The 70,912-nt window shown below is 49.4% G+C and overlaps 2 protein-coding genes, 1 long non-coding RNA gene, 1 other non-coding gene and 2 pseudogenes across 5 annotated transcripts; 3 read left to right on the top strand and 3 right to left on the bottom strand.

Moving 5' to 3' along the window:
- Positions 1-19,018: 19,018 nt before the first annotated feature.
- Positions 19,019-19,157, bottom strand: LOC117859404 (small nucleolar RNA Z247). The gene has a single exon (XR_004641195.1). It is a non-coding gene; the product is annotated as a small nucleolar RNA Z247 (small nucleolar RNA).
- A 2,030-nt stretch (positions 19,158-21,187) lies between these two features.
- On the top strand, positions 21,188-24,833 carry LOC117858799 (cytochrome P450 CYP72A616). The gene is made up of 5 exons (XM_034741931.2): positions 21,188-21,673; positions 22,249-22,469; positions 22,582-22,826; positions 23,135-23,513; positions 24,235-24,833. The coding sequence occupies exons 1-5, from the start codon at positions 21,367-21,369 to the stop codon at positions 24,658-24,660; spliced, it is 1,578 nt and encodes a 525-aa protein (XP_034597822.1). The 5' UTR covers positions 21,188-21,366; the 3' UTR covers positions 24,661-24,833.
- A 1,348-nt stretch (positions 24,834-26,181) lies between these two features.
- On the top strand, positions 26,182-30,717 carry LOC117855632 (cytochrome P450 CYP72A616-like; annotated as a pseudogene).
- Positions 26,531-27,625, bottom strand: LOC117855634 (uncharacterized). Its single transcript, XR_004640532.2, has 2 exons — positions 26,766-27,625; positions 26,531-26,686 (listed from the first exon to the last, which is right to left on the bottom strand). It is a non-coding gene; the product is annotated as an uncharacterized lncRNA (long non-coding RNA).
- Positions 30,718-31,930: 1,213 nt separating the features above from the next.
- Positions 31,931-34,630, bottom strand: LOC117854936 (cytochrome P450 CYP72A616). Of its 2 annotated transcripts, none has more exons than XM_034737195.2 (5): positions 34,178-34,630; positions 33,745-33,980; positions 33,045-33,292; positions 32,538-32,922; positions 31,931-32,426 (listed from the first exon to the last, which is right to left on the bottom strand). In XM_034737195.2, exons 1-5 carry the CDS (start codon positions 34,488-34,490, stop codon positions 32,001-32,003), a joined length of 1,608 nt encoding a protein of 535 aa, XP_034593086.1. In that variant the 5' UTR covers positions 34,491-34,630; the 3' UTR covers positions 31,931-32,000. The 2 variants fall into 2 exon arrangements, with proteins under 2 accessions (XP_034593086.1, XP_034593087.1); XM_034737196.2 differs by having other exon boundaries at positions 33,745-33,968; positions 34,178-34,629.
- A 17,295-nt stretch (positions 34,631-51,925) lies between these two features.
- Positions 51,926-55,948, top strand: LOC140222875 (uncharacterized; annotated as a pseudogene).
- The last annotated feature ends 14,964 nt before the right edge of the window (positions 55,949-70,912 follow it).

The following is a 70,912-nucleotide window of genomic DNA, read 5'->3' as shown; positions in this document are numbered from 1 at the left end:
CCCCTCTCTGATTGAGAGTGATATCTCTGGGCCCCTCGAGTGATCGGATCCGAAAATGCATGGCCATGCTACGTACGGTTAAGAGTTAACCTACAAAGGGATTCCGAATCACAGGATCGAGAAAGAGCGGTCGGCTTGAAGCTAGACCAAATATCGTGAGGCAAAGGGAATAGCATGTATATTATGTTGTGATGGTTCATCTGATATGATCTTCGTATGCGTATAGGAGTTGGCACGTCTTGCTAGAGGCCGCTACCGACTATTGGGCCGAGTAGGAGTACTCGGGCCATGTCTATACGTATCCGAACCCATAGGGTCACACACTTAAGGGGCTGGAAGCCCAATTCGGATCTGATCCGAGTTGGATTAGGTTTAGGAGTACTAATGGGCCTCGGATCCAGAGGCCCATCAGGAACCTCTATAAATAGAGGGGTGGGGGCGCCCTAGGGTTAACACCCTTTTGGCTGAACACACTTGCCGCGCCTCCCACGCCCTCGCCTGTTGCAACTCGCGGATCTAGCAATCCGGCTTGCGACGCTTCCTCCCTGCACGTGTGGATACCTGGGAGGTGTTGCGCCTGCAGCACTTGGACGAGCCATCGACGAGCCGCCGACGAGCCACGACGAGCCGACGACGAGCCGCGGTACCGGAGGCGATCTTGCTGTGCACGTGGACGAGCTGCTGAGGAGCTGCTGGACGTGATCGACTACGTACGACTACGTTGATCGACTACGTACGACTACGTTGATCGACTACGTACGACTACGTGATCGTCTTCACTGCACCGACGCATATCTACATCTTCCGCACCAGTAGTGCGTCGAGTGGTAATCCCGTGATCCTTCTACGGCAGTTCTTCCTGGTTATACGCGGTAGAAAATTTTGATTTGCGCTAGCGTAGCCTACCTCGTATCCCTACAGTGGTATCAGAGCCGTAGCTGCTTAGTTTTGGATTCGGGATGTGTGCATATGGAGATATGCGAGTTCTTTGTTTGATCTATGTCCTGATTTCGTGCCCTTGCTGCAATGGTAGTGTAACGACATACTCCTACCGGTCGGTTTCCGCCATCGGAGTTAAGTGATACACGTAAATCCAGTTGCAGTGATGGAAGATCAATATGATTGGTCAAATCGAGATCAAGGGTCATACGCCAGGCGCATTAGATGTGCAATAGTAGATGGGATCTACTGCCGGGGTCGGGATTTTGCCGTATGCGCATGCTTCGGTAAATCAGCCGTAACTTGTCGGTACGATCTCGGATCGAGGCGATTTCTATACGAAAATTGATCTACAGAAAAAGTTACACGTGAATTTTAACCGCTTTGCCGTTTTCGGCGAAATTAGATTTGCCAAATTCGGCTTGGAAGATGGAGTTTCGGGCCTCCGAAGTTTGGAACGTTAGGACGCCTAACTCTGTTTTGCAGGATGTATGTATGTATCTTGTGATCAGTATGGCCTCCTTGTGTATGTGATGCATGTGTGTAACTCATTCGTGACCTGCGTGTCACGCGTACGGCAACACGGCAGGAGCCATATGTGTTGTCACTTTATTGTATTTAATGGTCTGCGTACCAATCTGTGATGATCCAAGCAATTATGTAATCTTCATTACTAGATTCTTTACTAGCTATTAGGCGTAATAGCATGCTCTAGTTCTTGGAGGACTCATCACTAGGAGGATGGCGCACATGGAACATGGAGATGGAGATCACCATGGTGAACAGGTTCTATGGAGATGGAGATCACCATATGAAAACGGGCCATACTGTGTCACAAGCTGTGTGAATGCTATTTTGTTTATGTTTTACTTTCTGCATGCTGTGATGTTAGAAGTAGAACGATCCCTCGCAAATTTTAAGTTAGTATGCCCTCCCAACTAAAACTTGCACCGTCCCATGTCTTGTACAATTAGTGGTGGGTCTATGAAATTAGGGTGCCACTAGTTTTCCTTGACTAGATGGGTTTGTGTCGGACACTTACACGCATAAGGGTTGGTTTGCTTAACGAGGTCATCTTAACGGTTAAGGACCTTGGGGCATAAAGGTTGGGCGCCGAGACATAGAGATGTCACCCAACAACAGGAGTCATATATGATATGATTAGCAAAAGTTGCTTACCGATCTACCTCGTTTGCTAGCGGTGATGCTAAAGCTCACTAGTAGACTTGTTAGATGTGGATCCTGAATCACTAAGTTTCAATAGAGGGATATTGATTTTAGTGGGAGTAGATTCTGTTAAAATAGTTTAATGTCATTTGCTCTATCATGGATACGCTTGTCTTAGTGTATTTTGCATTACTTTTGTTGTAGATTAAATGGCACCTAGCAGCACTACACCGTTTGCTTTGCGTTCGGTCCTTGAGAAGGACAAGTTGAATGGAAAAAATTACTCGGATTGGATCCGTAACCTGAGAATTGTTCTCAGGGCTGAGAAAAAGGAAGATGTTCTAGACAACCCACTACCAGAAGAACCTGCTGATGATGCACCCGCTGCTGCTAAGAATGCTTACAAGAAGGCATGTGATGCTAACCTTGAAGTAAGCTGCCTTATGCTTACTTGCATGGAACCCGAGCTGCAGATGCAGTTCGAAACAAACCATGAGGCGCACGATATGATCGTGGCGCTTAGAGACATGTTCCAAACACAGGCCAGGACTGAAAGGTTCAATGTGTCTAAGGCCTTTGTTGAGAGCAAGCTAGCAGAAGGCGCAGCAGTAGGACCACACGTGATCAAGATGATTGGTTACACTCAACGGTTGGAGAAGCTAGGCTTCCCACTGGGCCAAGAGTTGGCCACTGATTTCATTCTTTCGTCTCTTCCGCCTAGCTATGGGAACTTCATCTCGAACTACCATATGCATGGGACGGAGAAGGGTCTGAATGAGCTGTGTGGTATGCTCAAGACAGCAGAGGCTGACATCAAGAAAAGCGCTAGTACCAGCCATGTGATGGCGATACAGAACAAGCCCAGCTTTAAGAAGAAGGGCAATTCTTGGAAGAAGAAGGGCAAGGCTGGAACGTCCAAGCCAAACCCACCGCCCAAGGCTAAAGCTGGACCAGCTCCAGATAAAGAGTGCTTTTACTGTCATGAACTTGGTCACTGGAAGAGAAACTGCAAGCAGTACCTAGCTTCCTTGAAGAATGGCGGAAGTAAGAGTACTTCTACCTCAGGTAAGCTTATTGTTAATGTTATAGACAACATATTTCTCGCTGATACAGTTATTAATTCTTGGGTATTTGATACCGGATCGGTTGCTCATATTTGCAATTCGATGCAGGGAATGATAAGAAGTAGAAGCGTGGAAAGAGGAGAAGTTGATTTCCGCGTGGGCAATAATGCAAGAGTTGCTGCTTTGACCGTCGGGACGATGCAACTCCACCTCCCGTCAGGATTTATTATGGAGTTGAATAATTGTTATTTTGTTCCTAGTTTAAGTCGAAACATTTTATCTCCTTCATGCTTGATGGAGGATGGTTATTCATTTGCGAGTGAAAACAATGGTTGTGTGATCTCTAAGAATAATATGTTTATGGCTTTTGCACCCATTGTGAATGGATTGTTTGTTTTAAATCTTGATGGTTCACCTGTCTGTAATGTAAGTGCTAAAAGGCCTCGGCCTAATGATTTGAGTCCTACCTACTTGTGGCATTGTCGTTTGGGTCATATAAGTGATAAGCGCATGAAGAAGCTCCATTCTGATGGACTTCTAACTTCGTTTGATTTTGAATCATACGAGACATGTGAGGCTTGCTTGCTAGGCAAGATGACCAAGACGCCTTTCACAGGATTTCCTGAGAGAGCAGTAGACTTGTTGGAACTCGTACATAGTGATGTATGCGGACCAATGAGCACGACGGCTAGAGGAGGATTCCAATACTTCATAACTTTCACTGATGATTTTAGTAGATATGGCTATGTCTACTTGATGAGGCACAAGTCTGAGACCTTTGAAAAGTTCAAGGAATTTCAGAATGAAGTTGAAAATCAGCGTGGCAAGAAAATTAAGGCCTTACGATCTGATCGTGGAGGCGAGTATTTGAGCCACGAGTTTAGCAATCATCTAAAGAGTTGCGGAATTGTTCCACAACTTACGCCGCCTGGAACACCTCAGAGAAACGGTGTGTCCGAGCGACATAATCGAACTTTGTTAGACATGGTTCGATCAATGATGAGTCAGTCGGACCTACCGTTGTCATTTTGGGGATACGCTCTAGAAACAGCAGCTTTCACACTTAATAGGGTACCATCTAAATCCGTAGTTAAGACACCATATGAGATGTGGACTGGAAAGGTTCCTAGTTTGTCTTTTCTAAAGATTTGGGGATGTGAAGTGTTTGTCAAGCGACTTCAGTCGGACAAGATCACACCCAAGTCGGATAAGTGCATTTTCGTGGAATATCCAAAGGAAACTTTGGGATATTATTTCTACAACCGATCAGAAGGCAAAGTGTTTGTCGCTCGGAACGGGGTTTTCCTAGTGAAAGAGTTTCTCAAAGGAGAAAAGAGTGGAAAGACAGTGCATCTTGAAGAAGTTCAAGATGAGCCAATCGGGCAAGAATCAATGAGTGATGCTAACGTAGCAGAACAAGTTGAGATACCCATGGCAAGAGAAGCACCGCCACAACCACGAAGGTCGGCAAGTCTCCGCGAAATGCGGGAAATATTATTGTTGGACAATGATGAGCCTGCGACATATGCAGAAGCAATGATGGACCCAGACTCCGAAAAATGGCAAAGTGCCATGCAATCCGAAATAGAGTCCATGGGAGACAATCAAGTTTGGAACTTGGTTGACCCGCCTGATGGTGTTAAAGCCATAGAGTGCAAGTGGATCTATAAGAAGAAAAAGGACATGGATGGAAATGTTCACATCTATAAAGCACGACTTGTCGCAAAAGGTTTTCGACAAGTTCAAGGAGTTGACTACGACGAGACCTTCTCGCCCGTAGTGATGCTTAAGTCCATTCGGATTATTCTAGCTATAGCTGCATATTTCGATTATGAGATATGGCAGATGGATGTCAAGACAGCTTTCCTGAATGGAAACCTAGCTGAGGACGTGTATATGATACAGCCCGAGGGTTTTGTCGATCCGAAAAATGCTGGAAAGGTATGCAAGCTTCAGAGATCCATTTATGGATTGAAGCAAGCATCTAGGAGTTGGAACATTCGTTTTGATGAAGTGGTCAAAGGGTTTGACTTCACCAAGAACGAAGAAGAGTCTTGTGTTTACAAGAAGGTTAGTGGGAGCTCTGTAGTATTTCTAATCTTATATGTGGATGACATATTACTGATTGGAAATAACATTCCTATGCTTGAGTCTGTAAAGACTTCACTGAAAAATAGTTTTTCGATGAAGGACTTAGGGGAAGCGGCATATATTCTGGGCATTAAGATCTATAGAGATAGATCGAGAAGGCTTATAGGTCTGAGCCAAGATACTTATATTGACAAAGTGTTGAAGCGGTTCAGCATGGAAGAGGCAAAGAAAGGGTTCTTGCCTATGTCACATGGCATACATCTCAGCAAGACTCAGCGTCCTTCGACTGCTGATGAGCGGGATCGCATGAGTAGAGTGCCATATGCCTCGGCTATTGGATCTATCATGTATACAATGATAAGTACTCGCCCAGATGTTTCATATGCGCTAAGTATGACAAGCAGACACCAATCTGATCCAGGTGAGAGTCACTAGACAGCGGTGAAAAACATTCTTAAGTACTTGAGAAGGACTAAAGATATGTTCCTCGTCTATGGAGGTCAGGAGGAGCTCATTGTAACAGGTTACACCGATGCTAGTTTCCAAACCGACAGAGATGATTCAAAGTCACAATCAGGATTTGTGTTCACGCTAAATGGTGGTGCTGTTAGTTGGAAGAGTTCCAAGCAGGAGACGGTGGCCGATTCTACGACGGAAGCCGAGTACATCGCGGCTTCGGAAGCCGCGAAGGAAGGTGTTTGGATTAGGAATTTCCTCATTGAGCTTGGTGTGTTCCCGAATGCGTCCAGCCCATTGAATCTTTACTGTGATAACAATGGGGCAATTGCGCAAGCAAAGGAGCCAAGGAACCACCAGAAGAACAAACACGTAATGCGGCGATTTCATCTCATTCGAGACTTCATTAACCGGGGTGAGATCAAGATATGCAAAATACACACGGATCTGAACATTTCTGATCCGTTGACAAAACCACTCCCGCAGGCTAAGCATGATGCGCATGTAAGAGCTATGGGTATTAGGTACCTTCTAGATTGACTCTAGTGCAAGTGGGAGACTGTTGGAGGTATGCCCTAGAGGCAATCATAGAGATGATGATATTCCATTTGTATCCATGATTTGTATATTGTGTTCATTGAATATCCATTAAAGGCTACTTGAATTGATTTGCAATTATGTGAATTGTATGTGAAACTCTTTACTTGTATGGTTATTCTAAAGTTGTCCCTAGTCGGAGTTCATGTGAGGACACACATGAATATTAGACTAGCACATGTATTAGTTGATGACTATGTTTCACAAGTCATGGACATGAAGATGTTGAACTAATAATGTGGACACATGTGGAGACATGTGTTAGGACTGACCCAACACGAGAAGTAATTCTCTCTTTAAAACAACATATACGCTTTGTCCTTAGACCTAAGATTGTCGCATGTATTCTAGATGTGGATCGACCTACTTAGGGGCTATCAAACGCTACGCCGTAACAGGGTAGTTATAAAGATAGCTTTCGGGTTTGTCAAGAAGCATGCTATGAGACATGGTCAATCAAGATGGGATTTGCCCCTCTCTGATTGAGAGTGATATCTCTGGGCCCCTCGAGTGATCGGATCCGAAAATGCATGGCCATGCTACGTACGGTTAAGAGTTAACCTACAAAGGGATTCCGAATCACAGGATCGAGAAAGAGCGGTCGGCTTGAAGCTAGACCAAATATCGTGAGGCAAAGGGAATAGCATGTATATTATGTTGTGATGGTTCATCTGATATGATCTTCGTATGCGTATAGGAGTTGGCACGTCTTGCTAGAGGCCGCTACCGACTATTGGGCCGAGTAGGAGTACTCGGGCCATGTCTATACGTATCCGAACCCATAGGGTCACACACTTAAGGGGCTGGAAGCCCAATTCGGATCTGATCCGAGTTGGATTAGGTTTAGGAGTACTAATGGGCCTCGGATCCAGAGGCCCATCAGGAACCTCTATAAATAGAGGGGTGGGAGCGCCCTAGGGTTAACACCCTTTTGGCTGAACACACTTGCCGCGCCTCCCACGCCCTCGCCTGTTGCAACTCGCGGATCTAGCAATCCGGCTTGCGACGCTTCCTCCCTGCACGTGTGGATACCTTGGAGGTGTTGCGCCTGCAGCACTTGGACGAGCCATCGACGAGCCGCCGACGAGCCACGACGAGCCGACGACGAGCCGCGGTACCGGAGGCGATCTTGCTGTGCACGTGGACGAGCTGCTGAGGAGCTGCTGGACGTGATCGACTACGTACGACTACGTTGATCGACTACGTACAACTACGTGATCGTCTTCACTGCACCGACGCATATCTACATCTTCCGCACCAGTAGTGCGTCGAGTGGTAATCCCGTGATCCTTATACGGCAGTTCTTCCTGGTTATACGCGGTAGAAAATTTTGATTTGCGCTAGCGTAGCCTACCTCGTATCCCTACAAGAAGTACTAATGGGCCTCGGACCCAGAGGCCCATTAGGAACCTCTATAAATAGAGGGGTGGGGGCGCCCTAGGGTTTACACCTTTTTGGCGAAACTCATCTGCCGCGCCTTCCACGCCCTCGCCTGTTGCAACTCACGGATCTAGCAGTCCGGCTTGCAACGCTTCCTCCCTGCACGTGTGGATACCTTGGAGGTGTTGCGCCTGCAGCACTTGGACGAGCCGCCGACGAGCCACAACGAGCCGCCAACGAGCCACGACGAGCCAACGACGAGCCGCGGCACGAGGGAGATCTTGCTGCATGTGGACGAGCTGTTGAGGAGCTACTGGACGTCGATGCGATCGACTACGTACGACTACACTGATCCACTTCGCTGCACCGACGCGAATCTACATCTTTCGCACCAGTAGTGCGTCGAGTGGTAATCCCGTGATCCTTATACGGCAGTTTTTCTGGTTTACGCGGTAGAAAATTTTTATTTTGCGCTAGTGTAGCCTACCTCGTATCCCAACAGAAACAGGGACGGATGTCCCTGCGGCCGCGACGGGGACGGCGGCGGCGATAGAGGAGGGAGAGCCTGCCTCCGTGGCCACGGCGAGGACATCGATGGTGGGAGAGGTTAGGACGCCCGCCCCGACGGCTGCGGTGGAGGAGGCGGCGGTGACGGAGGCGGGGACTTCCACCCGGGAGGTCCTGGCAGAGGTGCCCGCTCCAGAGGCTCCGGTAGGGGTGGAGGAGCCTGCCTCGGCGGTTGCGGCGGAGGGCGAGGTGGCCGCGGGGATACTTGTTCCGCCGCCTGCGTCGGAGGTGATGGCGCCGTCGGGTGGGCCCGCGGCCGCCGCGATGGCGGCAGGTGCGCAGGCGCCGGGACCGTTGGCGAGCCCGGCGGCTTCCGGGATGATGGAGCCCGTTTCGACGGCGGCGTCGGGATCGGCTCCCGCCTCTGCCTCGGCCGCTTCCATTCCCAGGGCGTGGAGAGGGTCCGTCCTGCGTTGGTCCTCCCGTGAGGACCCGCCGAGACACCTCTTCACCTTGGATGACGCCGCGGAGTGGCACAAGTGGCAGGCGGTGCAGGGCGGCCTTGCTAACACCCGCGCAGCTCTATCCTCGGTGTTGGGGGAGCTGGACAGCGTCGTCCTCCCTGGTAGCCAGGTACGATACTTTCTCTGTTGGTGGTTGTCTCTTTCCCATTGCCTTACCTCTAATGGCGTATTGCTTTGCAGGCTCTCCAAGAATGCAGTCGGGGGAAATCTGATTTCCTTCGGCTGGAGCGGGGGTTGTGGGAGTGCTTCAACTTGGAGAGGGAGCGGACCAGGGAGCTGTCCATGCAGGTTGCTGCCGCCCAGCAGGTCATCAACGATCTGCAAAGGCGCGAGCAAGCGGCGCAGGAGGACGTACGGCGGTCGGAGGCCAAATTCCAAGCCGTCGTCGATAAGGCCCGCCTCGACCGCGAGGAGCTCCAGGCCGCTGCTGCCGAGAAGGCCCGCCTTGATGCCGAGGAGCTCGTGCGGCTGAGGGGAGATCTTGATGCCCTTCAGAAGACTGTCGAGCGTATCCGGCGCGAGCGGCAAAAGGCCTGGCAGGTGCAGGACTTCGAGGCGGCCCGGAAGGGCAAGGCCGAGAAGATGGTGGCCGAGCTTGGCGCGGAGGTCGGACAGCTCCAGGCGCAAGTGCAGGGGCTCCAGACCGCTGTGTCCCAGGGGGCCGACCGGGAGCGTGAGCTGAAGGCCCGGTCCGACGGTGAGACTTCTCTTCGTTTCTGTGTCTCTGTGGTGTTGCGGTGATTTCTAATTTGGTGGGTCTTTCCGGGTGGTTCTTGCAGATGAAATCGTCTGGCTGAGGGAGTTGCTTGACGCGGAGCGCGGTGAGCACGGCACCCTGCGGGATGCGGTCCGTGTCGTCTGCGACGGACTCGGCGTGGTCCAGGGGAGGGGACGAGCTCGCTGACGGCTCGTGTCCTTGGGATGTACCGCCGGGCCCGCGAGATCGCCGTGGATGTGCTCCACACCGGCGTGCGGCGAGCCTTCGGGGTCTTCGGCTCCCATTACTCCGGCATCAACTTCGCCGAGATGAGCGGAGGATACGCCGCCGGCTACTGCGAGGCTAAGCTGGATGAGATCGACGCGTCGGTGTTCAACCCAGCGGAGGCCTTGGCGAAGCTCCTGGAGGATGAAGCCATCCCTCCCGAAGATCCATCAACGAGTTAACTGTATCGGGCTGGCGCCCAAGTTGTAAATATGTTAGTTTCAAGCTTATTTTGTGATGGCCATGGAGGCCTTTTCCATAACTTGTCGTAAAAAGGTTTCCGATCCTCTTTCTTGTTTCTGGACTTGGAAAGTTTAAAGCGCGTTGTCGGGCGTGTCAGTAAGCGTTGATGGGTGAAGGCACCGTAGCCGCTAGGGTGTAGGTTTTTCGCAGTCCAATCAGTCTTGCCTGAACACCGTTCGTGCGCTCTCTCCTTTTCATGTCCGAAAGTTCAGAGGGAGGGTCGGCTCGGAAGGAGAAAACATTTTTGAGATGGTGCCAAGTGGCTTGAGCTAGAGCCCCTGATAGCCCCCGAGGGATATGTGACCCTGGAGCGAAGCCAGGGTTGGATATCCCTGAGCTCGACGAACAAAAACTTGAACGGAACCAGCTCAAAATTCTTTTTCCATAAAAATCTTTGAATTTACAAAAAAGTTTATGTACAGAACTTGGAAATGAAAACTAGGGGTAGAAACGCCTTAGCTGTTCTATGTTCCAAGCATTGCCGAAGATCTGTCCGTCGGGGGTCGCTAGCTTGTAGGTGCCTGGCCGCAGTACCTGCGCGACGATGAAGGGACCTTCCCACGGAGGAGTCAGCTTGTGCCGACCCCTGTTATCCTAGACGAGGCAGAGCACCAGGTCGCCAACGTTGAAGGCTCGACCTTGCACCTTGCGGCTGTGGTAACGTCGTAAGGCCTGCTGGTATTTGGCCGAGTGCAGCAGGGCCACATCGTGTGCCTCATCGAGCTGATCTTGTGCGTCTTCGAGCGATGCCTGGTTCCCTTGTTCGTCGTACGCCTTGACCCTCGGCGATCCGTATTCCAGGTCAGTGGGCAAGATGGCCTCGGACCCGTAGACCATGAAGAACGAGGTGAAGCCAGTCGCCCGACTAGGGGTTGTCCTCAGGCTCCAAAGGACTGCGGGAAGCTCGGCGACCCACCGTCCGCCAAACTTTCTGAGGCGGTTGAAGATCCGTGGCTTGAGACCCTGGGGGTGTGCCACAGCCGACCAGTCTACTCGGATGTGGTGGTCGTCGCAGAACTGGAGAAATTTCTTCCTGGTGAACTGCGTGCCGTTGTCGGTGATGATGGAGTTGGGGATTCCAAAGCAGTGGACGATGTCGGTGAAGAACTGTATCGCCTGCTCAAACTTGATTTGCGCGACCGGTCTTGATTCGATCAACTTGGAGAACTTGTCGACGGCGACAAGCAGGTGGGTGAAGCCCCCGAGCGCTTTCTTGAAGGGCCCAACGAGATCCAGCCCCCAGACCGCGAAGGGCCACATGATGGGGATGGTCTGGAGCGCCTGCGCAGGCAGATGGGTTTGGTGCGCAAAGAACTGGCACCCCTCACAGGTGCGGACTACTTGGGTGGCGTCGGTGACCGCCGTCGGCCAGTAGAAACCTTGCCGGAAGGCGTTGCCAACGAGGGTTCTTGGCGCAGCGTGGTGGCCGCAGGCTCCGCCGTGGATGTCCTGGATCAGTGCTTTTCCCTGTTCGTTCGGGATGCAGCGCTGGAGGATGCCGGTGTGGCTTCTCTTGTAGAGCTCTTGATCGATAATGGCGAAGGATTTGGCACGACGCGCAATCCTACGGGCCTCCGTTTTGTTCGCCGGGAGCGTATCGCGGATGAGGTACTCGAGGTATGGGGCTCTCCAGTCGGTTGGGGGGTCGGCCCCCGCCGCGGGGTCTGCCGCGATTTCCATGACCACGGGGCTGGAGGGGTCGGCTTCCGGGACCGAGTCAGGCAAAGCGGTGCCGACCCTGTCTGGGCTGGCGCCCAGGCCTGGGACAGGTGGCGTGCTGCCGACCTCCCCTGTGTCGGGGTCCGAGCCTGGAGCCGGTGGCGCTTCGCGGACCCTCGCCGGTTCTGGGTAACGGATTGAAGGCTTGAACTGGTCACTGATGAAGACGCCGTCGGGGATGGGCATTCGGCCGGATGCTGCCTTCGCCAACTCGTCGGCTGCCTCGTTGAAGCGCCTTGCGATGTGGTTGAGCTCCAGTCTGTCGAACTTGTCTTCAAGCTTGCAAACCTCATTGCAGTAGGCTGCCATCTTGGGGTCGTGGCAACTCCACTCCTTCATGACTTGTTTGACGACTAGTTGAGAGTCGCCCCGGATGTCTAACCGACGGACGCCCAGCTCGATGGCGATGCGAAGCCCGTTGAGGAGGGCCTCGTACTCGGCGACATTGTTGGACGCAGGAAAGTGGAGGCGGATCATGTACCTGATGTGCACGCCTAGAGGAGAGACGAAGACGAGGCCCACTCCAGCACGGGTCCTCATCAATGACCCGTCGAAGTACATTGTCCAGTACTCCTGCTTCTCCGGCGCCGATGGCGTTTGGATCTCCGTCCACTCTGCTACGAAATCGGCGAGTACCTGGGACTTGATGGCGGTGCGGGGGGCGTAGGTGATGCCCTGGTCCATGAGCTCGAGCGCCCAGTTCGCGATACGTCCCGTGGTGTCCTGGTTCTGGATCACTTCGCCTAGTGGGAACGACGAAACAACCATTACCAGGTGGGAGGTGAAGTAGTGGCGCAGCTTCCTCTTCGTGATGAGAACGGCATAAATGAGCTTCTAGATCTGTGGGTAGCGCGCCTTGGACTCGAACAAGACTTCACTGATGAAATACACCGGGCGTTGCACCTTCAGAGCGTGTCCCTCCTCTTCTCGTTCCACCACTAAGGTCGCGCTAACCGCCTGGGTGGTCGCCGTGATGTAGAGCAGGAGGCGCTCGCCGTCGGTCGACGGGACCAGGATCGGGGCCTTCGTTAGGAGGTCCTTGAGTCGGTCAAGTGCCTCCTGGGCCTCGTCGGTCCATTCAAAGCGGTCAGTCTTCTTTAGGAGTCGATAGAGAGGAAGCCACCGTTCGCCAAGGAGCGAGATGAAGCGACTCAGAGCCGCTAGGCATCCCATGACGCGCAGGACTTCCTTTATATTTCAGATTGGCCCCATGTCGCTGATGGCCGCTATCTTCTCCGGATTGGCTTCGATGTCGCGCACGGAGATGATGAAGCCTAGCAGCATGTCCCTCGGAACCCCAAAAATGCATTTTTCGGGATTGAGCTTAATATGCTTATCCCTCAGCCTATCGAAGGCTAGTTCGAGGTCAGGGATGAGCTGGTTGCCCTTCTTGGATTTGACTAAGATATCGTCAACGTAAGCCTCAACGGTCCACCCGATGAGGTCATCCGAAACATTTTAGCATGCATCGCTGGAACGTAGCCCCCGCGTTTTCGAGGTCGAATGGCATCTTAACGTAGCAGTAGGGGCCGAAGGGGGTGATGAACGAGGTAGCGAGCTGGTCAGATTCTCTCATCGCGATCTGATGGTAGCCGGAATACGCGTCAAGGAAGCTAAGGGTTTCGCACCCGGCGGTCGAGTCGACTATCTGATCTATGCGTGGCAAAGGAAACGGATCCTTTGGACACGCCTTGTTGAGACCGGTATAATCAACACACATCCTCCATTTCCTATTCTTTTTTCGTACAAGAACAGGATTAGCTAGCCACTCAGGGTGGTACACTTCCTTGATGAATCCGGCCGCCAAAAGCTTCTGGAGCTCCTCGCCGATGGCCTTGCACCTCTCCTCGTCGAAGCGGCGTAGTCCTTGCTTCACTGGCTTGGAGCCAGCTTGATGTTCAAGGAGTGCTCGACGACTTCTCTCGGAATGCCGGGCATGTCCGAGGTTTTCCACGTGAAGACGTCGCTGTTCGCGCGGAGGAAGTCGACGAGCGCGCTTTTCTATTTAGGAGATAGGGTAGCGCCAATCCGCACGGTCCTGCCGTCGGAGCTGGTGGGGTCGAGGAGGACCTCCTTGACGCCTTCGGTGGCCTCGAAGGAGATGGCCGACTGCTTGGAGTCGGGCTGGTCCTCGGCACCCTCCGCGAGCTGGACCGCCAAATCCCCTATGAAGGTGATGGCTGCGGCGTACTCGCAGCATTCCACATCGCACTCGTAGGCCTTTTGGAAAGGCGTGCCGACGGTGATGATCCCGTTGGGCCCCGGTAGCTTGAGCTTGAGGTAGGTGTAGTTGGGGATGGCCATGAACTTCGCATAGCACGGTCGCCCCAAGATGGCGTGGTAGGTTCCGCGGAACCCTACCACCTCAAAGGTGAGGACCTCCTTCCTGTAGTTGGAAGGGGTCCCGAAAGTGATGGGCAAGTCGATTTACCCGAGAGGCATTGCCTGTTTTCCCGGCACGACGCCGTGGAACGGCGCCTTGCTGGGGCGGAGGCGGGAGCGGTCAATCCCTATAGCGTCGAGGGTCTCGGTGTAGAGGATGTTGAGGCCGCTGCCTCCATCCATGAGCACCTTGGTGAGGCGCGTCGTGCCGACGATGGGGTCGACGACGAGGGGGTAGCGTCTCGGATGCCGGACGCGTCCCGGGTGGTCGGACCGATCGAAGGTGATGGCTGATCCCGACCAGTCGAGGAAGGTCGGCATCGCAGGCTCGGCCGCGTAGACCTCGCGGCGCTCCAGCTTCTGACGGCGCTTGGAGTCGTACGCTGCCGGGCCGCCGAAGATCATGAAGCAGCCGTCGACCTTGCGTTTTGCATCGTTTTTTGTGCCGGAACTGAAATGTCCTTCTCTTCGTCGCCCTTCTTCTCCTCATCGGGCTTCCACTTCCGGTCGCCTTTCACTGGGTTGCCTACAAAGTACCTCTTCATGAGGTTGCAGTCCTTGTAGGCGTGTTTCATGGGGAACTCGTGGTTCGGGCACGGTCCCTCGAGCAGTTTGTCGAAGAAGCTAGGAGTGCCCTCCGGGGGCGGCTGTCCTCGCTTGCGCTCGACAGCAGCCAGGAGGGGAGCCTCGCGCCACTGCTTGCCTTTCTTCTTTTGCTGGCGGTTGGAGGTGCCCTCGTCAGCATCCTCCTCCCGCTTTGTCTTGCCTTTGGAGCGGTCGAAGATCGCTCCAACGGCCTCTTCGCCCGAGGCGTAGCTGGTGGCAATATTGAGGAGCTCCTCCGTGGTTCGCGGGCCTCGGCGCCCCAACTCGTGGACGAGGAGTCAGCAGGAGGTTCCCGCCAAGAAGGCCCCTATGACGTCGGCGTCCGCGATGTTGGAGAGCTCAATGCGCTTCCTGGAGAAGCATCGGATGTAGTCCCGGAGGGACTTGTCCGATCCCTGGCAACAGCTCCGGAGATCCCAGGAGTTGCCGGGGTGCGTGTACGTGCCCTGGAACTTTCCTATGAATATCTCCGTCAGGTCGTTCCAGCAGCGGATCCGTCCTGAAGGGATATGTTCCAGCCAGGCTCGTGCCGAGTCGGCCAGAAAGAGTGGTAGGTTGCGGATGATGAACAAGTCATCGTCCGTCCCACCGGCTTGACATGCGAGCCGGTAGTCGCTGAGCCATACCCCGAGGTTCGTCTCCCCTGAGTACTTGGCCACGTTCATTGGTTGCCTGAAGCGTGGCGGAAACAGCGCGTTCAGGATGCGCGTGGAGAAGGCCCGGGGCCCCGCCGGGTCAGGGCTCGGGAAGCGGTCTTCTTCGCTGTCGTAGCGCCCGCCGAGGTGGACGTGGTAGCCGTGATCTACCCCGTCCTCCCTATCCGCACGGGAGCGCCTCCGCGCGTCCAAGGTGTCGCGGGCGTCGCGGACAGGGCCGACACGTCGATGAACGGATCGAGCCCCGCCTCCTGCGGGCGGTGGTGTCCGCCGGGCGGATGCAGATTGGTTTGCCCTAGGGGGAGGCTAGTGAAAAGACTCTCCCCGCCTCTCCAGGGGTGCATCGGGCGCCGCCCTGCTGGCATTTTGCCCACGTCGTCGAGACGCTGAGCTTTCCGCCTGCTGGACAGCGGCGCACTTGAGCAAGTCATGCACCTCTTGGCGCGCCCGTCGCTCCTCGGGCGTCGCCGGAGTAGGGCTGCCGCGACAGCGATGTTCTGGCTGGCGCGAGCGAAGAGGTTAGGGCGTTCTTCGTCCGCGCAGATGTGCTGCTGGACGTTACGCGCCCGTTGTCGTGCTCCGCCTTCGTGGCGGGGGCGCTCGACCTCTTGGCAGGACGCCGCGCGCGCCTCCGGCTGTCGAGGGTGCTCCGGGGCCTTCCAAGGGCCCCGGTCGTAGTCGCGATGCGCGGAGGGGGAGTCCTCTGTCTTCCTTTGGCGCCATCGTTGTTGGACCCCTCGGAGTGCACGTCGGCCATGAAGCACTCACGCGAGGGGTGGTGGTTCCCGTTGTCGAAGCCGGCGTCAGAGATCGTCCTCGCCACGCCTGCGAGCTTGTTGCTCGCGGGCGACATGGTCATGGACCGCGTCAGGAGGAGACCGTAGGTCACCGCGGCATTGCGCAGCTCGAAGAGCCGACCCCTTGGGAAGGGCCCTCCGGCGCGCGCCTGGCCGCTCGCCGCTATCCCAGCGGCGGAGCCGGGGATGGTGGGACGAGCGGGCAAGACGAGGAGAGGGATCAGCTCGATCCCCTCCCCGGTGACGAGGAAGTCCAGACTCCCTAAGCGGATCAGGGAGCCCGGAGCGAAGCTGGTGTCGTGGCTGGCCATCTGAAGCTGGAGATGTACACGCAAAGGTCCCCTACCTGGCGCGCCAACTGTCGTTGTCAAGATTTGCGGATCAAGACTTAGACTAGTAAATTTCTTTTATACGCGTAAGGCTTCGGATGGTGGCGTGGGAGACACGGGGTTAAACTGGTTCAGGCAAAGGAAGGCCCTACGTCCAGTACCGGGAGCTGTTCGTGTTACCCACGCGGGGTTCTGTAGTAGGGGTTACAGTATTGCGAGAGAGGGAACTGATCCCAGGTCTCTTGAGTGCGCTCGTGCTCTAAGGGAGTGTGGGTGTGTTCTATTCTCTTGAGAGAGTCCCCTCGTCTCAGGACCCGTAGTCCTCCTTTTATAGCGTGAAGGGGGAGCCTGGGGTTACAGATGAGCCAGGCGCCAGGAGAAGTAGAAAGGTTAAGCTAAGTAAAAAATAACATAAGGAGGGGGTCCCAGGGCCGCCGCTCTCGCTCCGGCCTCTGGTCCTTGTCAGCGCGTCCGTTGAGGGAGGGCGATTTCTTCCCGATCCTGTCGATGATCTCCCTGGTCGCCGTCACCGTCGAACATGATGATGAGCCTCAGCCTCGGCATCTGTGCCCGTTGGGGAGGAAGGCCGATTCTGCTGCCCTGCTGATTACCGTAAGACCCGGACGTCGCATCCCTGTCATCGGGAGCGCGGGACGCGAAAGCAAGCGATGCGCCCTCCTGTGCCGTTCGGCGCGGGTCATGAGTACCCTGCGGAAAATCAGAGGGAGCCGCGGCCACTGCAGCTCACGCCGCACGGCCGTGCACGGGTATTCGGGACCGGTTACGTTGGGGACGCCGCTCCCTTTCGGCTTGACAGGGCCGCGGCGCATTTATGGCAAGGTCGATAGGGGGACCCACGAGATCGGCACCCTGATCCTCCAGTCCGCGCCCGAGGCGGATATTCATCTTGTGGATCCGAGCGAGTCCGACCCCCGCGCCTAGGGTCGGGCGAGGTGGAGTTTTTGCGGTGGGGGTCGGGCACTCCCGACCCCGGCCCTCTAGGTCGGGCGAGGCGGAGTTTAGTTTTCAAGGGGTCGGGAGCGTCCGACCCCGGGACTCCGGGTCGGGCGAGGCGGAACGTGGCCTCTCCCTCCCATATTGGGCTGACGGCAATTTTGCTACCTTAGATGGGCCTGGACCTTTAAGTTCTGTTGATTTCATGGGCTAGGGGAGATCGTTGATATTTCCCCCCAACAAATTTGGTTGTTGATGAAAGAGATGTTCTAAGGGTGTCTCATAAGAGATAGCACGGCTAGGTGTTCTGTTAATTAAATAAGTAGCAGAAAGAAATGTATCAGCCCAAAATTTTAGTGGCATGGAAGCATAAGTGAGAAGAGCAAGCCCAACCTCGACAATGTGTCGATGCTTGCGTTCAACTGACCCATTCTATAGATGGGCATATGGACATGAGAGATGGTGTGTGATGCTGACTTTAGAGAAGATGGTGTGCAACCTTTGATACTCGCCACGCTAATCCGTCTGCATAGTGATAATTTTTTCGGTTAAAGAGCCTTTCAACAAGATTTTGGAACTCATGAAACTTCTCAAAGACTTCAGATTTAAATTTAAGAAGATATATCTAGGTGAACTTACTATAATCATCAATAAAACTCACATAGTACTTGTGTCCACCCAAAGAGCTAGGGGCAGGACCCCAAACATCAGAAAAAATAAGTTCCAAAGGATGAGATGAAACACTATGAGATTTCAAATAAGGTAATTGATGACTCTTTGCTTTCTGACAAGCATCACACACTAAATGTTTATTCGACTCAATTGCAATAGGAAGATTAAAATGACTAATGACTTTCTCCACAATCGGGGAAGCCGGATGCCCTAGGCGACTATGCCATCTTTCAAGAGATGGTTTGACGACTCCATAGGCTTGTTTTATTGGACACGTGGAAGGAAGGGGATAAAGCCCTCGGATGTAGCTTCCTCTAAGCAAAATTTTCTTCGTTGCCTGATCCTTGACATAAAAGAAATCAGGGTGAAATTTTAGAAAAGCTGAGTTTTCAGAAGTTAAGCGATGAATAGATACAAGGTTTTTATTGGCCTTAGGAACATATAGAACATATTTTAGATGAAGATCATGACTAGGGGTTGTAACAATTAAATGACTAATGCGACTAATTTCCATACCTACCCCACTTGCGATCTGATCGTGGCCCTTGTATTTGTCATGCACTGACAACTTCTCTAGATTGTTGGTGATGTTATATGTAGCACCTAAATCCATGTACCAGTTTGTATCTACTCCATAGGATGTAGTGGTTGCTCTGCATACCTTTCATCTGGTACAAAATTTTCATCAAATCTATACCAACAGTCGATTACCGTATGACCCTTCTTCAGGCACAGCTGGCACTTGGGTCTGTTGTTGCCGTTGGTGTTGCTACGAGCGTTGTTGGAGCTGTTGTTCTAATGAGGTGGGTTGGCACTGTTGCCATGCCCTCATCCACGATTCTTGCTGCTGCTGCAACTGCATCTGCCGCCGCCACATCCACGCTGGCCGCCGCGCCCCCGGCTTGCTGCGTTCACCGAGGAATGCGAGTCTCCATGCAGTAGATCTTTCCTCTGCTCGAACGCTAGCAGTTGGGAGTACACCTCTCCAACGCTAAGTGGTTCCACCCTAGCGACAAGGGCAGAAACAATGAAGTTGTAGTTGTAGTCGAGGTCGGAGAGGATGTAGGAGATCAGCTTGTCATCGTCGATCGTCTTGCCGGGGTGTGCCATCTCATCAGCAAGAGAGCGCATCTTGCCGACATACTCGGCCATGGAGAACTCGCCTTTCTTCATTGTGGCGAGAGCAATCCTGGTGTTGATAGAGCGCGCCCTTATCATCGAGGTGAACATGCCCTCAATGATGCTCCACGTCTCGGCCGCCGTTTTGCAGGCGGTAACTTGAGATAGGATGCTGCTTGTCATGGATGACAGCAGGCACCCAAGAACTTGCTGATCGATGGCAGCCCACTCCACATAGGCTGGATTCCGGACTTCAACTTCCTTATCGCCTTGCTTCTCCTTCACCAAGGGTGTGGGGGGCTTGATTGCGAGACGTGCGCCCCTCACCACCGCGAGGATCTGCGGCTTCCATAGCGCATGATTGGTTTTGATCAGCTTCTCAGAGATGGCTTGACCAACCAGGGGATTGATGATGGGAGCGGAGGATGAAGAGCTTGACATTGTGGAGGATAGATTGGATCGTTTTAGGATTTTTGATTGGCTCTAAATAAGAATTCAGAGGTGCTGGAAGCGTGCAGTTCGTCTCTGCCGCCTGCGTGTTTATATAGGGACAGCAAAAGCTGCTGCCGTAGCTTAGAGCAACTCCAAGAGGCTGCTAATCTTACCCCAATACCTTTTTTAAGGAAAAAAGAGAGAGAAAATGAACTCCAACAATCCACCTAAACCTTCCCCAATTTTTTAGCGACGCTAAAAAACAGCCTGCCACCGCGTATATTTTAGCGTTGGCGTTCCTCCCCTAATCCTGGTTCCCGTATGCCCGCGCGTCCCTTCCGATGGGCCCAATACGATGACGTGGCCTGTGTTTGAAATATTAGGGGCTATTTATTAGCGATTTACTGTGGATTGATATGTCTTTGGGGAAAATTTTTTTTAGGAGAACCCCCAATACATAGTTTTAGGGAAGAATTTTTTAGATACTCTCGGAGTTGCTCTTACAATCTTGAGGATCACGTCAGGAGGTTGTTGCCGATTCTAGATAAGAATTTACAGCAGACTTGATACAGAATATCTACTCGGCAACAACCTTCTATGTTATGCTTTTGGTACGAGATATGTTTCGTCTAATAGGGTAAACGTGTATGGCTCGATCCGCTCGGGCCGCTGTCAAACGCATTGCAATGTGGCCCCATCTCTGAAGCGTAGAGATTTTACTCAACTTTTTCTTAAGAATTTTACAGGAAATGGTATACACGAATACTGTAGATTTTTTTTGTTATGCAAGTAGCACCATGCCGATTCTGGCTTTGCGAAATTTTCTGGGAACTTTCCACAGCCACAGACTTGTAACGGGTGACACCATCGTTGAATTATTAACACGACAAGTCTAGTGAGAACGGGGGAGCGAACAGCGAAGACATCAGGGAAGTCAAAAAAGACAACGGGTGTCGCACTCGTGATGCAACGGTACTATTTGATACCTAATGTAATGTAGGAGTAGTAGACTACTACTTGGTTTTATTATAAAAAACAAATTTGCGCCTTGAATCTTAGCGGTTACCTTTCTACATATAGTTTGTCATCCGAAGCTGTTCAACGTTAAAAAAGGATCGCACATGCATGTTGAGCTTATATATTGCTCATCGTTTAACCAAATATCACATTGTGTGTGTTTTTGAAGTGAAAATATCACATTATGTTGATGCTAATGCTTGGGTTTTATAATCGATTGATGCTTCTCTTGCTTAGATGATTTGGTTAATTGATTGATGCTAACGAGTTGAATCGAACAAAATTAAGCACTCTGAAATCGAAGAAGAAGAGCGTCTAGGCTGAAGGAAGAAATATGACGGTACGGTTCAACACAAAAAAAATATTTACATACATGAAACAAAATCTTATCTTATATTCTGTTTGTTTCAAATTATAGATTGTTTTGATTTTTTCATAATTTTTCTATATTAAGAGAGCAGCTGGCTGACTATTTTGCAGCTGGCTGCTGCGGCTCGGTAGCAGAGAGCAAGCAGCTGCACCAGCAGGCAGCGGCGGTAGCAGCATGCACCAGCCGAACAGCAAGTGGTCGAGACGCACACGTATAGACTTGCAGTCCAATCGCTTTAAGAGGACGCTCAGCAGTCTGCCAACCCATTCCTTCGTGCTGCTTCCTTGCTCACCGTTCACCAATCACCCCCACCAAGTGCGCCCTCTCAAAAAGAAAAAGAAAAACAAGCGCGCCAAGAAGCCAATGGCGACTCGAGCTCTGCTGCTGCTACGAGAGGCCCCGCCGTGGGCCGTGGCTGGCGCGGCGGCGGCCGTGGCGCTGCTGTGGCTGGCGGCCTGGACTCTCGAGTGGGCGTGGTGGACTCCGCGGCGGCTCGACCGGGCCCTGCGTGCCCAGGGCCTCAAGGGCACCAGGTACCGCCTCTTCACCGGCGATGTGAGGGAGAACGCCCGGCTCAACCGCGAGGCGCGGACGAAGCCGCTCCCGCTTGGATGTCACGACATCATCCCCCGCGTGCTGCCGATGCTCCACAAGGTCGTAAAGGAGAACGGTAATTTCTGTCTTCTCAGCTCAGATCATTCCCCCGCATCTAGAATTGACTCCTTTTGTTTCAACCTCTTTTATGTTAAAACCAAAATATTGAGGTGAAATCATTAGCTGCAATTTTTTTTCCTTGGAGCCCATTCGTTGTGATTATTCTTGATATTGATGATACTGAGCTCCCAATAAAGACATGGGGTACACATATACAGGAGTTGAAGCAGTAGTACAGTAGTACTTGAAGATGTCTTGTAGGAGATTAGCTTTATTGTACGGCCAAATGATAGCATAATTATTGCCCCTGATAGAACGCAATATGTTAGGAAAGAAGACAGGCGAATAGTATGTACTATGTACTAGTGGGACATTTTTGTGCTGGTAACTGACAGGACCAAGTATCAAATCAGATCATGTATTATTTGATTAAAAGTGTCAGAATGATTGATTTAGATATCCTGTGACAGTTGGTTTATTTTCCCCGTTCTGAATCATGTTTGTGGCAGCCAAATCCTCACAAAAATGATTTGGGCGTTATCTGCAAGTCTTCCTACAGTCCTACTTATGGTGTTCAAAACTCAAATGCAGGGACTGTGTCATTCACTTGGTTTGGCCCAACCCCGAGGGTGATGATTCCAGACCCAGAATCAGTAAAAGAGGTTTTGTCTAACAAGTTTGGCCACTTTGGCAAACAACAGTTTAGCCGTGCTGGCAAGTTACTAGGAGACGGGGTCGCGAATCATGAAGGCGAGAAATGGGCAAAGCACAGGAGAATTCTCAATCCTGCATTCCACCATGAGAAAATAAAGGTAGTTGTTCACTGAGTTTCCTTCTCATAGCAGGGTTTTTTTTTCGCGGGTTGAACTTCAGTATGCCATATATTGGGTAGTGCAATCCCTAACAATGCTATTCCATTCACAGAAGATGCTGCCTGTATTTGCTACCTGTTGCGTCGATGTGATTAACAGATGGGAAAATTCAATGTCTTCCGAGGGATCTTCTGAGATAGACATCTGGCCTGAGTTCCAGAATCTTACGGGCGATGTTATCTCACGAACCGCATTTGGCAGCAGCTATCAGGAGGGCAGGAGAATTTTCCAGCTTCAAGGAGAGCTAGCTGAACGCCTTATACAATCATTTCAAGCAATATTTATCCCAGGCTACTGGTTTGTCCTTCCTTCCGTATAAACAGTAGCAAAATTTTATTAATGAGACTCATGCCTACATGTTTCGTTCTGCATAAGAAGATTTTATTAATTACTTGACCATATTTTAAGGGAATGACCTGAATTATTTCTAGTAAAGGAAGAGATACAGAGACGACCTTTCCCAGTTCAAGAATATTTTTGAACTACATTTACATTTTTATTTCTAACCCCATTATTCAAGCTAAGTAGGGTATAAAAGGTGGGGCAAAAGTTATGCGGTAGAAATCAAGAATTTGTTCTGTTATAACACTGTTGAACATATGCAGGTTCTTGCCCACCAAAAATAACAGAAGGATGAGAGAAATTAATCGAGAGATCCACAAAATTCTGCGTGAAATAATTGGGAAAAGAGAGAAGGCTATGAAAAATGGCGAAACAAATAATGATGACTTGCTGGGCTTGTTACTGGAGTCAAACATGAGGCAATCAAATGGGAATGCAAAGCTAGGATTGACAACAGAACATGTGATTGAGGAATGCAAGCTCTTTTACTTTGCTGGTATGGAGACAACATCAGTCCTGCTTACTTGGACTCTCGTTGTGCTAAGCATGCACCCAGAATGGCAAGAGCAAGCAAGAGAAGAAGTATTGAACCACTTCGGAAGAGCTAGACCAGACTTTGAGAGCTTGAACCGCTTGAAGATTGTAAGTATGAAATCAGTGTTCTCTTGTACTCCCTCTGTCTGTAGACATTTAGGACAAGCTAGTTAGTTCTTTGTGAAAAGGCAGAAATGCAGTGATATTAAAGACATTACTAATTTGGGCAATTGCAAATTTGCCACCGCTTTGGAAGTTATGGCAAGCTTGCAACTAGAAAATTGCAAAAATGCTACCAAAAATGCCATTCGAGCAATAGTAGTAGTATTAATAAACCAGTAGAAAATTTGCAAATACCCCTATTAAATTTTCATTAATTTGTCAGAGTTAGACTAACAAAATATTGAATAGCTCATTTAAAAAGTAGTTATGTTTTGTGATGCTCTACTTTCATACAACTGAATACTGCTGACCGTCGTCTGCATGCCATTCCGGTGGAAAAACTGCTCTTTTACTTCTAAAACTGCAGGGCCTACATCTGAAACCTGAAGGACCTTAACATTAACATCTTGACACAACGACTGAGCCAGTTAATATACTGTAGAAGCACGCTGGAGATGAGTTAATTATTTACATCTTGCATTCGTTTTGGAAATTGCAGTTGTATAGGGCTTCAGGAAGTTTGTTTGACTGTTCATATTTTGAGAAATTCCTCAATCACTGACTCACTGTCGAACAAGAACTTTTCTGAGGAAAACAGGATATGGAACATCTTTTTGTGTCGTACATATTGTATTAATGATCTTGACCCTCTGTTTGGTTTCTGCAGGTAACCATGATTTTGTACGAGGTCCTCAGATTGTACCCACCTGTAGTCCTATTAAGCAGAAGAACTTACAAGGGAATGGAGCTCGGTGGCATCAAATATCCAGCAGGCGTGAACCTTCTCCTGCCCATAATCTTCATTCACCATGATCCCAACATCTGGGGAAAAGACGCAGGCATGTTCAATCCAGAGAGGTTCGCCGACGGCATTTCCAATGCCACCAAGCACCAAGCCGCCTTCTTCCCATTTGGAGGCGGTCCCCGGATCTGCATTGGCCAGAACTTCGCGTTGCTGGAAGCGAAGATGGCGCTGTGCACCATACTCCAGCGCTTCTCATTTGAGCTCTCGCCGTCCTACACTCACGCGCCGTACACTGTGATAACTTTGCACCCTCAGCATGGTGCTCCAATCAGGCTGAAGAAGCTTTGACCACGGTGATCATGCTGGATGGCAAAGTCTCAATTGTTGGATATATATAAGCACTTTTAGTTTTAATTTAATCCAGAAATAAATCATGAATTGTTGGATATATAAGCACTTTTAGTTTTAATTTAATCCAGAAATAAATCATGAATACGATGAACAGACAGCAGATTAAACTATACATGTCTACGCAAGATCTAGACAAGTCTATCATTGCAAATAGAATCACACATTCTACCATACTATCTAGTGCTATCAGACTGCAACAAATCATAATAGCTAGTATGGAAGACATAATTTGAGTTAAGAGATCGTACGTTTCTTTCTTGACGAAGACTGGCTCCTGGACGACTATTGGGTACGACAGCCGACGACGATCAGCAGCCTGACGTTGTTCGCGACGGCGAGTGAGGCCCGAGCGACGAAGAGGTAGACGAGCCGTGGTGAAGGAGTCGACGAAGCGGAGGAAGCGATCGAGCAGTCGCGCAGAGCGCTTCCCAAAAACCTTATTCGCCCTCTCCCGGTGCAGGATCGCTGAAGACGACGGTTCCGGAGACCTGCTCTCCCAATCGCCGATGCACGCCGACAATCGGGATGGAGTAGACTACGGTGGCGGCGCAGCAGCGAGGAGGCAAAAACCCTAGCTCGAATCGATCTGTTTATGGTAGAGGCCGGTAGGTCGCATTATATAGGAGAGCCCACGATTCTCACATCGCGATCGTGATCTAAACCGGTTAGGATTCCATATGGCGTGGCGAGCGAGCGAGCACACGCGTGTGGAGCTCTTCTTCCCTCCCCACACACATAGCTTGGAGGAATGGAGACAACTTCCATATTTAAGTTGGTCATCCCTCCCTTCCACTAGCAATGTGGGACTAAAGACTTGCACCACTCCACCTCTTGCCCACATGGGCCTTTGAGATTTATTTGAAATTCTGAAATTCCTTATGGGGTAGGCCCATTATTTCAACATCAATACCACTACCATATAGTGACTGTACATGTATATGATGTTTAAAATTCGACGCTTGATCTGAATTACGAGTGCAGAGTGTGTATGAATGGAGAAATTGGTTGATGTACATATTGCAGCTCTCAGTTTAATTAATGGAACAGTTATACCCTGCCCATATCCTTGCTAATGGAGCCGAGCTCACGGGGCTGCATTTTCCGTTTGATACGCAGAGATTATAAAGTTTTATTGATTCCAAAATAAGTCAAATTCACTCTCAGTAAGGTCCATTGGCTGCTATTATTAGGCTTGGCAACAAAACATCTGAAAAATAGGCCCAGCCCAAAATATAAAAAATAATAATTCGGACAACTGAAATTCGGGTGTGAGCTTTTTATCGGCCTGGCCCGGCCCATGCTCAGGTCCACCTCCAAGACGAAGCATGAATTTATACTTTGATGTAGTGGGTAACATACTGACATCATATTCGTAGTTGCATTATTAACGAGATACGTACAAGTAGGGGCGAGCGAAGAGTCAGACAGTGATTCGTGAAGCCATAAAAGTACAGCACAAATTGCATTCATGACGAGCTCTGCTGACGCTGCAAGAAGCGAATGGCGACTCGAGCTCTGCTGACGCTGCGGGAGGCCTCCCCGTGGACCCTGGCTGGCGCGACGGCGGCCGCAGCGCTGCTGTGGCTGGTGGCCTGGACGCTGGAGTGGGCCTGGTGGACGCCGCGGCGGCTGGAGCGGGCCCTCCGGGCGCAGGGCCTCTCTTCACCGGCGATGTGAGGGAGAACGCGCGGCGCAACCGGGAGGCGCGGACGAAGCCGCTGCCGCTCGGTTGCCATGACATCATCCCCCGCGTGCAGCCCTTGTTCCACGACCTCGCAAAGGAGAACGGTAATTTCTATGTGCTCGGTAAAAAAAACTTTATTTTCGTTTCAATTCCTTTATGTCAATTTGTTACGTGGGTTACCACATAGATGGTGGCAACAGACAAGCAACTCAAACACAACAACAGTAGAAAGAAATCCACACCACCACAACCAATTAAGACGACCTAAGATAATAGAACCTGCAGGATAGAAAAACACTATGAATTTTCCACACACATTGCCTAATCATGCAGGACAATGCCTCAAAAAAGGAACGACCTTGAATAGGCCGCCATCATCCGTCCGTCCAGGAGGAGCGGACTAAGTCTTCACATGGCGAAATCAATCAAATGGGCTTGGTGGCCTCAGCAATGTCCCAGCAAGGTGAGCTACATCCGTGGACGCAGCCGTTGCCGGCACCGGCGAAGGCCGGGGCAGAGTTTTCACCCGTAGCCCCCAAAGCCCAACTCCACACAATCGTGACGAAGGTCTAGAAGAAAGGCAACGCAGCGGCGGTGGGCACTCCATGTCGACGATGAAGCACACCTGCACGGCACAAACAAGAAGAAGAAGGCCACCCAAGAGCAAAGACAACCATGACTGTAATAGGCACCACCACCAACAGACGACGAAAGCAGCCACCTTGTGCCCATGGAGCTGAGATCCGAGGACAGGAGGGGCAGTAGAGGCGACCAAAGCGACGGGAGGTACCCGGCGGCGGTGTGCAAGCACGGCGACCTGCACCAGCAATACGGCCGCTACGACCCAGGAGACGGCAGATCCGGGCCCAAGGAGGGGGGAATCGGCGATGAGCAGGCAAGAACAACCCACGCCGGCGAGAGAGACGACCTTGGGGGAGAGTAGAGACCGACCTTGGGGCTGCAGGGAGAGCCCACCCTGGGGCTTGGACGACGTCGATCCGGCACATCACAAGTTTTTTTTTGTGGGGACAACATGAGTTGCTACTATTCTTAGGAAATTTGTCAAAACAGTTTTTTTTTTGTGGGGACAACATGATTTGCTACTATTCTTAGGAAATTTGTATGATACAGCAGTTACATCACAAGTTGAGAACGTTCGGTTGGCGAAAATTAGCCAAACAATAATCTACAGTTGGTAGCACGCGCAAAAGAGCTTTATGCCCCGTATGAAGGATGGCAGATCACAGATTGACGCGGCATCACTTCCTTTCTGAAAGAAGACAGGCGAGGCGAACATGAAAAATGGAATATTTATGTGCGTGTATTTGACAGGAACAGAACAACTATCAAATTAGAGCACGCTCTTCGAGTAAGATTTCCTGTGATAGTCGGTTTCCTTTCCCTTTTTTCTAAAAAAAATCAATGTTTCTTTTCCCTTTTTTCAAAAAAAAATCAATAGGGTGAAACCTGTTATGTGGCAGCCGCCGGCTCAGAAGATGATTCCAATGCAGTCAATTCGTCTTCTCATGAGCTTAATGCAAACCTCAAATGCAGGGAAATTGTCATTCAGTTGGTTTGGCCCGACGCCAAGGATGATGATTCCAGACCCGGAATTAGTTAGAGAAGTTTTGTCTAACAAGTTTGGCCACTTTGGCAAACCGAAGACTATTCGTGTTGTGAAGTTGATCTCCAACGGGCTTTTTAATCATGAAGGCGAGAAATGGGCAAAGCACAGGAGGATCCTCAATCCTGCCTTTCACCATGAGAAAATAAAGGTTCGCTAAATTTTCTTCTCATGACTTTGTTTTTCTCAGTTCAAATTTTGCAAGTCTTATATTGGATAGCATCTGTACTTACAATGCTGTCTCGTTTACAGCGGATGCTACCTGTATTTTCTACCTGTTGCATAGAAATGATTACAAGATTGGAAAATGCAATGTCGCCTGAGGGGTCTTCTGAGATTGATGTCTGGCCTGAGTTCCAGAATCTTACTGGAGATGCCATCTCAAGAACCGCGTTTGGCAGCAGCTTTCAGGAGGGTAGGAGAATTTTCCAGCTTCAAGAAGAGCTAGCTGAACGTGTTATACAATCTTTTCGGACAATATTTATCCCAGGCTATTGGTTTGTTCTTTTCCCTCCAACAGCAGCAGGTTTTTCTTCATGAGAAAGAAGTTGCATAATTAGGCATTTGTTAGACATCTATATGTTTCTGCAAAAGATTTTACTATCCTATCCATGTTTAATGACCCCATACCGTTTCCAGTATAGGAAAGAGATACAGAAATGAGCTTTCTCCATTCAAAAATATTTTAAACAATATCAGCATTTTCACTCCTAAAATTCATTGGTCAAGTGGAGTTGGGAGATACTCCCTCCGTCCCAAATTATAGGTCGTTTTGACTTTATTAGATTCATAGACTTTGTTATGCACTTAGACATACACTATGTCTAGATGCATAATAATATCTATGTATCTAGAAAAGTCAAAACGACCTATAATTTGGAACGGAGGGAGTACAAGACTAGGCAAAGTAATGTGGCATCAATAAAGAATATCTTTTATTATACCTATAATGCTATTGAACATATGCAGGTTCTTGCCCACCAAAAATAACAGAAGGATAGGACAAATTGATCAGGAGATCAGCAAACTTCTGCGTGGAATAATTGAGAAAAGAGACAAGGTTATTAAAGATCGCGAAACTAATAACGATGACTTACTAGGCTTATTGGTAGAGTCCAACATGAGGGAATCAAATGGGAAAGTAAATCTAGGAATGACTACAGAAGATATAATTGAGGAATGCAAGCTATTTTACTTCGCAGGTATGGAGACAACATCAGTCCTGCTAACTTGGACTATAGTCGTGCTAAGCATGCACCCAAAATGGCAAGAGCTGGCAAGAGAAGTGTTGAATTATTTTGGAAGAGCTAGACCAGATTTTGATAGCTTGAGCCGCCTGAAGATTGTAAGTATGAAATCGATGCTCTTTTATGGTGAAATGCACAAATTTTAGGCCATTAAGGACATTAATAATTTTCTACTTTGTTGGAGGCCAAGTAATGAAAAGATTTGATTATAGTTTTGAAATGCTTTCTTTTCCATCCATTGAACTAATGATCATCAACATGTGATTCTGGTGGAGAATCACTGGTTTAATATTATGAGGGCTTAAATCTTAGCGATGTTGTAGTACCTTCTTTCGGGGAAAAAAATAACATTAGTAATCCATGGCTGAGTCAGTGAGTAGACTGAGAGTGCTGAAGCAGACTTAACCATGATGTTGAACGAACTTTACTATTGACATACTGCATTAGTTTTGGACTGCATATATGTTGAGTGAAACAAAGCAATCACTGGCAAACAGAAACCTTTTGGAGGAAAAACAAGTTATATGTTGTTTTTTGTATTGTATATCTAGATTAATGATCTTGACCTTCTGTTTTGCTTCTTCAGGTAACAATGATTCTATACGAGGTCCTTAGGTTGTACCCACCAGTAATTTTCCTAACCAGAAGAACTTACAAGGAAATAGAGCTCGGTGGCATCAAATACCCTGCAGGAGTCAACCTTCTGCTGCCCCTTCTTTTCATTCACCATGATCCGATCATCTGGGGAAAAGATGCAAGTGAGTTCAACCCAGAGAGGTTTGCCGACGGCATCTCTAATGCGACCAAGCACCAGACTGCCTTCTTTCCATTCGGATGGGGTCCCAGGATCTGCATCGGCCAGAACTTCGCGTTGCTGGAAGCGAAGATGGCGCTGTGCACCATCCTCCAGCACTTCTCCTTTGAGCTCTCGCCGTCCTACACTCACGCGCCCTACAGCGTGATAATCTTGCACCCTGAGCACGGTGCTCAGATCAAGCTGAAGAAGCTCTGACATGATGATCATGCTGAGCTGCAACAACTATAGATGCGGTGATTAAGTATGTAGTTTAGAGCTGAATAAACAGAATTTGTATGATTGTGTGAAGTGTGAACGGATAAAGTGCTCATTTTGCCTATTGGCCATGTGCTATACTGGCAAAGCTCTACAGTGCTGTAATTGTAGTTATTTATTGTGTAACTTTATACTTCTCTCTCCGTCGGGAATTTTCATTGATTTTAATGATGTAGATCCAGCTTTGGTAAATAATTAGCTCCACAATAGCTCATGCATGGCAAAGCGACGCAACAAACTGAAGTGAATGCTTTTGGTGGTGTCCTTTAGATCATTTCGAGCAGGAAACCACTTTGCACTGTTTTTTTTTACGAAACAGGAGGAGTTGCCACTATTGAATATCAAAGAAAAGAAAAGGAGATTGTTTTAAAAGTTTAAGAAACAAAGAAGGAAGTAAAGAAAATGAAAAAAAAAGTTACAACTAGGTCTCGACTCTCGAGCCATTATGCCATTGGAGTTTTGAATCTTTCTTTGGATCGTAGGATACCCAAATCCCAACTTTGGCACTATGCAAAAAGAAGATTCCTCATCACATCAAACTTGCGGTACATGCATGGAGTACTAAATGTAGATGAAATTAAAAACTAATTGCACAGTTTTGTTGTACTTTGCGATACGAATTTTTTGAGCCTCATTAGTCAATGTTTGGACAATAATTCACAAATATAAACGAAACGCTACAGTATACTACATTGATTTTGGCACTCTAAAATTGGGCAACTAAACATGAGCTAGAGCAAGCGCCTTGAAGAGGGATTTGCAAGTTGCCACACTGGGCTGGATGCCTCGAGGCGATTTCTTGCCCTCCGTATACACCTGATGATGATGATGATTTTCATATAGAATGAAACTCCTATTTGATTTTTGAAGTGTGCCAAAATCTCATATGGAGCTGAATTCGGTGTCACATGCAATTCAGGAGTGTTTGTCCTAAAGGAGCAGCCAAATTAATACCTTTCTTGTGCTGGCAGGATGATTTCCACGACTAAAGGAAAACTGGATGAACTTCCCTATATCCAATTAATCTTTTATAGACCTTGGTTGAGGAGAAAAATGAGAGCCCTGTATGTAAGTCCACAAATCAGTCTCATCTGTTGCATGCAAGTTTTCCGGTCTCTGAACGAGATTCAGGGCCTGTTTGTTTGAGCTGCAGCTTTTAAGCTTTCTTGAAATGTTGTTGCTAGCTTTTTCATTCTGAAAAGCCAACACTAACTTTTAGAAAATGTGTTTATCTTTCTGAGCTTAAAAAGATATAAAAATCTTATAAAACTGAGCAGTTTTCCATATAAACTCAGCTTTTTTATCTTCCAGCTTCTCGAAAGCTGCACAAGAAGTTTGTTGTCTGTTTGAGCTTCTGACTTTTCATGTTGAGAAACTGCCACGAAGCTCAGGCCTCAAAATAGTTACGTGCATTTCTTTATGTCCTTATATGCCACCATCACGTGCTAGGGCCCACAAGAACGAAGCGGGCATGCCGCATCATCAAATTTGTCATGGTCCTGATCAGGGAGCCGTGCAGAATAATGTTTTAGAGAAAATAGAGCATGTCGATCGCGATGACCTAGGTACTTGCATGAAACTTTTGTGCAGCAAAATGGACTTCCTTCACAGATACCAACACGGTTTATGTAGAATACATCACACACGTGATCAGAGCCGGCGTACCCTAACCGGAACGCTGTGCTGCGGGTGAAGTGTCAGAATGCTGTAGGGCGCGTGCGCGTACTCCGGCGAGAGCTCAAACGCGAAGCGCTGCAGGACCATGCTAATTGCGAGCTTGGCCTCCAGCAGCGCAAAGTTCTGGCCGATGCATATGCGCGGCCCCCAGCTGAAGGGGATGAAGGCGCCCGGGTCGCCGCACGCCTTGGACACGCCCTCGGCGAACCTCCCCGGGTTGAACTCGCCGGCGTCCTGCCCCCAGAGCGCAGGGTCTCGGTGGACAAACATGATGGGGATCACAAACATGACATCCGGTGGGTACACGACGCCTCCGAGCTCAGTCTGCTTGTGCGTCCGTCGGTTGATGAACAATGCCGGAGGGTACAGGCGTAGCACCTCGTACAACACCATTGTCACCTGGTATCAAGTACAAAATCAAACAAGGTAATGTTATCAAAAGGAAATTAGGAAAACATAGTCATGTTGAATGAAATTTATCCTTTTTCAATCAGATACAGTATCACTTACAACTTTTAGACGACTGAAACCGCTGAAATCTGGCTTGTTTTGCCCAAAGACTTGCAGAACTTCATCCCTGGCTCGATCTAGCCACTCCGGATGCATGCTCAAGAGTACCATTGTGTAAGTCAGCAGGATAGCGCTACTCTCAGTTCCTGCAAAGTAGAACAACTTGCATTCTTCAATCACTTCTTCTACGTTGAGCCCCCCGCTGGACTTTCCATCGGAGTTGCTGTAATTCATGTTTGATTCCAACAGCATGCCGAGCAAGTCATGTTTGGTGGGTTCACCGTTCTTCATGGCCTCACGTCTCTTCTCTATTATTCCCCTTAGGATCGTCTTGGTCTCCCTGTTAATAGCCTTTATCCTTCGGTTCCCTTTTGTTGGTAAAAGACTGACAGAAAAAGGCAATAAGGTGAGATCCCCTTTATATTGCTTTAATGTATTATTATCTAATGAAAGAACGGTAGACAATAAGCATAATGAAGTGCTAGAGTTGTATGATTGAAACAGTACAAGTATCCTGGGATATGACTTGTCCCGAAAGCTTGAGTAACGCGGACAACTTGTTCAGCTTGAAGTAGGAAAATTCTTCTGCCTTCTTCGTAGCTAACACCGAAAACAGTTCTTGAAAGGACATCCCCGGATAAATTTTGGAACTCAGCCCAAACGTCTAGCTCAATGGTTCCAACAGAATCAGCAAGTAAGTTCTCCCATCTGCAAATTAGATCGCTGCAAGCTGCAGAGAACGCAGGCAACATCCCCTGCATCCATTTCCAAGATAATTGTCAACGGGGCAGAAAATTTTTCCAAGAAATCTATTACCTGTATTAAACTGCTTTAGTGTCTATTTACAGCACGTTTTGGTGTTAAAAACGAAAGTGTTATTGTTGTTCAGGAGTATGTGATCTACTGAATTAGCATCCAATCAAACAGCACATCAAGATGTTTGCAGATCAAAATCGCAAAACTTTACTCACAGTCAATAAAACAACAGGAAACTAGCACAATTGCACAAACATAAGCTGTTTCTGTTTGCCCAAACAACTAGATTAAGTATTCATCAATGTACTTAAGTAACATTAGGTGACTATATGAAGTGACAAACCAACAAAACTCATGACTCAAGCTTGCTGGAAAATGAGCATAATGGTGTCAAATGTCACATATTAAATAAAATTTGAACCCTCAAGGTAGTTCAGTCAGAAGAAAAAACCTTCAGTTTCTCTGCATGGAAGGCTGGATTCATAATCCTCCTATGCTTGACCCATTCCTCGCCGTCAAGGATCGCGACCCCACCAATCAGAAACTTGACCATGCGAGTGGCCAGCTTTGTTTTCACGAAGTAGCCATCTTTGTTTGATGCAACTTCCCGGGCCAGCTCGGGGTCAATGACTGTAATTCTGGGGATCGTCCCGAACCATGTAAACGAGAGCTTACCTGCACATCCGTCTCAGGATAGATGATGATGCATCAGTCATCAGGCCAAGGATGTGCAGTGACAGTTTCGGTCCATGACCGAGTGGCTTAGGCATTTTAATGACAGGCTAAGGATGTAAATGAGAGTTTGCCTGCACTGCACTCCCGTCTCAGAATGGCATCTTGGAATGATCAGATTGCAGTTAACAATTTAACATGCGTGTACATACCATGCTCCTCGACGGCACGGTGAAGGAGAGGGGAGACGCGCGGGAGGATGTCGTGGGGCCGGTCCATGGGCACGGGCCTGGCCAGGGCCGCCGCCGTCAGCCGGCGCTCCTCCTTGAGGTCGCCCCAGAGGAAGCGGTAGCGGTTGCCCCTCAGGCCCTGCGCCCTGAGGGCCCGCTCCATGCGCCGGGGAGCCAGCCAGGCCCACTCCAGGACCTGCGCCGCCCACCACAGCAGCAGCACGGCCGCCGCGCCGCCGAGCAGGCTCCACGGCGAGGACTCACGGAGCAGCGCCGTGCCACCGTCGTCGTCCATGGCTTGGCTTGCTCGACCGTTTCGGCGGCACAGGGGCACGGTGGAGATGGGGCGGCGGCAATGGCAGAGCAGCAACTGCAGCAGAGTGCGCCCAGCAATGGAAAGCTGTTGCACCAAATGCTGGTGTTATGTCCACTCCACTTGAACTGCTTTCGGCGAATTTGTCCGGACGTGCATAACAATATATTGTGTCCTTTTCGACCCGTTGGGACGTTGCTACTTTTTTTTTTACGGGTAAAGAGAGTGCTTTATTAACAAGACAATGAGTCGTTTCAATCGTCAGTGATGAGGTTCAGAACACACGCAGGTGCCTGCCCCAACCAGACCGCAGTATTGGTAGTGCCTGTGTGTGTTCAGTCAATGATGACAAGTTTTCTGTGATGTCACCATTAGTGTAATTATTTTGTATGTAGCTAGCAGCCAACAAACTGCCGGCTTGCGGACTATAATAATTGCCACAGAACAATCATGTCGGTGGAGATAACGTATGTTTAATCTAGAATTCAGTGGAACACATCTTAAACTTTAAATGCGACAGCAAAGGAGTGGAACGAAGGTGTCGGACTCGCTAAGCAAAGCAAAGGTTGCTAGTACATATTTGTACCGTCCCACATTACAATTGGACTTAAGTTGTATTCAGCAGTACAGGGTAGAGTCCGTATCAAACTTTGTAACTCAGACCTCCTCGTAAATATGAGAGGGGGGCTGTTGTTGTAACCATGACGACAAAACGACAGGCTCGCAGAGGAGGCCCATGACAACATAATGACAGACTCGCATAGGGAGGTGGCACGATGCCGGGATCCCGGAGCGACCAGTGTTGCGGTTTGGGGAGGAGCGTTCATAGTCATACCCCAGGATGTAGGTTTTGGCCGAACCTCGTCAACAAAGATCCCCAAACCCCCCGCCATGAGCGCTGAGGCGGCCCCCCGCCGGTGACCACCCGGTCCCGGCATCCACCCCCCCTGTACGGTGAGCTTCCTCTCTCCTCTTCCTGGTCGTCTCCATGGACATATCCAATGTGGATCTTCGTCCAGGGCTCAATTTCTCCAGCAAGGTACGGTCCCTTTTGGGTGCTCGGATTTCGGCTCGTCCCTCTTCCGCTTCTACGAGTTTTTGGCTCTTGGCTTCCTTTTCTCGGTCAAAGATAAAGCTTTCTGTAAGCAATGTGGCCTTTCTCCTCCAATCGGTCATTGGAGGATCATCGGACCTCTTTCAAGTTTCTGAAGTGGAAGATTGGATCTTCAAGTTTTGTGTTTCTTGCAAAGAAGTTGGGCTCCTCATCTATCAGATGGGATCTTCTCAATGTGATATCTTTAAAGTGGATTTTAACTTGTTTAATGATCGTGGTTTGCACTTCGCCAAATTGGTTGTAGCAAATTCTCAAGGAACTCACTTTCCCTGAATTTCTGTTTCCTCTAAGAAGACTCCTTTACCTTTAACTGGAGCCAATTCTTTGCCTCTTGGTCGATCTACGTTTCGTCAACGCTCAACACCATCACAAGGGTTTCATGATGTTTGCTTTTCAGCTTCGGATCTTTCTGGTAATCGTTGGAACCGGATCAATTCTCTTGATGTGCGTACTCGGGTTCATGAACAGAGAGCACAGGAGATTCAAAATTCAAATTAGTCTTCTCTTGGCATTAATTTGGACCTTAATTTGGGTCCAACAGGTCAGACTTTTAAGTCTGTCTTAATTGGTAGCCCAGGTCCTATGACAATGGCTCCATCGGTTACAAATTGGGGAGTGAAACTAGGCCGAAATCAGTGCTCCAGATGTCTATCTAATACCCATTCCAGAGATTCTTGTTTGAGGCCCATTCGTTGTGGCTCATGTTTTCGCTTGGGCCATTTTGCGGCAACCTGCAGATTTTGTCCACGTTTTCCTGGGCTTTCCAAAGATACAGCTTCATTTCTGCCACCACGCCTGGATAACTGGTCATCTTTTCCGGTGAGCACCTAGTTTCAGAACGTGATCCCTATGACCAGTGGGTCCTCCAATGCCAAGGATGTGATAGTTGATAATTTTCAAGAGTTGGGTCTCTCCCTGTTGGGTATACCGGCAACTGCCCCTAAGGAAACAATTTTTTGGAAACGTCCCCTCAGTGGTGTGGTTCCAGGCGGCGTCCCTTCGTCTTCCTTCCCAGCCTCGGAGCCCACGCAAAAAGCTCCGCCGCCTCCGCCGCCATTTGCAAACAGTGCATCCTTCACTCGCCCTACCCTCCCGCATTGTCCCCAAAACTGCACTGAAGAGAATCCCCCGTCTTCTTTTGGACCATCGCTGGCTCTGGCTGATCTCCAAGCAGCATTCATGGCTTACAAGTTCGTTAACCCAGCACCCTTCATGCCGCGGGGGTGTCAACGTCAGATGGTGGGCTTCCGCAAACCAATGTCACGGGTGGTTCTTGGTGGAGCGCGCCGGAATCAAAGTGATGTGGCCATTGCAAAGATTGAACCTCTCCCACAGCTTCAGGTATCTTTTCAGTCCATACGGGAGCTTCTAGATGATTTTCTACGAAACCATAAGGGTCTTGCTATTCACTCAATTCAACCCTGTCCATATGGCCAAGCATATGTTCGATTTCACTTTGTGCATGACAAAGATTTTCTCATTGGGGGTGGTCAGCATCAATATGGTCAATACAAGATTTCTTTTTCGGACCACAATAGGGGTTGGAACAATAGACTCACCACTATGAATTGTGAGGCTTGGGTTATGCTTCTGGGACTCAATATTGATTATTGGACAAAATCAGACATAGAAAAAGCAGTGGCGGTTTTTGGGAGATTGTTAGTCTGGGAAGAAGACCCAAATAATCTGGCTCGTGTCATTGTTAAAGTCAGAGTAGTGGACTTAACTGAGATCCCCTGGTTCTTGGTATGTTCAGAGGGAGAAGACTTTGAAGGTAATTCATGGACTGTTCAATGTGAAATTCTGCAATACAGATTGTTAGGGGTGGGGCCTGAAGATTAAAACCAACCTCCTCATGAAGTTGACCCACATATGTTTGATTTCTTTGGATATGGTCAACCTTCCAATGCCGTTGGCCATAATGTTCAAGGTGCTGGTAATGGTGCAGTGCCTGCGCATGGTCCAGCTCAACAATGGGGTCTCTGGCCAGAGGGGCCTCAAGGACAGAATAATGCCCCTTTTATTTGGGCCCCAGCCGCCCCCAGAAGTGCCTATTGTACAAGCTCTCCCAGCTAATCAGGAGCAGCATGTTCCACCACACGACGCTAATCAAGATGTTTTGGTCCAGGATGCTAATCCTAATGGTTTGGATTTTGATCTAAACATGGCGGTGGATGATGATTTAGGAGGCATTGACAATTTAATACAAGCAGCAGATAATCAAGGTGCTGAAGACACAATGGAGGATAATATGCAAATTATTGATGGGACAGACTCTTCAGGGAGTGATGACATCCTTCCTCATAACTTTAACAATGAACCTGTGCAAGTAGATGTGTTCATTCCCCAGAATGATGGTCAGCCCCTACACATGGTCCAGGATGAGGTCAATGAAAATGAGCTTCTGGGAGAAAATCAAGCTCAGGAAGGACACCATGGGCCTCAAAACAATCCAATGCATTTGGGCTTTGTACAAACTCTTGGGCCCTGCCAGGATCCTGTCTTCTATCAGATGCAGAGTGTTAAACAATCTCAAGCCTTTCAGACATCTGCAGAAATATATAATCATTGGGCAAAGTACTTTTCTTCAGGCAAGACAGACTCTCAGGTACAAGTCCCCCTGGCATGGTCTCATTTTTTTATGGCTCAACTCCTGAACCCTATGAACTTCGTCTGGGCCAAGAACTTTTTATCTTCACCAGCTATGCCATTCCTCCATTCAGAGCCGGCTGTACAACTCAGTCTACCCAATAAATGTCCAAATGATAAACCTCTTGACTGTCCTTCCAAGGATTCTTCTAATCAGGGTAAGGGGCTCAAATCCAAGGACATCGTGTTTGAAGGGAATCTACATGGTGACATTGCAAGCTCTTCAGCTGCTCCTTTCATTCCTGATGGTTTGGAACAGAACATAGTTGATCATGACCCCATTGGCTCTGAGATCACAAATTCACCTTCTACACCACTAGAAAAGATCATTCAAAAGGTCTCTTCTACCTCTGGTCCTTGGTCTAAGGCCCTGCTCAAGAAAGTACATCACATGAATGCATTAGGCAGGGTTGATATGGGTTGCACTGTTAATGATGAGGAGCTTCGCAGGAGCAGTAGGAATTCAAGTTACAACCAGGGATTCAAAAGTTCTGGTTGCAAAGACAAGAACTGCATTGGTTGTTCAGCAGCCCCTCCTGCTTTATCAAAGGAGATTATCCGAAACTTGGGTGAATCATTCTGTAAGGTGGATGCCTCCAAGCTCACCTCTGTTGCTTTAGTCAAGAAGAAGGGCACATCTCCGGTTGCAAGGAAGCTGGTCAAGAAGAAATCTGCTGCAGATGTTGATGATGCACAAGAGCCGCCAAGAAGCAACAAGAAGAAGCCCAAGAAGCAGTAGTTCTGGCTGGGCCTGGTGGCATTCTCTTCTGCTCCTGATCTCTTATGCACAGGAACCTTCTTTTGTTATATGTCTAGTTTACATTGGTTATATTTGGAACTTGTGTCTATCCTCAGATATTTCTCTTACCTCTGTTTGCTCAGAACTGGTTCAGGCAATGTTTGCCTACTTTATGGTTGCTCTCTTTTCATAATATACTATGAATCATACTGCTAATACAAGATTATGGAATGTCATGTGCTGGAATGTCAGAGGTATTAACTCTGACAAGAAGTGGAATTCAATTAGGGACAAAATTATTGACAGCAATTGTGATGTTATGTGCTTACAAGAAACTAAGAGAGAGCATCTTGACAATAATTATATCAGAAAATTTTGCCCCCGAGTATTCGATAAGTTTGAATACCGATCTTCTGTGGGCGCTTCAGGGGGTATAGCAATCATATGGAAATCAAAACTTTTTGATGGGGAACTAGTTTTCTCTAATGAATATGCTTTGTCAGTGAAATTTCTGTCCACTCTGTCTGATAATGAATGGGTACTTACAAATGTCTATGGTCCTTATTTGACTGAAGGGAAACGAGACTTTATCCACTGGCTAAAACATATTCAGATGCCCGATAATGTTGATTGGTTGCTTTTAGGGGACTTCAATCTTATGAGAAGTCCAGCGGATAGAAATAAACCAGGAGGAAATGTTGCAGATATGCTCTTGTTCAATGAAGCTATTAGCTGTCTTGGTCTTGTTGAGATCCCTTTTAAATCAAAAAATTCACCTAGTCAAATAAACAACAATCACCCTTGCTGGAGAGGCTAGACTGGTTTTTTGTCACCCCATCCTGGGCTTCATCCTAACCCTAACACCTTTGCTTACCCTCTTGTGATGGAGACTTCGGACCACACGCCATGTATTATAACCTTTGGAACAAATATACCGAGAGGGAAAGTTTTTCGCTTTGAAAATCATTAGCTTCAGCATGACCAAGTTATGGACATTATCAAACATGGATGGTCGATCCCTGTACAGGCAACGGATAAAGCTAAGATTATTACTGGCAAGTTCAAAAATCTCAGAAGGGTGCTCAAAGCTTGGCAAGCTCAACTATCCAGCCTGAAAATAGTCATCTCCAATGTGAAGCTTATTTTATCCTTCTTGGAACGAATAGAGGAATGCAGAGATCTGCTGTTAATTGAATGGAATTTCAAAGACATCCTACAACAACATTTGCAATCTCTCCTAAGACAGCAAAACACATATTGGAAGCAGCGTGGAGCCATTAAGTGGGTAAAATTTGGAGATGAATCTACAAAATTCTTTCATGTCAATGAAACAATTAAGCACAAAAAGAACTTTATCAGATCCATTGAAGATACTAATGGTATTCCTCAAACCAGCCACAAGAACAAGGAATCCATTCTCTGGGAGGCTTATAAAGAAAGATTGGGAACTTCTAATCCTCAACCAATGGATTTTGATTTACATCAGTTAATATACATAGACGATGACTTATCCAGCCTGGAAGTACCTTTCTCTATGGAAGAAATTGATGCAGTCATTAACTCTCTGCCAAATGACAAGTCCCCAGGGCCTGACGGGTTCAATACTGACTTTATCGAAAAAGCATGGCCTGTTATCAAGCAAGACTTCTATGCTCTTTGCCAAGCCTTCCATGAAGCAAATTTATGCCTACAAAGTATTAATGGCTCCTACATTACGCTAATTGCTAAAGTGGATGGAGCTGCAACTATTTCAGACTATAGGCCCATATCTCTGTTGAATAATTCAGTCAAGTTGATCACCAAATTACTTGCTAATAGACTACAGGGGGCAATAACAAGGCTAGTGCATACCAATCAATATGGCTTTATTAAAACAAGAACCATCCAAGACTGCCTTGCTTGGGCTTTTGAATACCTTCACTTATGTCATAAGTCAAGAAAAGAAATTGTTATTCTGAAATTGGATTTTGAAAATGCTTTTGATCGCATCGAGCACAATGCAATGCTAGACATTATGAAGCATAAAGGCTTTGGACCACGATGGATCAAATGGATGAAACAAATCTTCAATTCAGGGACTTCATCTATCTTACTGAATGAAGTTCCAGGAAAAAGATTTACTTGTAAAAGGGGAGTTAGGCAGGGAGATCCTCTATCTCCACTTCTTTTTGTTCTTGGGGCAGATCTGCTACAGTCAGTACTCAATAATGCGAAGGAGCAGGGACACTTGCAACTGCCAATTCAGATTAATCATAATCAGGACTTTCCAATAATACAATATGCTGATGACACACTTATTATTATGGAAGGATGCCCATTGCAACTGCTTCACCTAAAAAAACCTTTTACAGTCCTTTGCCACCTCAACTGGGCTCAAGGTAAACTTTAACAAATCCATGATGGTGCCAATTAATATCTCAGAGGAAAGGATACAACAGTTAGCTCAGACTTTTGGCTGTTCAATAGGGAAAATGCCCTTCACATACTTGAGACTACCACTGGGATTGACAAAGCCAAGAATTGAGGAATTTCTCCCTATGGTGACTCGGTGTGAAAGAAGATTGTTATCCACCTCAAATCTACTTTCTGAAGTGGGGAGATTACAATTAACAAACTCAATATTCACTGCCCTGCCGATGTTTCACATGAGTACCTTACTACTACCTAAGTCAGTATATAAACAAGTGGATAAATACAGAAAGCACTGCTTTTGGAGAGGATCAGACATCAATAACAAAAAACCGCCTAAAGCAGCATGGGACATGGTGATTTTACCAAAAAAGGAAGGTGGCCTAGGTGTCCTGAATTTGCAGACACAAAATGAAGCTTTGTTGCTTAAATTCCTATATAAATTCTATAATAAAGCAGATATCCCGTGGGTCCATCTCATATGGGAAAAATACTATGGGAATGGTAAACTGTCAGGCACTGTATCTAAAGGATCCTTCTGGTGGCGTGACATCATTAAACTCTTGGACAAATTCAAAGGAATAGCCTCACTGTCAGTGAAGGATGGTAGTACTTGCCTCTTATGACATGATTTATGGAATAATCAGGTGCCAACACAAGTGTACCCACATCTGTTTTCTTTTGCTCGGGATAAAAATTTATGTTTGAAGCGAGCTTACTCGATCACAGACTTACAACAACTCTTCTTTTTGCCCTTGACGACACAAGCGTATAATCAATTGATTCATCTTGCTGAAGACCTAGAAAGATTAGACCTTTCGCCTGATCCGGACTTTTGGGTATATATCTGGGGTAATGCAAATTTCTCTTCATCAAAGGCATATAAGTCCCTCATTGGACATAGGAGCACTCATCCAGTGTATGATTGGCTATGGAAGTCACGATGTCAAAAGAAACACAAAGTCTTCTTTTGGTTGGTTTTGAAAGATAGACTTGGTACAAGAGATATCATGCGGCGAAAACATATGGCTATGCCCTCATATAACTGTGTCCTCTGTCATCACAACAAAATTGAGACACTCTTCCATCTTCTGCTAGAATGCCCGTTTGGTCAAGACTGTTGGATACATTTAGGCCTTTATGCAGACTTACAACTGGATCCTTATTCCATTATGACTACCTTCAAAACTCAGCTTCAAGTTCCCTTCTTCATGGAAATAATCATAATCATGAGCTGGTGCATATGGATGGCAAGAAATGATTCAATCTTTCGTGGCATACCACCAACAACTCAAGGGGCCATCATGCGCTTTAAGACTATTTTTGTTTTAGTTCTGCATAGAGTTAAAGATGCCTGGAAACAATCAATGGTTGAATGGCTAGAGGTTATGTTGTAATCTTCATGATTTTCTTCTTAACCTTCTTTGTATCTTAGTTACAAACTGCTTTGTTTTTGTTTTTTGTTTTTGTACTGCTATTCCCTTTAATATATAACCAGCAGGGATAAAACCCTCCTGTTTCATCAAAAAAAAAAACAAAGATCCTATCTCTCGTTATCGTCTGTGATCTTGCAAGTTCGTCTCGGTAGATTCAATTGATGCTTCCGCTGGTGGAGATTAGCGGGCGGCTCGTCGCCGCAAGGGCTAATTTTTTAACAATTGGTACCAAGAGTTATGGTTAGATTGGATCTAGAGACTACGCGGAAAATCACATAGAGTCGTGAGGACCATGCATCTACGAGATGTTGTGCAATGCGCAGTCGGTGTAGGACGGATACAACACAAGGTGGAGCATGGTTGGCTCGACGTGAGGGTCGGCGGTGGTTATGGTTCATGCCCGGACGGAAGTTGTCATCACGGACGTCGCAGAGTAGTTGTTGGGAGCATATGACCATATGGTGCACGGAGGGCAGGTGCATGGCAGTTGCAGGAGCCAAGATGGTGTGCTGACAGGGCGTGTGGAGCAGCAACTCGTGGACCGTGAATCCGTGATGGATCGTCAGAAACCGAGTCAAGAAAGGCAGCAGGTGGTCGAGTGCGTGGAGGAGCAGGACTCGATGCGGCAGCAGAGTCATCGTGGGTCAGGACTCAGGAGTCGGGGCGTGGTTGGTTTCTTCAGCAGCAGGCACAAAGAATCTAATCTAATCTACTAAACAAATAGAAAAGACATGCAGGGAGTTAAGCACATTGGACAGATGTGTGTGTGCGGTGCAAAAGTGCATGCATGCTTCACGGTAAACATTGGTGCTTGGATGGATTCCATGCGCATGCATTTTTTATTGGGTCTTGTTTATAGCTTATGGTTAGCGGAGGAGCTCGCTGTACAACAGGATGCATTGTGTACAGGGCTAAGCTCGGTCATGGCCCATGGACTTGCGCAAGGCTGAAGGGGAACGCAAGACAACTCTGAGACAGGCAGGCGGCGGTGGCGTGAATATGTGGGTTTACTCAAGGCGTTTCGACGACAAAGTGTGGGTTGTGGCGATGAACCTGGCAGATGGTCCACGATAAGAGTGGACATTCCGACGATCGACGAGCTAAGTTGGTCAGATCAATTTACGGCGATAAGGTATATCGTGCGGAAGTGTAGTAGGATTGTGCGTACAACGGAGCTACAGGCACGATAGGACATCGTGGAAAGCTGATGGAGAATTGCAACAGGCGAAGGAGGAGAGGTAGCATGGACCAGACCTCGGGCTGGTGTTGCAGGCTCATTAGCGACGAGCAGAGACTATCGATAGTGTTCAGTCGTGGTGCACATGGTGACTTATAGAAGTTCGATGGCGGTTCAGTGGGTGCTCTGGAATGGCAGAGTTAGATGGCGGGCTGATATAGTCAAGGTGTTGAGTAGCTTACTGGTGGTCTACCTGTGATGGATAGACCGGGCTGGACAGTTCGCGGGGTACATGGCGAACAGTCCAGGACGGCTGACGGACAGTTCACCTGCAGGGTGAACATACCGTGTGCATGGCGGAGAGACTAGCGGTGATAGACTAGTTAGATCGTGAGTCAGAGGCGATGACATGATCAGCAACGGCGATATAGGAGCGAGGTGGCTAATGGGGTTGTTGTTCTCTATGAAATGGCGACACGCGGCGTAAGCTCAGGATGCAAGTTTGCATGGGATGAGTTTGCGTGCTTCCAAATCAGCAAGGGCGCGGATCGATTCGAGTTGTGGCCATGGGTTTTGAAGTGTGAATTGAAAGGCATGGTGATACCAAAGGGCTAAATTGGAAGGAAATATAGACAACGGATGTCTGTACTTGCAACTGGAGTAATCTGGTTGGACATGGCTACAGGAGACTACGGTGTAAGACGTCCTGCGTACTATGGCAGCAATAATGTAAGAGCAATGCTAATGTGGCAATTCTGATATATGACTCGGTTACAACTATGAGGTTCTCAGTATCATGGTGCAGTCAGCTTGAGCATGGTGTTAGATTCAGTTGCTTCTTGGCTGGAGATGAATCTAATTTTGCTTGGCAGAGATTGTGGTGATAGAAGAGAAGGTGCACGGTTGCAGGTGGAGTCACAGAGTTGGAATTGCAGGGATAGCAATGTTTCCTCAGGCAGCTCTTGAGAGAGCGGTAGAAGCGATCATTCAAGTCTAGTGTACATAGAGGTTTGCTCATGACGGCTTCACGATGGCGGAATATTCGCCAAGGTGGATGTCAGTACCAAGGGAACGGGAGTCCCTGAGAAGGTGCTTACAAATGAAGCCTACCCACATATGGGAGCTCCCTCTTGAAGAAGCCCAGATAAGAAGGTGGGCCTAAAACTTGAAGGCCCAAAAAGATGAGGAAGCCATCGCATCCTTGTGTCTTCCTCCCCCGAGGAGACCTAGGAGATGCCCACGCTATGGATGCAGAACACCTCCGAAACCCCCCTCCCGAGAAGGCCCTTGGGAGAGTTTGCTTTGAGGCAAAGCAAAAGTGGCGTACCTAGGCACGGACGAGCACATAAATCGAGGAGATCAGGCTGTCGGTCGCCCCTCCTCGTAAAAATGCCATCATTACGGTTGATGGGGCGCGTCTGAGCGCCTCAGGGGCTGGCGGCTTCACCCGTCCCGTCCAACAAGTGGCGGGCGCCGCCCCCATGGATGGAGTGTTCCCCCAGCTCCTGGCCATCCTCTGCCAAGGGGGAACCCATGCCATGACCTTGGGAAGCAGCAAGGGCCTCCCAGGGAGGAGCTCGGAGGCAGGTTTCAGCACACCCCACCCCGGGACAGTGGGACTAGGCCAAGAGAGGAAGGAGTTGTCGAGGAACGAAAGGATTGACCAAGGTAAAATGGTAAAGACTGGATATTGATATACAGAGGACCTAGTCAGACGCCATGAAGCCGTGCGTGTCAAGGTGAAGGGTGTCAGGGCAAGTGGTCTGCGTATCAGGGGGGCTGTAGCAAGAAGGGTGGCCATTGGACCCCCGCATTCACACACGAAAGGCGGTGGGAAAGATTGGGGTGCAAGGCTTCGACCCGTCACCCCACCATGGGCTTGGCCTATAAAAGGCCAGCTTTTGTACTAAGAGAAGGACGAATTGAAGTAACATAACACAAAGGACATAAGGTATTATGCTTCTAAGCGGCCTGAACCTGTCTAAAAATTCCTTTGAGTGTAACCATCCACAAACCTCCCTGATTGTCTCTCGAATCTCTACACATGAACTAACCCCCAGGTCGGATCTCTAAACGGGGATACCATCGGATCCCTGCTCACGGTGATTGACCACCGTCAGCTGGCACGCCTAGTAGGGGGCTAGTGGTGTGTTGATTTTTGAGGCATCCCTGCTAAGCAGAGGCAATGGGGAGCCATTTTGATCATCGCCATGCTCACCACAGTGAGTCGGACGGTGAGGCCAGTGGCGGACGGGAGCCATTTTGCCGACACCCAGTAGCTCCATAGCCACCACGCTCAGCTCACACGGCCTCCCCACCAAAAGGGAGGTCGGCGACTCCCGCCCCTATCGCTTGTCGGCTAGACACTGCAACATCAACGCCACCCCGCATTGATGCCCCCCACTTGGCCTTAGGTGGGACCGTTTCCACCATAGGGCGGGTGGCGTGTTTCCACGAGGAGGCGAACAAGCATGCGGGGGCCGCATCCCGATGATGGGGGCTCACGTGCGCGTCACCGCCTCGATTTCGACAATCTGCTACCAGGAGACGCCCTGGTGGCCGCACAGGCCCTCCTCCAGCACCCACCAGTAGGGGCTAGGGTTGAAATTCCAGAGGGGCGATGGTTGGAGGACCTGGCCAAGCTAGTGGGCAAAGCCTACGCTCCAAACACACCAGGCAAGAGCTCACGAGGCCTAACCAGCCTGGATAGGCACAAGTCCAGCTTAGCGCGCCATCTGTCCCCTAGCCGCTCATGAAAACCTATCCTATCTTCCCTTGACTCTAGGCAGCGTGATCTGTGCTCGCTCCTCGAGTAGAACCGCTCAAGGGGAAACACGCGGGTCACCGTGAACCGAGCAGAAGACCATGACTCATCGGGATCTGCCCCCAGGGGGGACTCTCGCCGTGAAGCTAGGACCCCCACGGGTGGAGACGACGACACCGGCCCCTATGGGGCCGGATGCTGAGCTTTTACAGCTGACCTGCGCTGGGTCGACTGGCCGACGAAGTTCTGGCCCGACATCCCGGAGAATTATGATGGTACCATTGACCTGAAGGAGTTCCTTCAAATCTAGAGAACTGCCATCGAGACTACAGGCGGGGCGGGGGGGGGGGGTGGAGAGGGTCAAAAGTCATGGACAATTCCATCCACGTCACCCTCCGCAGGTCGACACGGTCATTGCTGATGAGCTGATGAACCTCCCCACGGGATCCATCCATTCCTGAGCGGGTCTGTGTGAGTATTTCATTGCTAACTTCTCAAGCTCATTTGCCCAATCGGGGATGGAGAGCGACCTTCATGCCATCCGCTAGCGCGATGGTGAAACGCTATAGTAATACATTCAGCATTTTAGCTAGGTCCACAACACCATCCCTCGCATTACCCCGACCTCGGTCATAGTCGCCTTCAGCCAAGGGGTCACTGACCAGCGGCTGAGGGGGAAGCTGGGGACCCACAACATCAAAACTGTGGCCGAGCTATTCGCCCTGGCTGATAAGTATGCCCGAGAGGTTGAGGCTCACGCCTTGCCTCCTTCGTGGGAGGCAGCCACCGGTCAGGAAGAAAAGTCACCCCGACCTAGTAAGGACCAGGGGGACAAGAAGAATAAAAGGAAGGCCATCACCGCACTAGGCCCGGATGGGCGGAACAGGCCCCCATTGCTTGGGGGTCCGGGAGGTGACAGGAAGCGACCGGCACCAGCACGACCGGTGGGCGGCAGGTGGTGCGAGATCCACAAAACTGACTGCCACGACTTGATCGAGTGTCGGCTGGTCAAGGGCCTTGTCGAGAACCAGTAGAAGGAACGGGAGGACTGCCACCGAAGGTGTCGTACATACATCTATGGGCTGACCAGAAGGTTTGGATATTTTTAAATATAGGGCTGGACACTGAGACATATCTGACATGAAGAGTATGGTGTAGGACGGTGTAGTCTACGTGGCAAGACAAGAACTAGTCGAGGATTAGGAAAAGTACTCGTAGCAATATGAGTAGAACTCATCTAGTTGAATCCAACTAGTATTCTTTTAAATAACCGACCTATAACCCTACCCCCGGCAATATAAGGCGAGGCAGGGACCCCCTCCAAAGCAATTCAATCCAACCAACACACAGGACGTAGGGTATTATACTATTCAGTGGCTCAAACTTGTCTAAATTGTGTGTCTACATTAACCTTCGAGTTCCTGATCTCGACGAACCCCGCTAACCAAAACACTACCTCGGGAACCCCCCTTGGTAGGTTGCCGAGTCTAAACACTGACAGTTGGTGCGCTAGTAGGGACTCTCGCCGAGAATCCACTGGTGAACTCGATGGCACAAGTCATCATCAAGCCAATTGTCACGTTTGAATTAGGCGCGATGTTCATCTTCGGCTCTTGGGTTTGCATCACAAACAGTGCTAGAAATTTCTGCCACCACATTGCGTGAACCTTGGAGAAGAATCAACAAACCATGAAGCTCCAACGTCAAGCTCTGAGGGATCTCATCGAGAACTTTGATGAATATTCAATTTCTGACTTAGTCAGAGGTTGGGGGGACGAGTCTGAGTACAACTCGACTTCTTCCACCAGACAGATTGACCCACACAAACTGGCACATGAGTCATCATGCCAATCAGAGTACCACCCGAGTCGATTACCGTTCGGACTCTGCAAAGCGGCTACTATTTTTCAGGCGGTCCTATCCAGATCACAATCCGATATGGATACAATCTAGGACTTCGACTACTACTCGGACCCGGACAAGGATACCCCTTTATTAGGTCAGCAGTATGGCCTGGTGATCACATCAACTCACCAAGGTAGATTCATCTACTGGTCCAACATGAAGCCACCTGCTCTTGCTAAGGACAATGATTCACACCTCATCTCCTACCTCAACACCCTCCCATACTAGGAGGAAACTCCTTTGTCACCCATCTACGAAGAGGGCGGCACCATGGAGGTCATCACCTCATGTTCAGGAAGCTACTCTCTAGAATGAGAACTCTTTGCTCTCATTACTGGACAAGAGGGCGAAGAAGAAGAGCAATGAGACAGAAACCCATGACATAAGCATCATCCTGATAATGTCTCGCAAGATGAGCTCACTGCCAATGTTGTCAGAGAAGAGACTAAAGCTCAAAGAACTCGACGACGTGTAAGAAATGCTGCAAGACCAGAGTGCTACCACCGCCTTGTAGCAGACTTACTAATCCAAAACCTGGACAATGCCTTTGAAGCAGTTCAAACGCATAATCATCGTACTCCGCTGGCTTCCGTCGCATCTATTGATCTTATCACCAGCGCGATGCCTCAGAAAAAGTACACAAGACAATTGGCTTAACTGGCGGAACTCGCTTACAAACAACTCGATCAGCAGAATCCAATACAGTTAGTTCAACATTCCCCATCCCATCGTAGTCAACATGGAAGCAGCCATAGAGGCCCTCCATCTAGACCAAGCCAACTTGGAGGCACCAGACCAAGCCAACTTGGAGGTGCCAGATCAAGCCAAACTGGAGCAGAAGGGATGGCGACGGTGGAGAGCCCGGTGGGGTGGCTTGGGGTTCCAAGAGCCCCTGCAGGTCGTCACCACCATCTTTGGCGGGGCAAACACCCCCTGGTCATGAAGGAAGGCCAAGCTTCTCTGGAGGGAAGTGTGCTCTACCGCACCTTGCCCAGAGGACACCCAACTACTGAAATGGTCGAGGATGCCCCTAACTTTTGACAAAAACGACCACGCTAACAACACAGCGGGGGTGGGATAACTACCCATCGTGATCACCCCCACGATCTACAACCTGGGGGTAGCGAGGGTCCTCATCAATGGTGGAGCCAGACTCAACCTCCTCTTGCCTCAGGTCTTTCATCTGAAGCAGATAGGCGCCTGACAGCTCATCCGATCGCACCCTTTCTATGAGGTGACGAAGGGGAAGACCACCCCCCTAGGGAAGATCGAGCTCCTATTGGGGACCTGGATCAGGAATACTAAACTCCACCCTCATTGAACCACCAGTGAAGGTGACCAGCATTTTCTTAAGTGTGATTGCCGGAAATGATGTTTGGACGGAGCAAAGGAAAGTGCAAAGGTCCGGTTTTGTTTTGTGGGATCAAGGAAAAAGGCACGAAGGTTCAGGTACCTTCGTAGATAGGAGCGGAGGTCCCAAACAGCTCCACTATGGAAGACCAAGTTGGGAAGCATGAAGGTCCCGTGACTTCATCGATGAAGAATCCGGCGGCCAACCCAAGTTTCTCAAGCGGAGGTGTGGAAGATTGGGATCACGTTGCGAACGTGACCTTGGTAGAGTGAATAGCGTGACCCGTTTAGGGTGTACAGTTGGTTTAGGACTCTTTCTTTACCAAAATGTACAACATATTCTTAGAATGTAGTGGTTGAGTAAGGGTAAATTTGTTATGTAAAAGTCGGTTGGCCTCCATATAAAAGGGGAGGCACCCCTATTATACAAGGGTTCACATTTTTGGAGAAATACAAGCCCTAAGAGAGTGTTGTTTCCCATTCATGTCTTCTTTCTTCAAGTGTTTGGTTAAGAGCTTGCTCTGTACCAACAGTACCCATCACTTTTGGTGACCGAAACAACTTTCGGATGGAGAACATCACCTTCGATGTGGCGGAATTCGATTTTGCGTACAACGCCATCTTGGGCCGACCGGCCCTAGCTAAGTTCATGGTGGTAGTACACTACGCCTACTCGACCCTGAAGATCCTGGGACCATCCGGGATCATCTCGGTGAAAACTGACGTAAGAGGGGCTGTGTACTGTGCCTAGAAGATCTCTGAGGCCCTGGCTGCGGCTGTGCCCAGCGTCAACGATGATCGCTAGGAGTAGAACCCGCACCCCCCCGACCAAGCAGCGCATCTTCCCCGATAATGTCGCACTCACTAAGGAGGTTCGGTAAGGAAACGGCGCCGACAAAGTTGCCACGATCGAGGCCCAGCTGGGCGGCAAATAGGAAAGTGCGCTCGTCGTCTTCCTCCGGGCAAACACCGACGTGTTCACATGGGAACCATTGGACATGTCCGAGGTCCCCAAGAAGGTGATCGAGCACAAGCTAGCTGTGCATCCCGACGCACGCCCCGTCCAGGAAAAAAGTATGACGGCAGGCCCCGAAAAATCATGACTTCATCCGCGAGCAGGTCCACTAGATGCTAGAGTCCGACATCATCCCAGAGGTCCTCCACCCCGAGTCATTGGCCAACCCGGTCATTGTGTTGAAGGTGAACAGGAAGCTCCAGATGTGCATCAACTACATCGACCTCAACAAGGCCTGCCCAAAGGATCCTTTTCCGCTACCCCACATCGACTAGGTTGTCAATTCCACGGCGGGATGCGACCTCCTTTTTTTTGGACGTGTACTCCGGGTACCACCAGATAAGCATGTTAAGGGAGGATGAGGAGAAGACAACGTTCGCCACCCTAGTGGGAATGTATTGTTACGTAAGCATCCCGTTCGGCCTAAAGAATGCCGATCCCACCTTCCAGCGGACCATGCGCATCACGTTGGGAGACCAGCAAGGCCAAAACGTCAAGGCGTACATCAACGACATCATCATCAACACCCAGGATCAGGCTACGCTGCTCGAGGATCTACCCAAAACATTCGACAATCTACGAGCAACACGCCTGAAGCTCAACCAACAGAAGTGTGTGTTCGGAATACCATGAGAGAAGCTCTTGGGTTTCCTCATCTCCAACTAAGGGATAGAAGCCAACCCCAAGAAGCTGGAACTCATCGAGCGCATGCAGCCTCCCACTCGCCTAAAGGACGTGCAATGCCTTACCAGCTGCATGGCAGCCCTATGACAGTTCATCTCAAGGCTCGGGGAGTGGGCATTTTGAGTGGACCGAGGAAGCAAGCGAAGCCTTAAAGCAATTGAAGTTGTACCTCTCGATGCGGCCGATGTTAGTCACCCCTAGAGATGAGGAGCCGCTGCTCCTGTACATCGCCGGAACTCCGCAGGTGGTGAGCGTGGCTCTAGTGGTCGAAAGTGAAGAGCAGGATCCACCTCCTGGTGGGAGTGGTGCACCAGCCGAGCGCACAATCAACGCACCCCTCTGAGGACTCCCGACGACAGCACCAAGGAAACAACACCATTTGTGGCCCCTCCCAGGACTCTTGGAACCCAAGGGCTTGACAAGCGAACGGAAGACCCTCCCAGGGGCTCACCCTCCCGGGACTCTGACCGCACCATCCGAGGTGAACCAGGAAGGTACAACACCCGGTGAACTTTGTCAGTGAGGTACCTTGCGACGCTAAGGAGCAGTACCCCCAAGTGTAGAAAATGTTGTATGCCGTTCATATTGTGTCTCGGAAGCTGAGGCATTACTTTCAAGCATACCCAATAATGGTGGTGACATCATACCCTTTACTCAGATCCTTAGGAACCAAGAAGGCACTGGGTGAACTGTGAAATGGTCCATCGAACTAGCCGAGTTCGGGCTCCAGTTTGCTCTTCACCATGCAATCAAGAGCCAGGCCCTGGCAGACTTCGTTGCCAGGTAGACCCCTGTACTTTACCTGGAGAAGGAGACCATCCTAGGATCCATCGAGGAGGGAGACGGGAAGCCATGGACGCTGGAGTATTGGACCATGAACTTCGATGGATCGCTCATCTTGCATAGTGCGGGGGCTGGCGCGGTCCTTACCTTGCGTACGGGAGAGGTCCTCTGCTACTTGATACAACTCGACTTCTGGGCTACCAACAACTTGGCAGAGTACGAGGGCCTTCTCGTCGGGCTCCAGGTGGCCGCCGGCTTGGGGATTCGGTGACTACTTGTGAAGGAGGACTCCCAGCTAGTGGTTAATCAGTTTTCCAAGGAGTATCAATGCGTGGACCCCCAGATGGCCATGTACGTCGCCGAGGTTTGGAGGATGGAGCGGCACTTCGACAAGATGGAGCTTCGGCACATCCCTAGGAAGGACAACATTGACGCCGACGAGCTATCCAGGCTTGCCTTGTCCTGGGCACCTCTGCCTCTTTGGGTTTTCAAGGAGTGGTTTTCACATCCCTGTTGACAGCTCTTAAGTGCCAATTCTAGGCTGTCAACTCCTGCATAAAAACCAGAAAGATGAACATCAACCTAGTGGTAGGGGTTTATTACTAACCATTTCCATAAGCGTTGGTGAATATTTGTATGCAGGTAACTTATCCTTAGAAAGGAGGAGGAAACACACCCAAGAGGCAAAGAAACACAACTCCAGCTAATCAAGGAAGAGCACATGGATCCAAGGGCCTACACAAGGGGGTAAACCGTCTTAATTTGGCGTGTGCATCCTACACCGACTTGAGGGCCCACTACGCAGCGTCCCAGATGAAAAGCGGAACGAGAGGCAGTGCCCAAGGTTCGGTCGAACCCATGGTTCAGCCGAACTGGTCCTGGCACCGCTCGAGCTTAGCTTCCACATGTCGACTCCTGGTGACTTCTTAAAGGCGGTTATGGCTGTTATCCTAGGAGTTACCGCCTCAAAGCCTTGGATCCTGCTAGGTGGCATAAGGAGAAGAGTTGGAAGAGAATACTCCCTCAAGATTCTCTTAAGATGCTTGGAATATCTCTACTCTCCCAAGGCACCTCTACTCTATAAATAGTAGGAGGGCTCATTTGAGGACACACCACCACTTGGAGAAACACCATCCAAGAGAGAAGTAGAGCTCCACTCCTAAGGCAAAGCCTTGCCTAGCTTGTGCTTAGAATAGGGAGAGAGTGAGGGTAGTTTGGGAGGAGTGCCGGGGTGTCGATACTCTCCTCCTAGCTTGTACATCTACGGATGCTGGCTTCCTTTGAGTAAAGTAAGTTCATATTCGTGATTCCTTCCTATAGTGTAATACTTGGTTCTTATATGCATGAGTAGTATATTATCCTTGCTATGTTTATATGCTTGGCTTATATGCTCGTATGGTAGTCATATACCCTTGATGTCATAGTATAGGCTTGTATGCTCTCATGTGCGCCTTGAGACCTTGATACGGTATACACTAGTAGTACTTATATATAAGTGAGATCAGTTCTCTTACTTGCAGGTTCATCACTCTATATTTATACAGAGTGCTGTAGTCTGCTACGGGTGCACATATGTAGTTAGACTGTAGTAGTAATCAGTAGCGTAGATGCGCTATCTGGCCTAAGGGTTATCCTTCGTTGGCCGTATATCCCAAGGGCTACAGAGGTAGGCCTTAGGTGGTGACAGCCCTATTGGTTCTTTGTAATCCTCCATGCTCAGATATATGGTGGAGCTGTTGGCCGGAGGCGCCTGACTCATTCAGGGTAAGCCGGTGCCCGAAGCGAGTATCTTGATCCGAGATATCGACCTTTAACTTATCTATAGTGCTACCTTAAGAATCCTCTCTACCCTTCACCACCTATCTTGGTGTGTCCTTGGATCGAGTAGAATAGAGGTTAGTGCACACACGTTCCCTTGGATTCGATACCCTTGGAATACTCTGAGGTGAAAGCTACAATGGTATCTGTGCGCTTGCGGATTTATTCGCATTCGTTAATTATACCAACAAGGCACCGCCACAGTAGCCAAACGTAGTGCAGGGGGAACCCCACCACCGAGCGGGGGGACCCAATCTATGCCACAAGAGGGAAGCTCCGTGCTCCCCATATGTTCTCAGGGACCCTCATGGATGAATGACATCCGTGGCTTCCTGAAAGAAAACATCCTTCCTGAGGATGATGCCATCATGGTGAGGATCACACGATAGACCAAATGCTATGTCATGGTAGATGGGGATCTATATTGACATGGCATAGATGGGGTCCTCTAGAGGTGCATATCCTAGGAAGAGGCCGGTGAGCTCCTCACCGAGGTCCATGAGGGCGAGTGCGGGAGTCACTCCTCCTCCCGCACACTGGTGGGGAAGGCCTTCCAGCAGGGCTTCTGCTGACCAACAGCTCTCGAGAACAGAGCCAAACTGGTTAAGCACTACAGGGCATGTCAGTTCCACGCAAAGCAGGTCCATCAACTAGTGCAGGCACTCAACACCATCCCCTATTATGTCCATTCGCGATCTGGGGGCTGGACATCCTGGGACCATTCCTGAAAGCAGTCGGAGGGTATGAATGGTTGTACGTCGCAGTGGACAAGTTTATAAAGTGGCCCGAGGTGGTACCGGTCGTCAAAGCAAACAAAGGTTTAGCCTTGAAGTTCATAAAAGACCTTGTGGCCCATTTCATTGTGCCCAACAGGGTCATCACCGACAATAGAACGCAGTTCACCAGCGTCCTCTTTGGTGACTACTGCGAGGACATGAATATCAAGTTATGCTTCGCGTCCATCACTCACCCCATGAGCAGCGGACAGGCAGAAAGGGCCAATGCAAAAGTGCTCAAAGGGCTAAAGACAAGAACCTACAATTAGCTCAAGAAGCATGGTACTGGGTGGATCGATGAGTTACCAGCGGTGGTGTGGGCGAACTGAACTACCCCCAACAGGGCCATGGGAGAAACTCCTTTCTTCTTGGTCTATGGGGCGGAAGCAGTCCTCCCCTCCGAGCTAACCCTAGGAAGCCCGAGGATGCACGCCTACGAAGAAGAAGATTAAGAGCACATGCGCCAACAAGACGTTCTATACTTGGAAGAAACAAGGTGCAGATCGGTGTTGTGTGCAGCCCGGTACCAGCAGGCTCTACACCGCTACCACCAGCGACATGTCTGGCCACGAGAACTTCAAGTTGGAGATCTAGTGCTGTGACGCTTCCAGTCCCGGGAGGGCAAGAACAAGTTATCCCCCATGTGGGAGGGGCCCTTTGGGAGGCGCGGTCAAGTTGGTTGACGGAGACGGCATACCACTACCCAACATGTGGAACACCGAACACCTCCGTAAGTTCTACCCGTAGATAGTGTGGGGGGACCCAGTGCTCAGGCATCGAGGACAACCGCCCCGAGACGTTCATCCCCAGGACAGTTGCCCGGGGCCTCCTATCTATGTACTGCCCTACCTATGTATCAATATCCTATGTATGTCAATGCCTTGGCATATGCGTTTTTTATCCTCTATATGTCAATGCCTTGGCATATGCGTTTTTTTGGCAATTTAAAAAAATTATTATTGTGCATCATGCTCTATCTCCACAAACCCTCTCATGTAAAAGGGAGCTACTCCTGGGATAAGCACCCTCAAGGAACATGTTTGCACACGGAAAGGTAGTCGCAGGCTGACCGGCGGGTCCCGACAGCCAGTGTTCGATGCTCGACTTGGTCCCTAGACTCCTAGTGTCACCAGCACCTCGTGGAGCCTCAGCCACCACTATCACATCTGTCATTACAAACACAAGTACAAAAAGGGGACGTCATACCAGGGGAAAACCAACCCACTTATCCTTCATTCATATTCCTTGCACAACAGCCTTTCACACCATGAAAGGGAAGCCAAGTACTCTAAAAAGCATGTTCTTTAGGGTCTTACGCAGGAAAGTACACGGTCATTGCAACCTAAAAGTAAACACATTGCTAGGATGAAGGGAGCTCCACGGCGTGCGAACATAAGGTTCCGCACCATGGAGAAGGGGAAATCCAGAAGCAGGACAAACTGTTTGGGAGTAGAAGCGGCCCGCGTGAGCTGATACACTAGGTAGCGTGTCCCAGCATGGGTGAACCACTGCCACAAGATGAGAAAGAGGGTGAAGGAGACACCCCTGATCAGCAACAACAGCGGCAGCAGATAAGGCCTTAGCCCTGGGTAGAAGGAGCACCTCCATGGACGCCCTGCCCACCCAGGAGGAAGGCGACCGACGAGAAGCAGCCATGTCAGGCACATGCGAGATGTGCACCGAGCATCTTTCCCTAGTGCACATCTGCAGTGTGCCCAACCCCACAACCTCCAGAGGTGCAGCGCATTAATAGCATCCACCATGTATGGGGATGGTGAGATGCGGAGCCCCTTTTTACCATGGGATCCACCATGGCAAACGGAAGTGAGCAAGGACAATGGCGTTGCTACAGTCCAAGACGATGGAGGGGGCTGCGGCACAGGGCCTTTGAAGATCTGCAAGAGGCTGGCCCTCCAAGAAAAGCCCGGCCAGTATCCCCCAACTCCATTGGATGGACCGACCTAGCAGACCTTCGAAGGAGGATGCCAAGCCAGCACACACAGGAGCAACAACATGCACATGAGCCATAGAAAGGGTTCCTATGGGAGGTTGCCCACGTAGCTCGGCGGCAAGGTGGTGAGAGAAGTAGGCAACGACGGATGCGTACTGCACCCGCTCCCAGGACAGGCTCTCCCCATCCTAGTCACGGGTAGTAGCCTTCATCAACTTCTCCACCCCTGCTGGGTGGCCTACCTCGTAGGCGAGGTGGCATGGTGGCTACTCCAAAGGTAGCGAAACCCACAAGTGACCCTACGATGGATTTTGTGGGGACTCGCCCGTGGGGTCACCTAGCCGCGGACCGTCCTACCCTTCAACCTAGCTCTCCTACGCTAGTTGAGAAAAGGGAAGGGAGGTAGGATAGGTGCATAGGCCTGAGGGCCGATATACCACACCTCCGCCCGTTGTAGGACCACCGCTCCTCATCCTCTGCTTCTAGAGCGCCATGACTCCCCAGGGTTGTGGCTCCCTTTCAACATAGCTCTCCTATGCTAGGCGGGGCAAACTGCACGATGCGATAGCCTCCCCCGAAGTATCCTCACAAGAGGGAACACCGTGGGAAGAGCAGAGCCTGGGGGCAAGGCCACTGGACCCCCTTAGAAGAACTAAGCAAACTATGAGTTCCATGGCGATGATGGCGAACTAGAAGGGCAACCCTAGGAGCTATTTATAGCTGGGAAAACCTCTCCATCTGATAAGGCTGCCCCTGTTGCTGGGATGCCCATTTAACCAGGGACAGCGCACTGCCCGTTGGTCCGAAGGGTGCCCAGGTGAGCGGTTGCTAGATGTCGCTCCCCCTCCAAAGGAGCGCAAGACAAAGCCAGGAGCTGGATGCGACCCCTTGCAACATGACGGCCATGACGCACAGCACAAGCGAGGCTAGCATGACATGCGGGCGCTCTCGACATGATGTGCTGGCGTGGGGCTGCCAGGGGCCTCCAGGTAGCTAGAAGATTCTTTGACCGCGATAAAAGAAAGAAAAGACCAGGCAAGGGAGAAAAAGCCGAATCCAGAAGCCAAAAGAGGAAGTCTGGTTTATTACAAAAGTGAGGGGAACAACACAGCGCCCCAAAAGTTCAGGTGCCACACTTTGGTAGGACCAACGCAAAAGGAAAATAAGACAAATGAAAAAGACTAAGAAGACAAGGGGGCTGCTGGGGAACGGGAGCCATTGATGAGCCATTGGAAGCTTCGCCTGTAGAGGCTGTAGGAGCGGCACCTAGATCCTCTCCCTCCTAACTGTCAGCCCCTTCGTCAACCGAAGCGGGAACGAAGTAGCCCACCACTTAAGCGCACGAATATATCGTTGTAGCATTTCACCCAAGCGTATTCTCAAGGGTATCGTATTTTCCAAAGGAAGGTGGGTAGGTAAAAAGAGTTTACTGTGCATATGAGTATACCATTGATGGTTAGAGACAATACTCAAAGCAGGGGGTAAGATAATGATTGATAGAGTAGTATGACACACACAGGAATCATCTAAGGTAACTAAGCTAGGGAAAAGGACTAAGAGTTAGCTCTAGGTTCATATGTACTTCCTATATACTGCACAGATCATACAAGCATAACATACATACACATTGTATATGACCCAGGCACAAACGGGGAGACAATACCTGTATCGATTTCGCCCGGTAAAGTTACTGCTAATTTACGAACTCCTACAGCGTACCCGAACGTGGGGGATTACGAAGGACGAACAGGGTTGTCACCATCTGCTGCCTACCCCTGCGGTCCATAGGGTAAACTCATATCCAATGAAGCTAAGCAATCCAAGCACCATGCTTGCATTATTAACAACACTCCAGCCATCCCTATTGTATCAATGACTGAAGCCACCATAAACATGGCCATTGAACCAATACCGTAGCATAGATCAACTAAGCTATAGAAGGTATATATGCACATATAGTATGTACTAAAGCATGGTCTCAAGGCATACATGACAGTATATAAGTCTATACTACGATAGCTAGGGTATATGACTAGCGTACGAGTGTACAAGCTTAGAAAATCAACATAGCAAGAGTATATATATTTAACTCATGCATATAAGAACCATACACAACACTATATAAAGAAGAGGTATACTTTGAAGTTTGAATAGAATAAAGTCAACCAAGTAAAGTAAGATACAAGAGCCATATCCTAGACTCCAAGGAGATCTAGAACCTGAAGTAGAGCTACTCTAGCCTAACTCCACTAACTTGGAAACTAAGAGGGAGACAATGATTCACTTGTGGTGTGTGTTAGAATGATAGCAAGTAGATCTGGAACGCTCTCGGAGAGAGAGAGAGAGAGAGAGAGAGAGAGAGAGAGATCGCCAACCTACTGCGCAAGTGGCATGATGATCCTTGGATGGAGAACTTGTCCCGTCAGAGCTGATCCGATGGAAGCTGAGCTGGTGGTGGACGCTGAATTGATGGAAGATGCCAAGTTGACAAAAGAAGCGGACGGATCAGAATCTGCCAGCATGATCCCAAAACAAATCTGGATTGGGTTGGTGAGGTTGTCCTTCAAGCTTTCAAGGAAAACAACACTGGGGCAGGATGCCATCAAGGTCGTTAGGAGGATCTCACAATCACCCCTACCTGGTGCGCCAACTGTCGGATTTATAACCTAGCAATCCACTTGGGGTTGATTTGTAGGTGGAGGCGATTATGAAACCAAGAACTCAAAGGTGATCACGAGAACATGAGTGACATGAGGGTTTTAGATAGGTTCAGGCCTCCAGAGAATAATACCCTACGTCCTGTATGCGTGGATTGTATTGCTGGTATGAGATTGGATGTCCTTGAGAGGCTCCCTTGGCTGCCATATATACGCTGACGACCTAGGGTTATAAGTCGGTTTGAATCTAATCTACTTGATAGTTACATGGAAGGTAATCTGAGTTGGACTACAACACGTGTTCCGCAATATCCAGGCTGATTAGAATCGCTTGGACTCCTTGACGTGTACTCCAAGTATCTTCATGTCCTTAGCCCGCATGCCCTGGTCGGGGGGCCCACTTGTTAGGTCCGGCCAGTATCCTGGTCAGTAGGGACCTGTGGGGTACCCATATCCCTTAGGCTCCAAGAGGCAGTTCTGCTAGGGAATCTTCAGGGAATATCCCATAATCGACGTAGGGGGCCGTCAACCATTGCCACGTGCAATCGCCTTTACATGATAGACTCACATGTGGCTCTCAATGGCGGTTGTGTGCGTTATCTGGTGAATTGAGGTGGTTGTTGTAGTTTGTGGGCCCTTCAATCCATGGATGCACACGTGGCAAGCTATCATTGGTGAGAAGTGTGTTTCTTGGATCCATAGAGTGTGCTTTCTCCATCTTTTTGTGTTATTTCACCTGCAACCAAATATTCTCCAAGGACAAGTGGAACTACATTATTCGAAACCAAATATGAATGTAAGAAATGCAAATCCTCCTTTATTCTTGAGTATATTGACGGTCATATTTGGTACTTAACAACCGTCAACAATCACGAATGGCAGTGCGCGCCACCTCTTCTTCCGTGATGATCAGGCCTTCACGCAACACCTCCATAGGCAGGTCAGTTGTCCGGGCTCGCAAGCAGGCGAGGATGTACTCCGCCATGCTTTGAGCCAGATCACGCACCCCTTGTGCCATGGAGATATCCACCTCCGATCGAAATGCCTCCAAATGATCCGCCAGCCAAGTGAAGGTGGGAAGAAGGTGCTCCAGCCTGTGATCAACCACTAGCATGTGCAGAGGGAATCACTCCCATCCGCCATCTGAGAGCACATCGCAGAAATGAAGGGCGAGGTTGCAAAAACTTTCGGTGGCTACCCGACGAGAAAGCTGGAGTTTCGTGAGCTCCTCCGGGAAGCCGTGCGAAAGGGAAACCATGCTTACAGCCCTTGCCTCAACTGCCTCCACCCACCTTAGGGCTGCTGCACAGGCGCTCTTGGCCTCCCTAGACCGTTGATAGGCGCTGAGGAGCTGGGTATTGATGGCATCCGTATCAGCGTGGATCTTGGCGGCTGTCGCCTGGCGGTCCGCCTGGATCGACTCGTTGGCCTCCGCTCGCACCACCACCACCTACTGTCGGTGTTTAGACCAGGCAACCTACCGAGGGGGTACCCGAGGAAGTGTTTTGTGGGTGGGGCTCACCGAAGACCAAGAACTCAAAGGTGAACTCAAACACATGATTTAGACAGGTTTGGGCTGCTTATGTCTCATAATACCCTATGTCTTGTGTGCTGGTTGGATTGTATTGATTGATGATTGTTTGGAGGGGTCCCTACCTCACCTTATATTGTTGGGGGCAGGATTACAAGTTGGTTGTTGTACAAGAGTATTAGTTGGATTCAACCACAGAGTCCTACTCTAATTGCTACGAGTAGTTTCCTAATCCTTGACTAGTCCTTGTCCACCACGTAGACCACACCATCCTGCACCGTAGTCTCCATGTCTGACACATCTTGGTGTACAACCCATTATTGTAGGACTGTCCAAGCCTCCTAGTGGGCCATTAGATGTATGGCTGACAAGCTTCCGAGTACTTTTTACTCAAATGCAGCAAACCCAAGCACTTCCGTAGATGTCTCCGACTACCTTGTGGTGCTCTTTTGAGTACTCCATCGAATTGAGTCTTCGAATGTGCTCAAGTACTACCATGCAGCTAGAAGGTGCTCAAGCCTCATTTAATTTAGTCTTGAATCTTGATCTTTATATGGAAGTGAGATTTGAAAAAATCGCACTCCATATGGAGTAGCCCCCGAGCCTTAGGTTGCATCGAAGAATCACGCCACGGGTCAATCTTGTAATTTCACATGTTTTCCCCTGAAAACCCAGAGAAAACCCTTTTTGTCCAATGGGCACATGGCACATAACTCCCAAGCCATTACACGACTACTTTGGGTATAAGGGTCAACCACTAGTTCAATGTGACCATTTGCCTTCACAAAACTTATCTTTTCAGAAAAACTTGGTAACCGTTTTAGCGATAACTGATGGCTTAAAAAAAGGAATATTCCTCGTAATCTTCACCACTCAAATACCTGTGCCGCGGTTATAAATGACGGAAGATTCTTATCCCTTCCGTTTACCCGAGCTAGCGCACCCGAGCCATTCATCTTTTCCACTATCGCCCTAGTGCCGCTGCTTGCACTCCTTGAGCAGTGTTGCACTAGCGTCGCCGCTTGCCGTCCCGGAGAGCCGCTACCCCCCACTGTGTAGTCACCTAGCTAATGCGCCAGAAGACCATCAGAGCAATGGCGCCCAAGAAAGCATCCTCAAGCAAGGCGGCGGAGTCGAAGAAGTGCAAGGTTGCCAAGAAGGAGAAGGAGGTCCAGCTGCCTGTTCCCAAGTATGGGAAGACTGACCAGACGGTTCCACGAAATAAAGCCATGGCCTGAAAGCCATCCACCTTGAAGAAGGTGGATATCCAGGTACTGGTGCATGCCAATCTGCTCTAGGAGAAGGAATTCACGGATTGGAGGGAGGCAGCAGGAAATCCATGGCCTTTTGAAAGCTACCCGGACGAGACAGTTCGCGCACTTCATCAAGCGTGGGCTTGCTCTACCGTCGTCCAAGTTCTTCAAGGGTTTGCTGAGGTACTACAATCTAGAGTTAGTCCACCTCAACCACAACTCTATTTTGCATGTTGCTAACTTCATGCACCTATGTGAGGCCTTCCTGGGGATTCAACCCCACTTCCAGCTATTTAGGAAGTTCTTCAAAGTGAAGCCCCAACCCCGTATGGACCACACACTAGTAGTCGAAGGGGCAGGGATCCAGTTTTGGGAGCAGTACAAGAGCCAATACATCAAGTACGAGCTCATAGACTCCCATTCTGGATGGAAGCAATGGTGGTTCTACATTACAAATCACGAGCCCCATCTTCCCAAGGTCACCGGCCACTATCAAGTGTGGAACAACCACTAGTTGTACGAGCTGAGTAGTTCTGACGGCTTTCAACTGCCAAGTCTGATTAAGAAGATTGCCCAACTCAAGATAGCCTGACCCGCATCGGTGTAGCCTTCAGCTTCATAAGGAGGCATGTCTAGCCCCTACGGCTTCGTTGCACTACAGGGTATGACTACTCGGGTCCCAACGACCCGTCACGAATGATGTCGGAAGAGCTATCCCTTGATTAGGTGATGGTGCGCCTGAAGCATTTATTCAAGCGCGTCAATGGTGTCCCGACAATCTTGTGAGAGCACTGCACCGTGAACTCGCCGAATCCTGTAAGTACACGTGGCCTGTAGCCCCCGAGTACTAGTGTTGGCATATGTCGTTGTTACTGGCTAGTCTTCTGTTGCTTGCAGGATGAGTTGAACTTGTATGTCTCCAACCCTCCTACACCAGGCGTTGATGTCATGCCCCATATGTAGTCCCTTGAGGTTGTGCAGAGGGCGTTCGAGGAGGAGGAGGAGGAGGAAGGAGAAAGGGAGAAGTCACCAGACTGGTCCTCCTTCATCAGCTCTGATTTAGAGTCTGTTGAAAAATTTGTTGTCAAGACCTGTAATTCTGACAAGGTGGGGTCATCTTTTGGGACAACCAAGCGTGCAACGAAGGAGCTCAGAAAGTTAGTGGTGCCACCCTCGAAGAAGGCGCGTACTGTCGCTGCCAAACAGGTGGCGAAGAAATCGTCAGCCGATAAAGTCCCATCACAGGTAACAAGATCCTGAGGATCGAGTACCCGTTAGTTGTTTGCTTTATCACCAGAATCTGACATTGATCTTACTGATGTGCAGGTAGTCAAGGAGACAGAGGCAGAAGAACCAACTACTCTAGTCCTGCGACGGCGGAGGCTGCCGACTATAAGTGAAGTCCTGGCGTCGAGGGCTCAACGAGAGGAGATGATGGCTAAGGCTGGCGACGATCCAACTGTGATCTGGCAAGCCATGCCAAAGACGCCGTCGCCTACCATTAAGGCGCTACGCCTGGGAACCAGGCCCTCCATCAAGATAAGGAGGTCCACCCAGTAAGTATCCAGGTACCGATGTCAACTTGATGTCACGAGTAGTATCACCGAGTAATGAGTTGCGATTCTTGTCTTGTTGTAGGAGATCCACCAGCGTGGAAGCTGAGGGCCCAAGTACTAAGTCTAGTGCTGATGGCAGTAGCCGCTCAGCTTAGGAAGTCGTCCCGGGGTCTGGTGCTGATGGCAGTAGACGCTCAACCCCCGAGCCCGCCTTGGAGCCCGTTGTTCCACTGCCGGAGGATCAACCCATGCCCGAGGTTGCCCCAGGTATAGTGTCTCTTGTCGCAGCTCTTATGCATGATGTTGTCGTCACTTGATATTTCTGCAGTGCCAGCCCTCGAGCTGCCGGAGGCCGACCCCGTCGTGGAGAGTACTTCCACGATGGTGACGGAGTTGGTGGCCATGATGTTGAATCCGGATGTTGAGCCGGAACCAGAGGTCGGGGTGGAGCCAGAGGCCAAAGTAGAGGTTGTGGTCACTGGTGCAGTCGAGGCTGCACGTGTAGTCCTCGAGGCAGAAATAGATGTTGAGGCTGCTAGGACGCTACAAGTGTTGGCCGTTGTCTCACCATCCGAGGCGGGGCCGTCGACTAGTCGCGTGGCGACTACCTCCTTACTGTTAGAGGCTGGTCCGTCGACTAGCCAGGCGATGGTCCCTCTCAGTGTGTCGGGTGCCGGGGAGCATGATGAGATGCTGCTCCCTCCCATGGTGAACCGAGGGAAGGACTGGCTGATAGCTATGCCCCTGGCCACCGTGGAGCTCGAGGCCATGCTAATGGACATGTATCGCCAAGTAGGTAGGTAGATTTTACTTCTGCTCTTGATCTTCATCTTTAAATTGGTACTCGTTACTGAACATGACTACTTGCTCTGTTGTTGTAGAAACTGATCTAGCGCTCCCATGAGAAGTCGAAAATTCTTGAGGAACTTGGAGACACCATCCAGCGGGCCGAAGCGCTGGAGCAGAAACTAGCCGAAGAGCGGCAATGCTCCTCCCGGCTATTGATGAAATACGACGGCGAAGCCGCTAGGAATTGGAATGCCATGCAGGATGCCGCGGAGGAGAAGGACCGTTTGTAGAAGCTCAACAAAGGGTTTGAGGAACCGTAATCATGGTAAGCTGTTAACCTATGTTGTCTTAGAGTACTTGTTTGGACCTTGCTGATGCTGACTTGTTCTTTGCCTTTGTGCTTGCAGAGCTCACCAAGGAGAATAACGATCTCCAGGGTCGTGCCATGGATTGGCAAATCGCATACTACCGAGTCACTGATGAGTACGACAAGGTGACCAAGAAGTACAAAACCCTGGAGCAGAAGTTTGATAAGGAGAAGCAGCTGCACAAGGACAGGGAGGTCAGCTTGTCGATTTGATGGAGAAATTCCAAGCGCAGCAGGCTGAGTTGGAGGCAAAGGACCTTGCTCTCAAGTAACTAACACAAGTCGCTCAGCCCATTGTTGATATGGTGGAGCCCCCGGAGGAAGGCGTGGAGCCCTGGCCCTTGGTGGAGATACTCAAGGGTGTACCCGAAAAGTTCACCGGCTATGTGGAGAAGACTGCGGAGTCCATCTCCAAGCAACTGCTGGCGATGGTGAAGTCATTTTACCCACAAGCCAACTTGGCTCCTGTGGCAGAAGGCATTGCCGAGGACTATTCTGGTGAGCAGTTCCAGCAGTACTTGGAGGAGATGGCTCGCATTGCTTAAGAAGTAGCCGGTCAGATAGACCTTGAGTGATCTACAAAAACAATTGTCTGTAATATAAACAAGATATGTTAATGCAAATTGTTTGAAGTCTTGTCGCAATTCTTGTTTGCTTGTCGGCTTGTTTGAATCTTGTTTGGTTTAGTGCATCCCACGGACTACCTTGAAGTTTGCTCATATGGTAGTCGTGAGTGTCTACGCACAAGGCTGCTCCTGTGAGCCTCTTCAAATACACTATGTAGAGTACCTTTAGGATGTGACTCCCTTTTGCGGAGCTCCAATACTCGTGTATCTGGGTAGTGAAACTATTCAAGCGAGTAGACTCTTCAGGACTTCATGAACTGGAGCTTACCTTAGCAACCTCTCTGGGTTGTTTGGGTCTTGTGCTTTGAAGACCTGGATCTGGCAATCTTGTTATTACAAGCCGCGGCTAGACAGACTTGTCTAGATTAGGACTCGGGTAGCGTAGATAACTCCCAAGTTGTTTGATGACTTCTGTTTGCGAAGACCGTCAATGGACAGATTTGTTTGAGGAGCTGATTAGCTCAAGATTTGTGTGTGCAGGCTTGCTTCTGCGCATTGCTACTATCTAACGAGTTGAATAGCCCAAAAGATAAGTGTGCAGACTTGTGAGTACAAGTTGCGAGTGGGCAGAGACTAGTCTTTTGCGACAAAAAATAACTCTGCTATATTTAAATTTGTAACTGTACAACTATGGCCGATGGCCAGTTTACATGAGTATGTAGACTATGGATAGAATCGACACAAGTGTTCAATGTTCCATGAGTTGTCGACTTCCTCACCAGTGAGAGTTTGGAGCCTATACGACCAAGGACTAGTGACCTTGGAGACGATGTAAGGACCCTACCAAGGCAAGTTTAGCTTGTGCAGCCCATTTGTGTCTTGAATACACTTGAGGACCATGACGCCTGTGTTGAATGAACGCTCTTTGACGTTGCGGTCATGATAGCGGCGAATTCCTTCAAGGTATCTTGCTAACTAGATGAGTGCTGCACAACGACCTTTTTCGAGACTGTCTAAATCTAGACTCCTTGTTTCTTCAGCTGCACATTCCTCGTATTGCTCAACTACTGGAGACTTCCACATGGCATCGGTGGGGAGGACGGCTTCTGATCCGTAGACTAGGAAGTAGGTTAAGTACCCCGTAGGCTTGCACGGCTATGTGTGAAGCCCATAGAGGACATTGGGTAGATCCTTGAGCCACTTGTCTCCTATGGTGTTACCAATATCATGTAGTCTCTTCTAAAGAGCTTCCAGTACCATCCCTTTGGCACGCTCAACCTGGCCGTTGGCTCACGGATGAGCAACAGAGACGTACCGGACGTTGATCCCTCTATTCTCAGAGTAGTCCCAGAACTCGTGATTGTTGAAATTCGAGCCCAAGTCTATGATGATACGATTGGGGAAGCGGTAGCGATGGATGATCTCGTCGAGGAAGTCAAGTACTCTGCCTGCTTTGGGTTAGGTCACTGGCTTCACCTCGATCCACTTGGTGAATTTGTCGATCGCCATGCGTACTCAGTTGAAGCCCTCGGGTGCCATAGGCAGAGGGCCAATCATGTCTAGCCCCCAACATGCGAAGGGCTAGGAGGATGGTATGGTGATCAGCTTGTAGGCAGGGACATGCTGTTGCTTGGCGAAGAATTGACAACCTTGGCACTAGCAAACTAGTTCTTCCTTGTCCTTGAGAGCTGTAGACCAATAAAAGCCTGCTCTGAAAGTTTTGCCCACGATTGTTCTGGATGATGCATGGTTGCCACAGATTTCTTTGTGAATCTCCTCCAGTATGTCCTTGTCGTCTTCGCGTGAGACACACTTCATGAGTACTCCTGATGATGCACCTCATCTGTAGAGTTTGTCCCCGACTAGAACGTAGTTCTTGTCACGTTGCGAGACTTGTTCTACTTCTACCTTGTCAGGAGGCAACTTGTGCTCCTTGATGTAGTCGATGAAGGGGGTTTTTCAATCTACGTCGATCATCATAACCTCTCGGTCTGGCGTATCATTGCCACGATCGGTGGTTTTAGATGGTGCCGGCTCCTGTAAGGATGGCTTGTGTAGTTCGTGGATGAAGACCCCAGCTGGGACTTGGGCACAAGTAGACCCAAGCTTGGACAAGACGTCTGCGGCTACGTTGTTGTCACGAGCCACATGATGGAACTCCAGACGAGAGAACTTGTTCTCTAGCTTGCGCACTTCAAGGCAGTACGCATCCATGTTGTCTTTGTGGCGATCCCACTTGTCATTGACTTGGTTGTTGACTGCTAGAGAGTCACCGTATATCAACAACTATTTGATTCCCAGCGAGACTGCCAGGCGGAGCCCGTGCAGTAGGGCCTTGTATTCTGCTTCATTGTTGGAGATCTCCCAGGAGATTTGCAACATGTACTTGAGTTGTTTTCCTTTGGGAGAAATTAAGAGTACCCCTGCACCGGCTCCCTCGAGCTTGAGTGATCCATCAACGTACATGACCCAATGCTCTGGTCATTCTGCCTGTGCGGGTACTTGATTTTCCTGCCACTCTGCCATGAAATCGACTAGTGCCTGCAACTTGATGGCATTCCTTGGTTTGAATTCCAGGAACAAGGATTTGAGTTCTACTACCCAATTGGAGATTCTTCCTATTGCATCTCTGATGTGGAGTATGTCTCCCAAGGGGAAGTCTGTGACGACGGAGATGTTGTGTTCCTAGAAGTAGTGTTATAGCTTCCGCGAGGTGAGTAGTATTGCGTATAGCAACTTCTGTACTGGAGGCTATCTGGTTTTGGAGTCTGACAACTCCTCGCTGACAAAGTAGATGGGCCTCTGTCTTTGTATACATGGCCTGATTCTAGTCTTTCGACCACAATCACCACGCTGACAATGTTAGTAGTCGGGAGGATGAAGAGCAGCAAGTCTTCATTGGGAGTAGGCGCTGTGAGGACCGGTGGCTTTGATAAGAAGTCCTTCAACTGTTGAAGGGCTTGTTCCGCCTCCTCGGTGCACTGGAACTTATCTTGCCGCTTCAGTAGTTTGAAGAAGGGTAGTCTCCTTTCTCCAAGTCTTGAGATAAATCTGTTGAGGGCCGCCATGCATCCAGTCAGCTTCTGGACGTCTGTGATGCACGATGGAGCGTGTAAGTTAGTGATTGCAGCAATCTTCTCAAGATTAGCCTCGATTCCTCGATGACTGATGATGAACCTGAGTAGTTTTCCGGAGGATACACCGAACACACACTTTGTTGGATTCAGTTTCCACCGGTATGCTCACACGCTTGTGAAGGTTTCTTCGAGATCCGCAATGAAGTCGTCAGGATTTCTGGTCTTTATAACCACGTTGTCCACGTTGCCTCTACGTTGCAGTGTAGCTGATTCTTGAAGCACTCCTGGATGGCTCGTTGATATGTGGTGCCTGCGTTCTTCAACCCGAAGGACATTGTAGTGCAGCAGAAAGCTCCGTACGGGGTGATAAAAGCGGTCGTGATCTGGTCTTCTTCTTTGAGCACTATCTGGTGATACCCCGAGTAGCAGTCAAGAAAGCAAAGTAGAGCGCACCCAGTCATTGAGTCGATGACCTGATCAATCCTAGGGAGCCCAAGGGATCCTTTGGACAGTGCTTGTTGAGGTTCGTGTAGTCGACACACATCCTCTACTCGTTGTTGTTCTTCCGCACCAAGATGAGGTTAGCTAACTAAGGGATATGGGTACCCCATGGGTCCCTATCGACCATGATGTTGACCGGACCTAACAAGTGGGCCCACCCGACCAGGGTGTACGGGCCAAGGACATGAAGATACTTGGAGTACAATTCAAGGAGGCCGGGTGATTCAAATCAGCCCGGATATTGCGGGATACATATTGTAATCCGAATCAAATTACCTTTCATGTAATAATCGACTAGATTATATTCAAGCCAACTTGTAACCCTAGGTCATCAGCCTATATAAGGCGGCTAAGGGAGCCCCCCAAGGGTACCTTATCTCATACCAGCAATACAATCCACGCATACAGGACGTAGGCCTGAACCTATCTAAAACCCTCGTGTCCCTTGTGTTCTCATGATCACCTTCGAGTTCTTGGTTTTGCAATCACCCTCACCTACAAATCAACCACTCGGGTAACCCCCTGGTGGACTGCCAGGCTTATAAATTCGACAGTTGGCGCGCCACGTAGGGGTGATTGTGAGATCCTCCTCGCGACCTCGATGGCCTCCCGCCCCGGCGTCATCTTCCTCAAGAGCATGAAGGACTTTCTCATATTCTTTGTCTTTCGATCTGTACGCTTGGGGCCACTTCTCCTTTGATTAGCGTGTCATGAGCTATTGACCACGGCCGCTAGCTGCGTGCGGGAGGTTGGGACCGCTACCGCGGTGGCTGCCGGCATGCTGGGCCATGATCGCGACGACGAGCGCCGCCCAGGGCTCCATCTACCACATCAGCTTGGTCGACGACAAGAATCTGGATGATTTCTACATCCGTACTCCACCGGCATTGACTCCATGCTTATTGGCACGCAGCCAAGACAAATCAATCTACAAGGACATACAAGAAACAAGGAGCACTTCCCTTTTGATTTTTTCCTCATTAGTTAAATCAGCAGATTCTATTTCTATTATCTCCGTTGATTGATGTGAGCTCCTACGTACTTGCGTGGACTCGACTCCCTATTATTTGCAAGATCAAGGTGTTGCCAGGCAATACGTGCATGCCATGACTGTGTACATGCAAGTCTAGGAGAAATTTTGGATCGAATAATGCGTGAACAGGATGCATGAATCGTGGGGGGTTCAGGCAATGGACCTTGGGAACCACGATCGCTTTGTACGTGTGTGGTCGGCGCCATCTTTATCCTCGCCAATCCCAGCAGCTGCGACATCACCAGCAACCCCGACTAAGACATGCCGTGCATGCATTCTGATTTGCAGTGATCTCATGACGTCCGCGACTACTCGGTAGGAAGCATCATAACTTGGATTCATGACGACCGCTAACTCAAGCATGACTGCGATGATCAAGATGACGCTCCAGGGCTTCTGAGCCTGATCACGAGGATGGCAACTGATGCTTCGACTCGACCACAAATCAAGCTGTCTTATTTACAGTTAAACATTTTACGGCTAATGTATACCTACATATGCCTC

Source organism: Setaria viridis, chromosome 5, assembly GCF_005286985.2.
Source record: "Setaria viridis chromosome 5, Setaria_viridis_v4.0, whole genome shotgun sequence".
NCBI lineage: Eukaryota > Viridiplantae > Streptophyta > Magnoliopsida > Poales > Poaceae > Setaria > Setaria viridis.
The sequence above is the reverse complement of the archived record's forward strand: the minus strand, read 5'-3'. Positions and strand labels throughout refer to the sequence as shown.

Coding starts and splice junctions, on each gene's coding strand:
- LOC117854936 (XM_034737195.2), bottom strand. CDS start 34,490: ATGGACGACGACGGTGGCACGGCGCTGCTCCGTGAGTCCTCGCCGTGG. Junction 33,293..33,744: donor TCCATGCAGAGAAACTGAAG/GTTTTTTCTTCT, acceptor AAATGGATGCAG/GGGATGTTGCCTGCGTTCTC. Junction 32,427..32,537: donor GTTTCAGTCGTCTAAAAGTT/GTAAGTGATACT, acceptor ACTTGATACCAG/GTGACAATGGTGTTGTACGA.
- LOC117858799 (XM_034741931.2), top strand. CDS start 21,367: ATGGCGACTCGAGCTCTGCTGCTGCTACGAGAGGCCCCGCCGTGGGCC. Junction 22,827..23,134: donor ATATTTATCCCAGGCTACTG/GTTTGTCCTTCC, acceptor GAACATATGCAG/GTTCTTGCCCACCAAAAATA. Junction 23,514..24,234: donor GCTTGAACCGCTTGAAGATT/GTAAGTATGAAA, acceptor TGGTTTCTGCAG/GTAACCATGATTTTGTACGA.